The sequence below is a fragment of the Carlito syrichta genome, unplaced genomic scaffold, assembly GCF_000164805.1.
Source record: "Carlito syrichta isolate Samal-C Ts95f unplaced genomic scaffold, Tarsius_syrichta-2.0.1 Scaffold307277, whole genome shotgun sequence".
In the NCBI taxonomy this organism is placed as follows: Eukaryota; Metazoa; Chordata; class Mammalia; order Primates; family Tarsiidae; genus Carlito; species Carlito syrichta.
In genome coordinates this window covers 199,541-261,163 of record NW_007251373.1, presented here as the reverse complement: position 1 = coordinate 261,163, position 61,623 = coordinate 199,541, and the positions used below count along the sequence as shown (strand labels likewise).

General features: G+C 39.1%; 2 protein-coding genes across 3 annotated transcripts; one reads left to right on the top strand and one right to left on the bottom strand.

The window, feature by feature from the left end:
• Positions 1–7,574: 7,574 nt before the first annotated feature.
• On the bottom strand, positions 7,575–44,114 carry MCM8 (minichromosome maintenance 8 homologous recombination repair factor). The gene is made up of 18 exons (XM_008064309.2): positions 43,967–44,114; positions 43,610–43,693; positions 41,609–41,691; positions 41,047–41,196; positions 37,644–37,747; positions 36,159–36,357; positions 31,826–31,911; positions 27,689–27,840; positions 27,239–27,434; positions 24,072–24,102; positions 23,348–23,488; positions 22,092–22,233; positions 18,648–18,843; positions 15,957–16,176; positions 15,466–15,672; positions 14,275–14,351; positions 8,355–8,544; positions 7,575–7,738 (listed from the first exon to the last, which is right to left on the bottom strand). The coding sequence occupies exons 1-18, from the start codon at positions 44,112–44,114 to the stop codon at positions 7,646–7,648; spliced, it is 2,499 nt and encodes an 832-aa protein (XP_008062500.1). The 3' UTR covers positions 7,575–7,645.
• A 1,377-nt stretch (positions 44,115–45,491) lies between these two features.
• Positions 45,492–58,584, top strand: TRMT6 (tRNA methyltransferase 6). 2 transcript variants are annotated; one of them, XM_008064308.2, is made up of 11 exons: positions 45,498–45,788; positions 49,311–49,438; positions 50,868–50,977; positions 51,521–51,612; positions 51,738–51,821; positions 52,087–52,211; positions 52,978–53,336; positions 53,768–53,853; positions 54,480–54,582; positions 54,685–54,771; positions 56,054–58,415. In XM_008064308.2, the coding sequence occupies exons 1-11, from the start codon at positions 45,661–45,663 to the stop codon at positions 56,243–56,245; spliced, it is 1,494 nt and encodes a 497-aa protein (XP_008062499.1). In that variant the 5' UTR covers positions 45,498–45,660; the 3' UTR covers positions 56,246–58,415. The 2 variants fall into 2 exon arrangements, with proteins under 2 accessions (XP_021571357.1, XP_008062499.1); XM_021715682.1 differs by lacking the exon at positions 50,868–50,977 and having other exon boundaries at positions 45,492–45,788; positions 56,054–58,584.
• The last annotated feature ends 3,039 nt before the right edge of the window (positions 58,585–61,623 follow it).

Here is a 61,623-nt window from a genome sequence, read left to right as displayed (position 1 = left end):
CTGGAGGCTCACTGTCGCCCTGGCTGGAGTGCAGTGGCATGCTCACAGCCACCACAGCATTGACCTGCTGAACTCAGGCGATCCTTCCACCCCAGCCTTCCAAGTAGCTGGAGCCACAAGCCAGTGCCACCTTGCCCAACTCATTTTTTGATTTATTGTAGACTCAAGGTTTCCATGTTTCTCAGGCTGGTCTCAAACCCCTGAGCTCAGGCAATCCTCTCACCTCCGCCTCCCAAAGTGCTGGTTTTACAGGCGTGAACCACCACACGTGGCTAAGGTTGATCTTTTTATTTTTTATTTTTTTGCGTTGGAGTCGCTCTATCACCCAGGCTGGAGTACACAGTAGCACATTCACGGTCCACTGCAACCTTGACCTGCTGGGCTCAGGTGATCCTTCTGCCTCAGTCCACGTAGCTAGAACTACAAGCACGTGCCACCATGCCTAGCTAAATTTTTTTGATTTATTGTAGAGATGAAGTCTCACTGAGTTGCCCAGGCTGGTCTTAAACCCATCGGCTCAGGCAGTCCTCTCACCCTGGCTTCCCAAAATGCTGGGATTATAGGCATGAGCCACCGCACCCAGCCTAAAGTTGATCTTAAGCTGTTAGTTCAGATAGTCAGGAAGGAGAAAGACCAACTGACACTCAACATCGCAGATCTGACCATTTATCAGAAGAATGTCTTCAGTTACACACATTGAAACACTTAAATTGAGAGGAAATGTAAATTTTTTTTGTTCCAGAAAAGCAAAAAGGATTATTTAAAAAATACATTGGAATCAAACACAATTCTCATAGGTGGACATTGATTGTAGATAATCCTAACAAGAGTGAGTGGGCAGGATTCCAGTATCTCCCATCCTTTCCACTCAGCAAATTGCCATTATTTGTCTCCTATGGTCTTATCTGAATGTCACTCCTTCCATTTCCTACTTTAAAAGTTTCTCATTGTCTTTTTGGGACTCCTTTCTGTTCCCTAAACTCAGTCTGTGCTTCATCTGCCTCTAATATTTGGCACTGAGGATACAAACTGTTTTTCTTTTTGTGTTTTTTCCATTTCTTTCTCTGGTAGGTTTTGGTTCTATTACTTATGGTATTTGTCTAATCTTTTCTTAATTTTTTGCTTAGTTTTAGTTACTATGTGTAATTATTTCTTCAACTTCTTTATATCTATCTATGGAAATCTGGTTTTATTCAGACTCATTACCCTTAGGAATAACACTATTGCCTGAGTTATTCACTTATTATTTGAAGATATTATTGTTTTCTGTCTTAAATACTAGTTGTATATATCTTTTGTATATTTCCATATATGGTATTATACTGAGTTGTAAATTTTTTTCTGATTTTGTTTTGTTTTTTTGGATTCATCCTGGCTACATGGGTATTTGTTACGTGGAGATTGGGTCTCAGATGGCCCATTTCCCCCACAGTGAACGTTTTGCCTGGTAGGTAGTTTCTCAACCCTTATCCTCCTCCCCCCCCCACTTATTGTCCCCAGTGTCTATTATTTCCATCTTTATTACCATTTAGCTCCTACTTAGGAGTGAGAACATGCAGTGTTTGGTTTTCTGTTTCTGAGTCAGTTTACTTAGGATGATCTCCAGCTCCATCCACGCTGCTGCAAAGGACGTGATTTCATTCCTTTTTATGGCTGCCTGAGTTGTAAATTTTTAAAATAAAACACCCCCAAAATTGTCTATGTAGCAAATTTCATTATGTTCTTCCTATTTTTCACTTCAGGATAAAAATCAGAGAAAAAATTCCCAAGATAAAATAAAACCCACACTTAAAAATACAGTAAACGATTATAATTTTTTGAAGAAAGCTAACTATAGACCACTGATATTGCTAAGTCTTTATAAAGTAGGAAAGTGAAGTGTCTGGCCTTTTGATATAAAGGACAATGACAACTCAATACTTAGGACTAAAAAGTAACCTCTTCTAACAAATCACTTCCCTAACATTTTCAGACCGGAGATCATCCAGCTAGCAGTCCTGGATCTCATTTTCTAGAACTCGACAGGTGTCAACAAATGAACAGTTTAGTCTGGGATAAAAAGGTTGAAGAAAATGCAGAAACCAGTGAAGCATCAATTCCAGATATAAGACATAAGGATATACACAGTACATAATAGTGGAGTGTGCTTACCTATACACTTGTTTAGAACCAGGCAAGGGCAGAGGAAACCAAAACATTCTACAGTTAGTAACTGGTTTATAAGTTAATTCCCTGTTTTAGAAATTGCATAATATTTCATTTCTATTCAATAAGATTAAATAGGTGAGCACTTCATATGTCTGAAGAGACTGGGAATCTGTCACTGGACTTTTTTCCAAAATGGGGGGGTGTAAAAATTGGAAAAGTACATCTACAATAAAAACCAAAATAAAATCCATATATAAATCTCAAGTTTCATGCTTGAAATTAATTTCAAATGTTTGACTTTCTACTCTTTTATCAGAATTATTTTTTTAAATAAGCAAAATATACAGGTTAGATGTCTTATCCCAACTTCTGTATTCAATCATGTAAGTAACTAACACTAAGTGAACAAAAAACACTAAGTGAACAAAAGAACGTGAAAAGAAAAAGGAGTACCTAACCTTGAATAATTATCCTGTTGACAGCATACTTGATCATTGAAAATCACAAATGTTAATAACAGCTATTATTATCCATTGTGCAATTATAGTGAGGCTATGACTGTCTAGTTCTTTATCCTTTGATCCTTTGCTATGAAGTTGTAAAAATAAAAATTCTGCCCTTAGAGGGTAGTATTGTCTTGCCACTTTTATGGCAAGACAATTTTCTTGGTAGTTGCAGCAACGCTGGGATGAATATTGGCTCTCTACCTCTTTGCTAAAAATTCCTGGAACCTGTTTTTAGGCTTTTTGAAAATTCTGCAGCGCAATCATTCTTTCTTATTCCAAATCCATTGTTTTCTGTCTATGGATAAATGAAGAAACTCTAGAAATGTTTGCCCTGCACTTATATCAGAATACAGTGAAGTGTAGTTTTTGTTAATTGTATTAAGTTGAATTACTTTCTGTTTCCTGGGACCAGAAGAAAATGTTACTATAAAGCAGGTCATTTTGCAAATAGTTCTTATATAAATATTGATTGGAACTTCCAGCAGACCAGTAAAACAAAGTTACTTCTCTATGAACCAACAAGAGTTAAGTTTTATAGCAATAAGCTGTAATTACTGGCGCTAAACGCAAAGGTGAATTTTTAATAACAACCCAGATAAGGCATAGGTTTAAATAATTGTAGTCAATATTTACAATACAGCAGCCAAAATAGGAAGAAATAAATTGACTGGATTTAGGCCGGGTGGAGTGGCTCATGCCTGTAATCCCAGCACTTTGGGAGGCAGAGGTGAGAGGACTGCCTGAGCCCAGGGGTTTGAGACCAGCCTGGGCAACTTGGTGAGACCTCATCTTTACAATAAATCAAAAAAATAAGCCAGGCATGGTGGCACACACTAGTAGTTCCAGCTACTTGGAAGACTGAGGTGGAAGGATCACTTGAGCCCAGCAATCGAGGCGACTCTTTAGCCACGCATGACACCAGGAAACAAGCTGGGGGAAGGAAGGTGACTCTCTCCTCAGTTCTGTCTTTTACATCTCACATGAGGACATCTGATCAGTGGAACTCAATTCATTTCTAGAAATGCAGTTGCAGAGGGACTTTGGGAAGTATGCGTGTGTATGTGTGTGTGTGTGTTTCAACATTCCAGCCTCTGCATTGTAGGAGGGCATGCTAGGAAGGTAAAATGAATGTTGAATACCAAATCACTGTCTATTATCATCCACCTATGGCTAGTCAATATCCACACACACAATTCTGTGCATTCATAAACAATATACAAATGTCATTTACTATTCTTTTGTACAACAATCGCAACTATAACATGTTGATTTAAGAACCATATTTCCCTTCTTTGAAAAGTGGCACTATAAAAATCCATCAGTCCCAGGGTGGTGTTTATTCCTCTTTGGGTTCAGTTATGCTCTCATCTTGATAGCCTCTATCCTAAGGACAATACAATTTATTTAACATAATGTTGGAAAGTAAGAGGGAGAAAGGTAAATTAATGAATAAATGCAGGCTGGCCTTCTTTCTGCTATCAGTCATGAGGGTCTAGCTAATGTTTAGAATGGTCTTGCTCCACTCCCATTCCCTCTTCCCTTTTTTGCTCAGTCAGCATCTCAGCTGACCCAGATTCTTTACCAGGTAGGATGACCCAAAGCTTCACTCCTGAGAGTCTGATTTTTAGAGATCCTGCCTGCAGACTTCTGTCACCTTCACAATGACATCTTCTACAAATTAAATAGTATGTCTCTTCATCTTCCAAAAGGGACCAAAGCACTAATCTTTGATTCCTCCAGGGATGCAGCATTGCCTTTGGTTCACTATTTGGCTCTTCGTGTCTTAAACAGCTCAAATCCACAAATTAGGGAGTCAAATGAAGATTCTGCAAGTTGATAAGCATGTCTATAATTATGCATTCTGGAGCGGCGATAACTACAGAGTAGGGTCAGGGACCCACTGGGCCATTGTAAAATGGACATGGGTTCAAACCAAACCTGATCTCCATGCTCTGTCCCCAGCACCACCCAACTCTGATCTACAGTGACTAGCTATTTACGTATGAGTTTTAAACTTCTAGTTGTATTGCTTTGTGACATTCTTACTTTTTTTTTAGAATTTTAAGGTCTTTTGTGGCTAGCATTTACAACTTCTGAGTATCCAAAAATAAGGTATGCTGTTTTCAAGGTGCAGATTTTGGTATTTATCAACTTGGTCTATTTTGTTATTCATGTATTTTATATTCTTTTTATCTACATAACATGAACTGAGAAAAGTGAATTAAAAGCTTCTATTAGTCTGTTTCCTACTATCTCCTGTAGTATCCTACTTGTTATTTGCTGTATGTCCATAGTTATGTAATTACTATGCATTGCTCCCCTTGGCATTACCAAGTATCCTTTTAATGATCTTTGCCCTGATTTTACTTCTTATGTTGAGATTATGCCCTTGCCTTCTGTTTGCATTTTCCTGGTATACCTTTGTTCATCAATTTTTCAGCTAACTCACTTTGTGAGTCTGTGATCCCATTTGAAAGTCGTTTCAATAGATAAGTTTAGCCCATTTACATTTACTTATGACATTTATTAATATAGCATATTTGGGTTAGGTTTATTTGTCATGAATATGCTAGGCTCTTTTTGCACATTAAAACATTTTCACGATATTGCACCCAGGTGCAAAGGCATGTGCTTCTAGTCCCAACTACTTGAGAGGCTGAGGTGGGTTACTTAATGCTCAGAAGTTCAAGCCAGCCTGAGACACACGAAACCCTGTCTCCTAAAAGAAAAATTTTTCTCCATATGTTTTCTTGCTTTATATGTATCTGTTCTGAAATTTGTACCAGGATGTTTTAATTGATGTAATAAGTTGGCAGACACAAAGACAAATAGCTTTGAAAGACTATTACTAACACTTCCCAAGAGAAGGGGGCATTCCATGCCACACCAGGTCACATGGGAAAGCACCAAGGTCAATTAGGAGACAAATAGCAAGGGGAAAGCCTAGGCCAGAGTCTTTACTGCTGTAGTGGTGATAAGTTGTTTAGGTGGGGAACAGGAAGTAAAACACAGATGTTGGGCTTGTGGTTGGAGTGTTTATAATGTGATTTTGTACACCCACAAAAACTGAATTGCAGAGGAGAACTAAACAACTTTGCTAGTTTTGTCCTGTGATAAATGAACACCATAGACAAATATAGAATCTAAGAAACATGGAACAGTTTATTCTGATAATTTAGGTTTATATCATCTTCTCGTTTATATATCTTCTTTATGTAATTGCTTTAACTGTTGACCTTTTAGATCTTTAGTCTTATTTTCCTCTTTGAACCAATGATGAATTAGTTTATTTCCTTTCTTCTGTCATGTCTATCACTTTATTTTGGTTGATATTATCTACATGATGACTTTTGTGAAATATGCTTTTAATTCTATTAATAATTTATCAGCTTTAAATATCTTTAAGCCCCACTCTAACCTTTAAACACAAAGCCATCATATTTATACTACCATCTGCTTTCTCTCTCCTTCTTTTTTGATTCCTGAATTTTCTTTCCTAGTTTTCCTGGCCTCCTAATTTTTTAAAAAACGAGATTTAAGGTCAGGTGCAGTGGCTCAAGCCTGTAATCCCAGCACTTTGGGAGGCTGAGGCAAGAGGGGTTCAAGAACAGCCTGGGCAACTTGGCGAGACCTTGTCGCTACAATCAAAAAATTAGCTGGGTGTGGTTGGTGCCTATAGTTCTAGCTTCTTGGAAGTCTGAGGTGAAAGGATCACCTGAGCCCAGCAGGGCGAGGCTGCAGTGGCCATGAGCGTGCCACTGTACTCCAGCTTGGATGACAAAGTAAGACTCTAAATCAAAAAAAAAAAAAAAGAGATTTAATATTTACATTGGGTACTATGGCAACACTCCTCACATTTATTTTAGTTTTGGTCCTGCATGTAAACACTTTCTATACACTGCCAGTTCTTTTAAAAATGTTTCCATTCATCTTGTAGTTTGTTGAAAGCTGTATTATATACATATGAATGATAGTATGGCTGCCTGCCCAGCACCATTTGAATCCTCCCAAAAAACATAAGAAATTCTGGTTTTATTGATCCTACCATCCTAAAGTAGAAGGGGAAAAATGTTCCAGCATTCTCTGAAAGGGGCTTATAATATGCCTTCTTCTATAAGATGTTTCTAGATGAGACTTCTCTTTCAAATTCAGCAATTTAGGGAGGCCTGATGAAGCATCTGTTTGTTGCTGTTCTAGTGTGGTTAGGGACATCCTTATACCTTTTCCTGGTGGAGAAGTGGACTATCAAAGTACAGGGATTCCAGACCAGTTTCTCTTGTTTGCAATGAAGAGTCTACAAACTACAGCTGTGGGCCAAATCATTATTATTATTATTATTATATTGTTAAGTAGTTGAAAAAAAACAAGAGTATTTTACATTCTCAATATATGAAAATTTTATGAAATTCAAATTAAAGACAAGTCAAAAATATAACTATAAATAATTTATAATACCACTTAAATAATATATGTAATTTATTTTTAGCCTCTTAGAGAATTTTTTTTTTTTTTTTTTTTAGTTGGAGTCTCACTCTGTCGCCCAGACTGGAGTGCAGTGGCCGCTTCCAGCCACTGCAGCCTCGACCTGCTGGGCTCTGGCAATCCTTCTGCCTCAGCCTTCCAAGTAGCTGGAATTACAGGCGCATGCTACCATGCCCGGCTGATTTTTGATTTATTGTAGAAATGAGGTCTCGCCAAGTTGCCCAGGTGGGTTTCGAAACCACGGGCTCAGGCAATTCACTCACCTTGGCCTCCCAAAGCATGGGATTACAGGCTGAGCCACCGAGCCTGGCCGAGAATTTTTTTTTAAGTTAACACATGACTTTATCATTTCTTAAATTAGTTTACCATATCTAACACGTTTTCCTATTATAACACTTTGGGACATCACTTTTCAGAGAACAATATTTTTTTCTTTTTGCATACTCTTCAGTATTGAGATGGCTTTAAACTGCTAATAAACCCATAGACTCTGACTTGGTAAACTCCTTTTACGTAGTTTGAAGCTGGTAAACCTTTGGGCCTTTTTTCAAGAGGTAACCCTGGTCATTTAGTGATCCAATAAAGTTTTCAAAATCAGCAACCTGGAAGAAAACAGCAAAAGAGTTAGCCTAAGAAGTAATATGCCAAAATATGACTTTAAAATTAATCTCTCAAACACTAAATTACAACATTAAGTTTCTTGAGCAAATAAAATTGTTTGTACTTCTTACACATAAAACTGCCTACATTTGAGTTTCAGATTCTATAATGCCAAAATAAATAAAAATTCTAGTATGAAGAGAATCTTTTATATATGTTTTAGGTTATCTTAAAAACAAAAATTAGCCTTGCTTTTGAAATTAAGGGAAAAATATACAATTTCCATAATGTATAATAGAACATGTTTAAAGTGCTATTACATTGATTTTCATGAGAAGTTTGAAGTAGGAAGAGCAGGTAGAATTGTGTCCATTTAACAGATGAGGAAACTGAGGTTCAAAGATTTTAGGATGATTTGCCCAGAAAGGACTGTCAGAAAAACACGAAGATTGAGTCTTGCTGCAGTGTTTCCCTTTATCTATCAATATGCTGAAAAACCTCTGAGAAGAGGTATGTATGGACCTTAAATAAAGAAAAACTGCTTTTTTTCTACTGTACATTAATAAGGACCCCTGAAATTATTACAAAAAGACTTATTAAGTATTTAGATTATCATACCTGAATGTTTAGCTCTTTGGCAATCTGCCGAAGTTGATGAAATTGAAATAAATTATTATAAGTTCTTTCAGCAATGTTGTTGAGAGCAGAAATAAATCTCTTTGCTGTCGACCTGTTGCTCATTCCAGAACCATGCTGCGATCGCTCAAAATCTAGGTTCCCAAATTCATCAGAGTAAGTTCCTAGCATGCTTAAGGGGAAGGAAAGAAAAAATTACCCAATGTGGCATAGCTATAGAAATTTTTGTCCTGAGCTTCCAGGTTAAAGAAGAAAAATTTGAAAGTAGCCAAGAGGCTCAATTAGCGAAAATTTAAGCATGTGTTTATTGAGTAGCCACTTTGAAATTCACTATTGGCATGGAATGTTAGAGGATAAAAATGTTTTGGACAGCTGCTGTATTTAAGAAACTTCTAAATTTGAAAAAAGAAATGTAAAAAAACACAAAATGGATAAAGAATACAAATACCTGGAACATACATTTTGATTCATGAAAAAAGTAAATTCTGAACACAATACATTTAGGCTTTACTGAATAAAAATTTTATGCAGTGTTCTAACTCCTGATGCAGCATCTGGCAAATAAAAGGTTTTTAAAAATACTCCAGGAATGAACTAGAAGACTTGCAGTAATGATGGCTAGGTATCAAAGGATATACCCATTACGCCAGATCTCATTTGCTTCCTCTTATTTTCACAGTATTGCCAAGGAAAGAAATATGCACTTGACAGTGAGTTTTTGTTAGAAGTCTGAAAACACCAATTAGAGATACAATTATCCATCTTCACGTTCATCTTCTCTACTCCAGCTATACTGTGGATTCCCTAACTGTACAATGGGACATGTTATCTCACAGCCAGGCTAATAGGAAAAGATGTTACTTAATCAATAATTAATCAAATATATACTGGTCACCAGCTAGGCAGTAAGCTTACAATGATGAAAACAGGTATAACCCCTCCCCTTAAGTAGCTTACAGGAATTACTTTTTTAATGGGTTATTTAAAGTAAAGCTTCATTTTGTTCCTTGTATAGGTAAGACCCTATATTAAAGAGAGTTAACTATCTAAATAGGAATATGAGTCATTCAAATAAGACTATTAAAAATGACAAATAAGATGGATAAATGTTTTCCTCCCTGATGTACAGAAAAATGTTATTTAAGGCTTTTATGATTAATCTACCATATGCTTGCTTCTCATAATAAAGTTGTCAGAAATGTTTTAGGTCAATACTAGTAAGTAATATTCACCTTAGTTATATTTATTTACCATACGCTATCCCAATTAATCCTCACAGCAACCCTATGATTGGGACTATTTGTATTCCCATTTTATAGATGAATTGACAAAGTCTTAGTAAGCTTAAGTGACTTGCCTAAGGTTGCACAACTAATGGCATATCTGGGATTTGAATTTGTGCTACATGATTTCATATGTGGAGAAAGGTATGTAAATGTTTGAGTAAGTTTCCTGAAATAGAAAAAAACTCACAATGATCTCTCATCTTTGAAGGTGACTCTGTTCTCTTCTGCTTCCTAGAATATTGATCCCCCCAAATATTTTCAATTTTAGGAGAAAACTTATGTGAACTGTTAATTACATGTAAACATTCAGTTTTTTTAAAACAGGTTATGTACTTGGCTCGTTCAAATGAGCTATGTCAGTTTAAGATTTTTTAAATTCAGGCTTCTGCTTTCCAGTTAAAATACCAAACCAGGGACAAAGATTCAACGAGGCTGACGAGATGAAAACTCTGAGATGGAAGATTTAATGAATGAATGATGACTACTAAGGCCATCTTTACCACCAGTGCAGGACATCTACTGAGGGTCTTGTGCCAGCCATGAATTTGGGCCCTGGGAATACACTGGAAAATGAGACAGATGAGGTCCTTGTTTTCATAAACTAAGGAAAGAATGCTTTTTTTTAAAGAATGCATGTTAAGCATATCAAACAGATAATTCACCATCTAATCTCAAAGTTTTTAACTGAGCTTTGATCTCTACCATGGAAACAGTGTTGGTAACTCCAAACTATTCTCTTTCCTAAAAATGTTTATAAAGCCAGTATACACACTTGGGCAATTCAGGGAAATAATCTGGTAACCTCATGTGGGTACTGTTTACACTTAAAAATAAGATCTCTTTTTCTAGCGACCCTAATGTAAAGTGAACTGAAACTAGTTCAAATTTACCAGCAAAGCAACTTTGAGAAGCAGTAGAAACAAAGAGTATCACAAAGCAATGCCCAAGGGCTTCTCTTGGATGGGAAAGCATGTGTAAACAGCATCTGATATGAGTATTCAGACGTGCAGAGAAATCCTATACCAAGTTCAAGCTGATCATAAATGAGCAGTATAGCATTTTTATTGAAAATGTGATTACAGCATAGTTTACTTTGTATAAGCATAATGCTCACATAGGAGAACTAATCTTCAGTGTCCAGAGACCAGTGGATTTATTGTGGAGAAACACCAGATAGCTAGTTCAAATAACATCTGTGGTCTAAGTCCTACAGAAACTGACTTATAATAAAGCCTCAAAAAGGGAATGTTATAGGTAAGAGAGAAAAGGAGTGGGATCACCTGCCCCTTAATTTGCTTGATAGACAGCAGTCAATGCAGTAGAAGCATGTGACATTCTTCAGTAGAGCCAGGCACCAGAAGGCCCAAAGGGCCAAAGGTCATTAAAAAGAAAAGGAAACCAGGAGAGGCAATCTTAGCCCCACTCCCAAAGGCAGAGAGTTCAAGTGCAGGACACACAAAGCAAGATGTACATATTCTAGACTGTAAGCAAACAGGCAACTTCTCATCATGAAATAAGAAGTCCCTACTTTTGGTCCTTGCTTTTTATAGAAAACATAAAATAAAAATGTTTTGAAATTTTACTTGGGTTCAGTGACTGACTTTCCTAGTGGAAAAAAAGATTTCTGTTAAGGAACCTCTAGGTTTCTTATTAGCCTGGTCTTTCAGGAAGGCATACCTACCAGAAGTCAGGTAGGCGACTAGTATTTGTGGCCATTCCTTTACTTCATATGCTAATACACCGAGCCCCCAAGAGCATGCTATATAAGAAAATCTAGTAATTCCTAGACTATCTGCTTGCTTATAAATAGCAATTGGAGGGTCTCCAACACAATGAGGTCAACTGGAGAAGGACTGAAGCTAGTTTGGGCAAACTTTCAGCTGCAAGATCCCTCAAATCCTAGTACTGAATCACATAAAGAGAAAAACTGATGATTCAAGCACTGTGTGATGTCATACTAATACTAATACTAACAATGCCGCATGCCACTGCCTCCAACCTAGGCGACAGAGTGAAACCCTGACTCAATTAATAATAATAATAATAATAATAATAGTAATAATAAATATCCATATCTCTATATATAATCTGTTAGGAATCTACTTTTCCAGGGCCACAGGGTATTTAGACATAGAAGGCAATGTTAAAAATTAATTGAAAGGGTTATGTTAGGAATTAGTTGAAAGGGTTGGTAACAATTAATTGTTAATAATTTTACTTATTGGGGCCAGCAATGAAAAATTAAGATCTGTCAATTCTAGATTCTTTAATGCTTTCGAAGATTGCCAATATAACTTCACTGTTGCTGACAAACTTTGACACCAAATTAAGGAAAAAGGTTGCTCTTCCATAGGTTGCTTATAAGGGCAGGAAACAAGCTGTAGATTATAGCTCAGACATTCAGAAGGTGGCATGCCCTTCTCCCCACATGCATATTTCCAGAGGGAGCAAAGCAGCCTCCAGGGACAAGCCAGTACCATTCTGGGGACAAAGAGTCAACTAGGTAAAGTCTCTCCCTATGAGCAAAAGGAGAAAAAGATCTGTACCTCAGAGACCGGACAATTTAGATGAAGAGCATTGAGAGCTTGACCCTAGAAATTTTTTGAAAAGAGTAATTTGGGAAACTTCCTATCTGGGATCTGAGACCTACCAGTTTTTAAACCTTTCAGTTTTTGGTGTGAGTCAGAGAAATGGGGATCTGCTCAGTCTCATCTGAATATCGTAACCAAAGCTAGCACTATTGATAGTAAAAGTATTTACTGCAAGTCCACTAATGTGCTAGAACCATATATGTCACTTTGCATGACATCTCAGAGCACAATCCTTCGTGGTGTGTTTTACACAAGAGGAAACAGAAGCAGCCATGCTCCCAGTTGGACTCTAAAGCCCTTGCCCTTCCAGCCATACTGCACCGCTTTTATTCACAGCAAGAGAACAACTGGATAAAGCCATCTGGGTCTAACACCAAGCAAGCCCCAGAATCAGCAGCTATTAGGGAAAAAAAATCCATCTACCTTTGAAGACACAGAAATTAGATAAAATAAGGTAAACCAATTTCATCTTTAATATACTTTTTGGTCTTGGAAAAGTAGATTCCTAACAGATTATATATAGAGATATGGACATTTATTATTATTATTATTATTATTATTATTATTATTATTGAGTCAGGGTTTCATTCTGTTGCCTAGGTTGGAGTGCAGTGGCATGCAGCTTACCACAGCCTTGACCTCCTGGGCTCAAGCAATCCTTCTGCCTCAGCCTCCTGAGTAGCTGGGACTATAGGCATGTGCCACCACACTCAGCTAATTTTTTAACTTTTTTTGTAGAGACGAGGTCTCACTATGTTGCCCAAGCTGGTCTCAAACTCCTGGGCTTAAGCAATCCTCTCGTCTTGGCCTCCCACAATGCTGGGATTACAGATGTGAGCCACCATGCCCAGTCACAGATTTGTATTTTAATTGCTGTGAGAACACATTAAAACATTTAATTTAAATTAAAAAGTCAAGGTAAATTGTATATTATGCCACCATTTGTCTACAATAGGGAAAAGAAGACTACACAGATATATATTTGTGATGTGTATTTTATGTCTGAAAGTCACACAAAAAACTGGTAATAACTGCTAATACTTACTGCCATTGGTCAGGAGGAAAACTAGGAGGCTTTTCTAAGAGAGGGGGGTCTTGATCTGTTGCCCAAACTAGAATGCAATGGTGTGATCATAGCTCACTGCAGCCTTGCACTCCTAACTCATGTGATGAAGTAATCCTCCTGCCTCAGCCTCCTGAGTAGCTGAGACTACAGGTGGGAGCCACAGTGCCCTCTTCAACTGGGTAGCTATTAAACAGGATAGGAGGAAGCTTTTTCCACTCTATACTTTCTGAACTTTGGGATTTTGAGGCATATGAATGTATGAACCTATTCAAAAAAATGAAGAAAACCTAAAATAATTGGCTTTCATTTTTACTGATTAAAAATAAAAGTCTAGGTATGCACAATTAAATTTTTTTCTTTCCTACTTCTAAGAATCATCATCTACCAAATGATATAAAATGCAAAGGACACAACCTAGCACCATTTATCAAAATCCTAAAGTATTCACTCTTGGACCCAGAAATATCACTTCCGAGAATTTGTCACATGGGTATACAACTTACCTACCTATGAAGTATCTTATACAGAACATTACTCATTGTTATATTATTTGAAATAATAAAAGGATGGAAAATATTGATGTATCTAGTAACAGGGGCCCGATTAAGTATACTATAATGTATCTGCACAATAGAATACTATGTAGCTATAAAAAATATTCATTGGGTTTCTATGTAGAAGGGAAGAGGAAATGGCAACAGGATGGAAGCCTTTTCAAATATGTATTTCTGAGTTGATTCTAGAACTATGTGCATCTACTACCCATTCAAAAAATTTTTTTTAAATGTAAAGATTACACAATGAGAAATATTTTAAATGGAGAAAGTATACTTTCTTCAGAAGAAAATAAGTGAATCAATGGGCTAAATAAAAGTAAATTTCCTTGGCCTAATTAAATATATAACTTGAGATAGGGAGATAACTGGTATTTAAAACAGCATTTAAAATTTTAATTTTACCTATATTTCATAATTTCAACTATATCCTCAGCATCTTCTTTGGTTGCTTCCTCTCTCAATTCCATCCTTGCTCGTGCCTTTGAAAAGAAAACACCATTTTTAGATGACAAAAGAAAAATATATTTACCATTTGAGCAGGTATAGTATGTCAAAAGCTTTCTTTCATTTATTCTTTTTTTTTTTGAGTTGGAGTCTCACACGGTCGCCCAGACTGGAGTGCAGTGGCCGCTCCTGGCCACCACAGCCTCGCCTGCTGGGCTCCACACCAAAACTGACTTTTAGGGAAGAGAAATTATAATTATCAAAAGTCAGAATATAAAAAAATTTGACAACCTGAGTATGAATATAATAATTTCTTAAAATATGCCAAGTCATTTTTACCCATTACCATATTTTTCTGAAAAGTGTGTCCATTTCAGGAGATCTGATTATGAAACACACTTGGTTTTCTTTGCCTTTTACTTCTAAGAAATCATGTCTATTGGCAGTAGTGGAATACTGACACAACATCAATAAGGGTACCCAATCTCAAACCAAGCCAAGTGGGGACCAAAGGGAGGCCCAAACTTTACCTGTAAGATGTCCATTTGTATACCTAATCCTGAATTGTACCCCACATTTTAAAAGTAAAAATAAAATAAAATAAAATAAAATCATACCTAACCAATTTGTTAAAACAACCAAGAGGAGTTAGTAAGATTTTTGGAGCAAAAAGCCCAACTCTGACCCAACTCATTTTAACTGCCAAAGTTTTCTTAGCAGTCCACTGCTGTGAAGAGATATTATTGATGGTAGAAATATAGGCACTATCCTTTATGGACCTGCATGTAATCAATTAAAATACTTAAGATATTTGACACATTCCACATTCCCATATACTCAACTTGGAATCTTAGAACTCTAGCTACCTAACCACTCCAGGAGTTTCCTAAATGTCATTAAAAGGAAAAAAAAGGTTGCATGGTAAGTAATTGGTCTTGTGCCTAGAAGAGAGTGGTTACACTTTGACATGTTATAGACACGATCAAATCTTTTTAATACAAACTTTTTTCAGATTATGGAAAGGGGTAAAACAAAACAAACACTTTTATCAATCCATTTATAATGTCTCTTATTAGAAGGAAAAAGAGAAATCACACTGTACTCTATCTTTACACGTTTTAAGCCAAAAAAGCAGAACTATAAACAAACCTCTGTTAGACGAATCAAAGATTCTAATTGCCTGGTGGTGATTGGTGAACTACTTATCTGGCTCTGTTTCCGGAGCTTTAGGTAGAAATCCTGAAGAACTTGAGCAGCTTCTGTGGACAACCTTGGGTAGACATACTGTCGAGCATAGCCAATGTACTTTCTTAATAGCTGGTGGGGAATAGGATCTATTATTTCTCCAGGAACCACCTAAAGCATGAGTAAAAAAAAAAAATCATCATCATCTTTCTGCTAAAATAGCTTTAGATAAATTTAAAATTCTAAAAGACTCTCCAAATCAGGCAAACACTGTAGTTGTAGCTATCATTTAACCTGACTTAGATTTTTTCAACTGAAATTTATATAAGCTCTAGTATCATAATATAAAAAATTTTGGTACAAAAGTTTATATACTACTGCTCTACAATAAGTTACACATTCAACTTTATATTCAAACAGAACCAAACCAAATGATTAAGAAGAAACATTTGTACCTTTAGTCTTTCTGATAATGGTTTCTCAGAAACCACTTCAAGTACAGAAGTATTTGAATCTTGACTATTCATACGAGCTACTGTAGCACTGCTAACAGTTCTCTGTTTTCCAGCTCTTATTGCAATCACATGTTCAGAGAGTAAGTGATCATGATGCACATTTGGGGTGTCTAACAGGATAAAGACCAAATCAAATCTGGATAGTAGGGCACTCCCCATTCTAAGAAGCATGAAAGAAAGAAGAAACAATGAATGGAATCAAACAGAAAAGCTAGAAAATTGTTTACTCACCTCTTTACTACTCAACTTCCATGTGGAACTTTAAAAGTCAAGCTTTAGGTTAAAGAAATAAGGAGATCACTTTTTAGATTCAATATATCTATCAACTCTAACCCTTCAACATGTGCACAAGCATTATATATACCTACCTTGGGTAGAATGAGGACACAGCCCTATCTTACACCATCAAAACCACTGAATTCTTCATGTTCTATTACTGCTAATTGGCAATAGCGCCACATTATACATCAGAGGTTCTTTAGTTGAGTAGTTCTGAATCCTTTACATCTTTTTTTTTTTTTTGAGTTTGAGTCCCTCATTGAGTTTGAGTCCCTCATTCTGTTGTCCAGGCTGGAGTGCAGTGGCACGCTCATGGCCACTGCAGCCTCAACCTGCTGGGCTCAGGTGACCCTTCCACCTCAGCCTTCCAGGTAACTGGATTATAGGCACGTATCATCATGCCCAGCTAATTTTTTGATCTATTGTAGATATGAGGTCTCACCAAGTTGCCCAGGCTGGTCTCGAACTTGGGGGCTGAGGCAATTCTCTTACCTCAGCCCCCAAATGCTGGGATTATAGGCAGGAGCCACAGCGTCTGGCCTCCTTTACATCTTTTAAACCGAATCATTGAGTCTCTCAAAACACTCATTTCTCATTTAGAAGCAAAAAGCTCACTTTTTTTTTGAGTCAGAGTCTCACTCTGTCTCCCAGGCTGAAGTGCAGTGGCACAATCATAGCCAGCGCAGCCCTGACCTGGTGGGCTCATGTGATTCCTCTACCTCAGCCTTCCAAGTAACTGGAACTACAGGCATATACCACCACGCCCAGCTAATTTTTTTATTTATTGTAAAGATGAGGTCTCACCAAGTTGTCCTGGCTGGTCTTACCCCTGGGCTCAGACAATCCTCTTGCCTCAGCCTCCCTAAGTGCTGGGATTACAGGTGTGACCCACCACACCTGTCCAAAAAGCACACTTTAAAAAGGTATCAAGGCCAGGCCCAGTGGCTCACACCTGTAATCCCAACACTTTAGAAAGCTGAGGCAGAAGGGTTACTTAGCCCTGGTGCTCAAGAATATCCTAGGCAACATAGTAAGACCTTCTCTTTATGAAAAATAAAAAAATATCTAGGCATGGTGGCATATGCCTTTAGTCTCAGCTACTCAGGAGGCTGAGGCAGAAGGATTGCCTGAGCCTAGGAGGTCAAGGCTATGGTAAGCCATGATTGTGCCAGTGCACTCCAGCATGGGTGACAGAGTGAGACTCCAACTCAAAAAATTAAATTAATTAAAAAAAAAACAAAACCCAAGGACATCTATAAGTCTATTAGTCATTATAATAAAAACGCTGTGTTTTATTTGCTCATTTTCTCTGAACTTCATCAATCCAGGTAATGCCTCTATTTGAGACACAAAAAATATAAACCAGAGTGATAAGAGAATCTGGCCAAGGTCCCAAAGCAGGTGTACGATACCACTAAAAACCAGAATCTAAGTCTCCTGCATTTTTGTTCAATAGATCGTTCTAGTCTTTCTAATACAGTACTTAGTCATTTTACTAAAGAAAAACTATGAATAGGTTGGCTTTTTTAGTGGTGGTCATACAAAAATACCTAAATCTCCAAGTAAAATAGTGCATTTTATTATGTATAGAAGACTTACTATATTATATTAAGTGTATAAACTATTAAACATTAGAAAATTAGCATTTCTCCCACTAAACTTAAGGTTCTAATTTTTCATGAGGTGTTCTTTTGTCTTTTCCTCAATTTGACATCACTTAAATCTATTTTTCCCTGTATACATTTTGCCCAACCTGTACAGAATGAGTCAGTATAGAAAGTATAAATACAGACAGTGTTTTTTTAAAAAGTGGAGTCATATCACATGTGTAAGTCTGTAATGTGCTCGTCTCATTTACTAGGTCCCCCATCAGTACACGCAAAGCCACTTCATTCTCATAATTGTTACTTTCCACTTTACAGTCTTACTGTAATTTTTTCAGTTGTTTTCAATTTTTAGCAGTGATAATGCTACAATACCCATGCGGTAAACGTATCTTTGTGTACTTGTATGACTGTTTTTGTGATCAGAACTCCTAAAAGTAGAAAGGCTAGAACAGAATGTACAGTTAAAACTGTGATAAACACATTCAGTTGTCCTTCAAAACACCAAATTGTGTATGTGAGAACCCATTTGCCAGTAATGATTATTAATATTTAAAATGTTTGCCAATCTGGTAGATATCAATGGTACTTCATTGTTCTAATTTGCAGTGTTTATGCAAATTTTTGTACATTTATTGGACACCTGTAACTTCTGTGAACTATCCATTTATGTCCTGTTATCTTTTTCCTATTAATTTATAGGGATTCAATATCTTAAAATTAAGTGTAATTATTTGAAGAAACTTACTTTAAATTCTCAGAAACGGTTTTGGCTTTATTGTAGTGTCCTCCAACTGGATTTGCAGCAGCAATAATGGAAGTTCTTGCAGGAAGGCTACAAACCACACCAGCCTTAGCAAGACTAATACTCTGCTGTTCCATGGCTTCTAATAAGGCTTGATGTTGATTCCCCATCTTATCAAACTCATCTATTCCACAAATACCTACAATCACAGTAGAATAATATAACCACTTTCGTTCTCAGAAAATTTTCAGGGTCACTTTCCAAATTTTACAAGATAGAAACTGTTCGGTTCCACAATAAAAAATTATTTCCAGTAGTTAAACTTACAAAATGTCATACAATGGAGAATTACTGCATGTTTTATGGGAAATAATACAGTTGTCTTATTTAACTAAGTTTTGTATTATATTTATTCATTCAACATTTTTCATAGGCAAGGTACTACACTGTGAGAATTACAGAAATGAAGAAATGAAAATAACCTTCAAAATGCTTAAGGATTTAGAGTCAAAGAGGTAAGATAAGACACACATTCAAGAAGTGTATTTCAAAACTGTATGAGATATGCATAACTAGATGAGTTTCCTGGGGTTGAGAGGAATTAAAAGAGGAAGGGGAATCAGGAAGAATCAGGAAAAATTTCAAGAAAAAGGTGCTATCTGAGGTAGGTCTTTTGAGAACAGTAGGACGGCATGATTTGGAGGGAAAGTCTGGGCTCTAAAGTCAGAAGACTCAAGTGCTGATTGCAGTTTTCAGCTATATCAGGTACACCTGTAAGGAAATCACTGAAACTTCTTTCAACATAATATGAAGCACCGCTGACTAAAGGCATTGTATGTGACAGAGATGTTATGTCTAATCCACAAGCTACTGGAGACTCTCTAACATGACCTTGTACTATCTGTACTCCCCACTACCCATACCAGTTAGGTTAGCAATTAGGGGGTCACCTCTGGATGGCTTTGCTATGGTTAAACCCTTCCATATCTACTCTACACCCAAATAAGCCCTGCTAGCTCAGAGATATGTGGAAAATAACTGCCAATTAATCTTTTATTTCGAGCAGATTCTTTTATATCCTTGAATCCATTTCTCAGTTCTCTGCTTCATGGAACCAATTATCCTTATGTTGAATTTCCTTTGTTCTCTTTTTTATTGCCTCTCTGTTTTAAGCTTTATTTTTTATCGTGCATTCACTGTGATTAACTCAAGCATTTTCCTTGTATCCACAATTTCTTACTCAGTTGTGTCAATTTTATGTTAGTTTTATAACATTGTTGTTAGTCATCAATTTGTTATCTCTAATATCCTTATTATCTCCTCCTATTTTGTTTTGTTAAACTCATGTTCGTAGTAAACTCTGGAAACACTCATGGGAAACTGTCACTTGTTTCTTGGATTATAATTTTGTTTAGACTGAGGTCTTTTATCATGGATGTTAAGTTTATTTCTTCTTTTCTGTTATTTCTGCATAGCTTCCAAGCTGTCTATCTTGCTCATGTTTAATGATGGCTGCTCTGTTCCAACCTATTTTCTCTGACACAGTGTACATGAATTCTTGTCATTACTCTCTTCCCATCGTAATTTTGATCTTTTTCCTTTCCAGCTATGGTTTGCAGGTTAGGGTATTGTGATACTTGTTGGTAACCTAAAGATTTAGGAAGTGAAAGCAAGCATGGGTATTGTGGCATTATCACTGCTAAAAATTGGAAACAACTTAAAATTATAGTAAAGTAGTAATTATAAGAATGAAAGTAGTTTTGTGTGTACTGACAGGGGGACATGTCTGTGCTTTACAGAGACAAGCACATTACAGACATATGTGGTGTGATCCCACTTTTCTCAAAGACAATATATCTGTATTTATATTTTCCCTCTAATTAATTCTATAAAGGTTGGACAAAATGTATGGAGTTGGATTTAGAAAGCAGAAGCAACTTTGTGGCACTTTTCTTATTGATCTCTCTTCTGAGAGGGTCCATCCTTCTAAGTTGGGAATACGTCCCATATTCACGACAGGAGTTACCTGTGCTTTAGCCTATTCCCACTGTTCAGTGTGGAACTCTGGGATGTGATGAGCCTTCCCAGCCTCTGCTAAGATCCTGGCAGTGGGGCACTCAAAGGCTTCATCTCAGCTTTTCCCTGGACTGTCAATTGCTCTGTCAGCCCACACCTCTCTGGAGTTGGATAATATTGGAAATTCTCAAGATTACTAGTACAGTTTCCTCAGAGGTGGAGACAGGACAGGAATAAAGTCAAGCTACTTCCTTCTTTGGCTGCCACTTTTCAAAGTGTAAAGCAGGAGCCAACTTTTTATTAAAGGGACAGAAGTAAATATTTTAGGTTTTGCAGGCCATGTACAGTCATGCATATTCTTGGGATTCTTGGTTGTTCTTTACAATCCTTTAAAAATATCAGCCACACATGGTGGCTCCCACCTATAATCCCAGCACTCTGGAGGCCAAGGCAGGAGAATTGCTTGAACCCAGGAGTCTAAGACCATCCTGAGCAACATAACAAAACCTCGTCTCTACAAAACATAAAAGAATTAACTGGGTTTAGTGGCGCATGCCTATAGTCCCAGCTACTTGGGAGGTTAAGGTGGAAGGATTGCCTGAGCCCAAGAGGTCATGACTGCAGTTAGCTGTGATCATGTCATTGCACTTCAGCCTGGGTAACAGAATGAGATCCTGTCTCAAATATAAACTCATTTTAGTTTGTGAACTATACTAAAACAGGTGGTTGGCTGGGTTTGACCTGTGGACCAAAGTTTACTGACCCCTTGTTTTAAAGCATAAAACATAAACTTTAAACATTTTATATTAATTTTCTTATTTGGCTACAACTGGTACATCCTTTTGCTTTCTTTAATAAAAAAAATTAACAAATTTTTGGGGTCATTTCATCAGATGCTAAAGAATGGAAATGGTATGAAACAGCTTTATTACTCCATTTTCCCCTATAAATCTAAAGTAAAGATTTTAGCAGGACCTTGTATTTGTTTCTAGAACTTGGTCTCTGCTGACTTTTCCTTTGTATCTATAAAATCCTGTTTACCTCTAACCATTTAGTAAACCAACACACTTTCAGAGTATTTATTGTAAGGTTTCTCAGAAAGGCCTACAAATAAGGAGTTGTAAGTAACAAAAATAATGGTATTTCCTATTAATTGAGTCAGCATCATAGGATAACAGTGGGTGTTTGAGGTGTGTACTGCACAAGTCCAGAGTGCCCACTGACACTGAAGACAGTGTGAACACTGTCCCTTGGAGTTGGGCAGTCTACTGCTGTACATAGTGTCTTTACACTGGGCACTTACTGTATGCCTGGTACCAGTTTAAGTACCTTTTATAACAATTTCATTTATTACTCAGGGCATTATTGTGATAAAGCATAAGGAAAAGGCTTAAAAAAAAAATCACTGATTATTCCCCTTAAGTCTCTCACCTTGATCACCAAGTACTAGGGCACCAGCTTCCAAAGCAAAATCTCCAGAAGAACTATCTTTTGAGAGAGTTACAGTCAGACCAGAAGTGGTTGTGGTGTTACCACAAACATACACACCACGTGGAGCAACATTGCATGCAGCCTAAGGAAACAAAAAGTTTAACAGAACCATCCAAGATAAAAGGGAACTAATAGCTAAAAGCTGACAAATGTGAGCTATATTCCAGGCACTCTTCTAGGAGCTTCACTGTACAATCTTCACTGCCATCATCAGAAGACAATATTATTATATCCTTGTTTACTGGTTAGAAACCAAGGCCTACAAAGAGGGAATGAGGAATTACACAGCCATGAGGAGGATGGGAAGCCAGGATTCAATCAAACCCAGGCAGTAAGACTCTAGAGCCTGTAGTCATGTGAATACTCAACACAATTCCATTTTATACTTCATTTTCAAGTTCAAATTGAAAAAAAAGGGGTACTAATTTTAATTTTGAAGGCTCTAATGCGTCTTTAAACATCAGATAACAAAACAGCTCAATACATGCTCACCTTCTGCGTAAACAAACTATGACAAGTCAGAAAAGTAAATAGCACAAGACTTAGTATGGTTCTCTGAAGTCAAGCAGACTTGTTTAAATCCTGTCTCCATCATGCACGAGCTGTGTGGCTCTCAGATCTCTCTAAGCCTCAGCTTCCTTATAATGTAATGACAAGATCAAAGCCGTATTCAATCCTGGCTGCACATCAGAATAACCCATGGAGGGTTATCTATGTACAGACACTAGGATCCTAACTTGCAGACTCTTAATTTAATTAAGAGGTGAACTCAAAGGGCTCCAAAAGTGATTCTGATGTGTAGCCAGGGTCCCAATCCCAGGAAAAAAGATTCAGTAACCACAGGACTCCTACTTCCAGGGAGTCCTGGGCCAGGGAGCACAACACAACAATAAAAACCAGCAAAGCTATGCTGGATACAAAAGAAGGGGGTTAGAGAAACGGTTCATAACTGTTATGAAATGTCTCATAACAGTTGCTATCTCAACAGACTGAGGCGTCTGTTTGACAGGAAACCGGCACAATTCAAAATACAGTCAGATACAAGTTACGTATTATGCACACAAACTCCAATTTACTTATACCACCAAACCATATCCTCTGGTACACAAACACTACATGCTTGAAAAAAATCACTTGTGAATTAGTCATGCATTTTACAAGCAAAAGGTCGAATAGTGAATGAGTGATTTTTCTACCTGAAGCATCTGACTCTTTCCTAAGCCTGGATCTCCAACAATAAGGATATGTGGGTCTCCTCGAATTGGAATTCTGTTTTTGTCATCTGCATATTTCTGGCTTCCTCCAAAGAGTGCTAATGCCAAACCTGCTTTAACAAGCTCAATTGTAAGAGAAGAGAAAACAAAACAAGTAAGAAAAACAAAGGTGACTAGCAAAGCGGGTATTCCTTCTTTTATGTTCACAAAATTGATTTGATTGGGGATTTTTTTCCCCTCCCACCATTCCCCCCCCCACACTCCAGGATTTTTTAAAGGATGATTGAACAATAATTTTTTTCTAAGGTAAGTCTCGAAAAAAATATCTATAATATAAAGAGTTAAAAGGCAAAAACGTGAAAGTATCTAAAACCAGAGTGATATCTTAAACATTACTAACATGTACTTTGCAATGCATAAATTCATTTCACAAAAATAAGAAATATCTGCTAGTTTTCTGCTTTGACAGCGACAGTGTCTAGTGACTGTAAAGAAGCCCATTTCTACTACCTATAATTAGGAAGCAGCTTTTTCTTACCAGGGGCTATAGGTTGCCTCCCATATCATTCTTTTTGTGAAGAATAAAGATTCATATTAAAATACAAACAACTGGCCAACAGATACTAGTTATTTTCTGGAAAGTCTTTCTATATTATCTTTGCTAACTCTAAGTATTTTTTGAGTGAAGATGAAGTAAAATACTTACTTCATGACCAAAAATGACAGGACAAAGCGAGCTGAAAAGCAAAACACAACTTATAAATTCCAACTTACACTTCAGTGATCCATTAAAAGACCTACTTTACAATTTACTTAATATAAAAACAAACAAACAAAATTTACATCCCCTCAAACAACTCAAGAAATTGCATCCTTACAGTAAATTTCTGAAAATTTGTGGTTAATCCCTAAGGGAAGAATGTTAAAAAATTTGCCTGTGTAAGGGAAATAGAGTACTGGGAAAGCATTTAAAGTAGACAAATAAGGCCAGGTATGGTGGCTCATACCTGTAATCCCAGCACACTGGGAGGCCAAAGTGGGAGGATCGTTTGAAGCCAGGAGTTCAAAACCAGCCTGGGCGCCAAGTGAGACTCCGTCTTTATTTAGATAATAATAATAATAAAGTAACCAAATAAAATGTTGATCTTTTTATAGAACTAGCCTTTAAAATGTATCATAATCATAGTCTTCCATTTTAGGATACAGGATTATATTGCAGTTATGTGAATAGACACCTTTAGACCTGTGCAGTCAAAGGAGACTAAAGAGTGACCTCGGTACCTAACATTTTAAGATGGGATAAAACTTCAGTTTTTTCAGTTCAAGTCAAATTATCAGATAAAGTAAGAAAATGAGTGCAAAGAAATATATTTACATTTACCAATTTTATAAACAAGGAACAAACAAAAATGGACAGGATGGAAGAGATATAATCAGGAAAAAATATGAATCTCTTCTCTTTAGCACATGTAAACACAGAAGGAGCTGGTGTCCTGGGCAAATCCCCTATGGCACTCACTATTCAGTGTGTTCCTTCATAATCACTGCTGGCTTCTACCAAGCACCTGAACTTGTCTGCCAAAGACCGTTCTACAGCCACACAAGCATCATCAGCAGGCAGGATGGGCAGGCTGGAAGGGCTGGAATGTTTACTATCCCGGGAACAGCCCCAAATCCAGACCCTCAGATGGAAAAATACTGAGGCTAGTTTTATCCACTGTGTAGTTCCAGAGGCCCGGGAGGATTCTGGCCTGGGTGCTGAGGTGAGGCACCCTTCTCACTATTACTGCCCTCCCTTCTCTGTATTACTTCCCTTTTCCCCCTTCTAGTACTTCCAGGATCAGGTCCCCAGTAAACTATGTTTACCCAAATCATTGCTTCCAAAGGAACCTAAGCTAAAACATGACCTTCGCTGGCTGTCTTTGTTCTCCTTGCATGGTCCTCCAACTGTTACCTAACAAGGGTTAACAAACTTTTTCTTAAAGGGACAGAGAGTATGTCTCAGTCACTGCTATTCAACTTATAGTGTGAAAGAATTTTTAATAATATGTAAATAAACTGGGTGGGGCTGTGTCCTAATAAAACTTATTTACAAAAACATGTGGCCTGCCTAGTTTGTCAATCCCTGCTACACTACTAAATGGAGGACCATGAAAAACTTTGATTTTAATGCACAAATCTCTCCTAGGGCGGGTTTAAGGATGAAGAATGCCTAAGGAACTCTGCACTTTACTCGGTTGACTAATTGCCATATTAAAGCCAGGAAAAAAAGCACCAAATTCTTCTAGAGCCCATAGCCTAGATGAACAAAAGAGCATGACAAGATCAATTTCTATAACACAGTGCATTTCAAAATCTCAGATCTGGTGGAGTACAGTGGCTCACGCCTGTAATCCCAGTACTTTGGGAGGCCAAAGTGGGAGGAATGCTTGAGTCCAGGAGCTCAAGATCAGCCTAGTCAACATAGTAAGACTTTGTCTCTACAAAAAAAAACCAAAAAAAATTAGCCAGGCATGGTGGTGCATGTCTGTAGTCCCAGCTACTTGGGATGATGAGTTGAGAGGATCACTTGAGCCTTGAGCCCAGTTCGAGGCTGCAGTGCCACTGCACTCTAGCCTGGGTAACAGAGATCCTAATTCAAACAAGCAAACAAACAAACAAAAAAACCAGTTCTTTACCTCTCTTAAGTTCACCTATTACTCAGACTCTCGTTTTCCCCTATTTCTTCAAAATCATACAAAAAATTGTCAAAAAGACATAAACAATAGCATGCTGCATTAATTATGTTAGGCACATTACAAAATCCCACTTAATCTTCAGAACACCCTTATAAAGTAGGTCTTATTCCCATTTTAAGGCAATAAAAATAAAGGAGAAATTAAGTAACATGCCCCAGAACATACTGGAAGTCAATGACTAAAGCGAGATTCTAACTTAGGTTTGTTTCCAAAGAAAAGTTCTTAATGACTAAAGCAAAAATGTCCTTACTGTGCTTCTTCTCTACTGCATGGCAACAGCATGGAAATACTTATTATTAAGTTCATGGCCAGGCATGGTGGCTCACGCCTATAATCCCAGCACTTTGGGAGGCCTAGGTGACAGGATTGCCTGCGCCCACGGGTTCAAGAACAGCCCAGTCAACTCAGCAAGACCTCATTTCTACAATAAATCAAAAATTTAGCTGGGCGTGGTGGCGCATGCCTGTCGTTCTAATAACTTGGAAGGCTGAGGTGGAAGGGTTGCCTGAGCCCAGCAGGTCAAGGTTGTGGTGACTGTGAGCGTGCCACTGCACTCCAGCCTGGGTGACAGAGTGAGATTCCAACTCAAAAAATAAATAAAAAACATAACATAAAACACTTATGAGCTGTGACTTGTATTTGAATGTCTACAAACAATACACTTCGCACAACTAATGGAAATGGATTTGAAATTCACATTCCCTCAGTCTTCAGTTGAGTAACACACTTCTTGAGTGAGATAATAAATATCTCTTATTGCTTAAACAAAAATCAGCAAACGTTTTCTGTAAAGGGCCAAAGCATAAATATCTGTGAACCATATATACATTCTCTGTCACAACTACTCACAAAGCAGCCATAGATACTACATAAATGATTGCATATGGTTGTGTTCCAATAAAATTTTGTCGACACTGAAATCTAAATTTCATATAATTTCACGTCATAAAATCTTCTTTTGATATTTTTCAACCATTAAAAAAATATAAAAACCATTCTTAGTTCATGGGCCATACCACAATGAGTAGTGAGTTGGATTTGGCCCATGATTATAGTTTGCAGACCATTTTGCCTAATTTTTTATTACTTGTACACATATATGTAGCAACAAAACTTCAAATAACCATAAACATACTTGACAATGAGTTTAAACAGGTTTTCTTCAGCTTGAATCTCTTGGATGGCATAAAGGTCTTTAAGTGAGAACTCCATCAACATTCCAGGCTTACACCCATCCTCAGAAGTCTTTGTTTTCTGTCCTTTGCTATTGCTAACAGAATTTGCTTCAATGTACAAAAGGAACATGCACTTATCATTCTTATTGCGAGAACCTATAAATTCAAATTATTAAATAGAATTATTAGTATTTTCATTTCCCTACCATGATTCAGCTAGACTGTAAAAGAAAGTCAAAGTGGGTTGTAAATGAAATAAATGTTCATTTTTAAGGAAAAGTTGCATCTTATGTAGGCTACAAGGAATTCCCCTAAATGATAGGAGATTCAGAAGTATCTTAAAAAGAGAAAAGAAGAATGTTGACAAATCATCGAGATATAGTCAAAATGAGGGAAAAGAGGAACCATACCTTCTTCAGCATTTGAGACTTTGACAATTCCAGTAATAGTCACTGTGTCTCCTGGGACACAGCTATCCACAAGATCGTGAACAAGCTCGCATTCTATTGTGCGTGGAATCCGACCTGCTTCTCGCTGATCATCAGACATCAGCTCCTGGATTCTAAGAAGTTAAGCAATTTTCAGTAACAATATATACCTACTTTAAGTTGTTTCTTCAACATATAACTATTCAGGGTCCACAAGAAGCTGAGCTAGATAAAGGGCAGATTGTTTTTTAAAAAGTCAATGGTATATCTAAAATTAGTTTAGTAGTTTTGAATTTAGAATGGCAGAATGAGCACAAGCATTTCCTAGCCCTTCTCCAAAATGTCCACTGAAATGAGTCACTAAAGAGTGAAGTTTTTAGCCAGGCTCGGTGGCTCAGCCTGTAATCCTGCACTTTGGGAGGCTGAGGTGAGTGGATTGCCTGAGCCCGCAGGTTCAAGACCCACCTGGGCAACTTGGCAAGACCCCATCTCTACAATAAATCAAAAATCAGCCAGGCGTGGTAGTGTGCACCTGTAGTTCCAGCTACTTGGAAGGTTGAGGCGGAAGAATCGCCAGAGCCCAGCAGGTCGAGGCTGCGGTGGCCAGGAGCAACCACTGCACTCCAGTCTGGGTGACAGAGTGAGACTCCAACTCAAAAAAAAAAGAGTGAAGTTTTGGAGTGTGCAGAGGCATCATCAGCAAACAAGATATTAAAATTCTTGAAAACAGCAAATGGGAAAGCATTGATAAATAAAACAAAATGAAGTTCAGAATACATACAGGCTAAACTTATAAGGGTACACAACAAGCGAGAGCCAATGTAATTGATGGAGCCCTAGAGAAGCTTCCAAGTTGGATGTGGCAAGAAATGGAGAGAATGGAGTGGATGACTAGAAGAAAATAGGATAATCAACTGAAAGATAAATAACAGAATAGCTGTGCAGAATTTTGAGGGGAAGGTAGGTAGACAAGCAGGTTCTGGCATTTGAAAAGCCCAATCTCCATTTAAAAAAGCACATTCCTAACGCAAAAACAGATAATCAAAACCACTGTCTTCTTATTCAGGGATGAGACTTAATGAAAAAATCCCTACTCACAAAATATCAAAGGAAAACTACCTACTCCAAATAATTTCTCATTCCTCATCAGACACTCAAGTGTCCTCAAGGACTAAATGCCAGTCACTTAGGAAAAAGAGCACTGAAAGCAAAAAAACTAAGAGTATTGAGAAAATGTTGCCATCATAAAATAAGAATAAACTGCTATAAAAAAGGAATATGAGAAAACAAGTGCATAATCAGGAAACTTTTACAAAACTGCATATAAGACCCAAACATTTGTAGAAAGGATATAAGAAAAAGCAAAAGAACTCTAGAAAACTGCACAAAGAAAACAAAAGGGTGAGGGAAAAGTTAAGACAGACAAATAATCCAGGGAATGTATCTGATGGAAAGTTCAAAAGATGAAACAGTCAGATATCCTAGAAGTGAAAACAATTCTAGAACAGAAGAATCTGTCAGTGTTAACCAGGATAAACAGACCAGATACAGCCTCACTGTTTCAGAACACCACAGATAAAATGGTTACAAGGGAGCATCCAGGACCTTCAAAACAATGATAATCAGACCAACCAAGACCTTTCTCTTCAACAGCAGCGAAAATTATAAATAAAGCAGACTTCAACAGTCAGGGAAACTCTTAGTCAGGCAAAGAGCCAAATAAAGACACTTACACAAAAATAAAAACACATGAGCCTACAACTTTTTAACCTCTCATGCACACATTTTAAAAATTTGCTTGAGAATATTCTTTAGAAATTCTAAGCAAAATGTACAATGAAGCAAGATCCCAAAATGAAGCAGTGATGCAGGTCTAGGGAACAACTGATCCAGACTCAAGCAGCATGCAGGAAAGTGTATTTTTTTGTTTTTAAGCAAAAGGTGAATTCCATGCATTCCATAATATATTGAAGACAGAGTGGAAAATCATGGTGAAGGCACACTCTAAAAAGTAAAACCAATATTTAGAAACCTTAGGAAAAGTTATGGTGCACTATAAAATACGGGATGGGATATTTCTGAACAACCAGTGGAGTATAAGAAAAGAATTTTATTTTTATGCTCGGATCATTTTCATTTAAGGGTCAAAAACCAACAACCAAAACAAAAAAACAAAAAAACCCCATGACATAAATTATATCTGGTTTTTTTGTTTGTTTGTTTTTTTGAGTTGGAGTCTCACTCTGTCACCCAGACTGGAGTGTAGTGGCCGCTCCCAGGCACCGCAGCCTCGAATTGTTAGGCTTTGGCGATCCTTCCAAGTAGCTAGAACCACTGGCGTGCGCTACCACGCCCGGCTAATTTTTTGATTTTATTGTAGAGATGGTGTCTCGCCAAGTTGCCCAGGTGGGTCTCAAATCCGCGGGCTCAGACAATCCACTCACCTCAGCCTCCCAAAGCATGGGATTACAGGCTGAGCCACCGAGCCCGGCCATATACCTCCTTTTTTGGCATTTGATCACCTTGCTTGGTTTTGTGGTAAACAATATTTACATTATCACAAAAATCTAAATGCTTTTTATTGTTCTGCTAGGCATCACTTATAAAAACAGCCTGAAAGACAATTAAGATTAGAAAACAGAAGGCAAATTTTAACAATTTAAAATAACACCAGGTTTGGCGCAATGGTTCACGCCTGTAATCCCAGCCTTTTGGGAGGCCGAAATGGGAGGATTGCTTGAGCCCAGGCGTTCAAGACCAGCCTGGACAACATAACATGTCTCTATAAAAAAAATCAAAAACTTAGCTGGGTGTGGTGGGATGGGCCTGTAGTCCCAGCTACTAACGAAGCTGAGTAGGATAGCCTGAGCCCAGGAAGTTGAGGTTGTGGTGAGCCATGACTGTATCACTGCATTCCAGCATGGGCAATAGAGTGTGACCCCCAACTCGAAAAAAATATTAAAAAAAAATAAAGTAACATTAGAACTGAGTGTAGAGGTAGAAGACATAAAAGCAAGTATGCTGACTCCTCCTCTCACATAAAGTAGATGCAGCAAAGTCAAGGATGAAGCAAGAATGGCATCTGAAGTTATGTATAAGGAGGCTGGGCGTGATGGCTCATGCCTGTATTCCAGCACTTTAGGAGGCTGAAGGGGAGGACTGCTTGAAGCTAAGAGTTCAAAACCAGCCTGGGCAACTAAGTGAGATCTCATCTCTACAAAACAAAAATAAAAAGTTGCCAGGCTCGGTGGCTCAGCCTGTAATCCCGCGCCTTTGGGAGGCTGAGGTGAGTGGATTGCCTGAGCCCGTGGGCTCAAGACCCGCCTGGGCAGCAAGACCTCAACCCTACAATAAATCAAAAAATCAGCTGGGCGTGGTAGTGCATGCCTGTAACTCTGGCTACTCGGAAGGCTGAGGCGGAAGGATCTCCGGAGCCCAGCAGTTGAGGCTGCAGTGGCCGGGAGCGGCCGCTGCACTCCAGTCTGGGCGACAGAGTGAGACTCCGACTCAAAAAAAAAAAAAAGTTATATACAGCCGGGATCGGTGGCTCAGCCTGTAATTCCGCACCTTTGGGAGGCTGAGGTGAGTGGATTGCCTGAGCCCGCGGGTTCGCGACCCGCCTGGGCAGGCAAGACCTCATCTCTACAATAAATCAAAAAATTAGCCCGGCATGGTAGCGCGCACCTGTAGTTCCAGCTACTTGGAAGGCTGAGCAGAAGGATCGCCGGAGCCCAGCAGGTCGAGACTGCGGTGGCCAGGAGCAGCCACTGCACTCCAGTCTGGGCGACAGAGTGAGACTCCAACTCAAAAAAAAAAAAAGTTATATATACAGTAACAGGAAATTATGGGGCTACAGCCTTCTATACTGATTGAATTTTTAAAACATTTACATATATTAGTTGTAAGTTTTTTTAATTAATTGATGTAAGTACAATTGTTGAACATTAAAATAATAACTTTGGAATACATTTATTTATTTTTTTTAGTTGGAGTCTCACTCATCAAATAAACCTACTACGCATGTTGTCACTGTTTAGATAAAAATCACAGCATGATAGAGTAAAATTATAGATCTGCTTAACAGGATGAGGCCTAGTATTTAGCAGTGCAATTGCTTACTTGATCGACTGCCAGTCCACTGTAACTGTGAGAGGAGAGCTGCAGAGAGCAGTGAATGACTTCCCTCGGCATGCAGGCACAGGACACTGCAACGAGGAATTCACATTTAGATGCTGATGAACCACAATCACAGCTCAGGAAAATGCAAGTTAAGATGCTTCATTTAATATTGTTTTAAAAGTTGGTCACAGGATGCTATTAAAGTAAAATCTGTGAAGAACTTTAATGACTTTCTATTTCCTCCTGCAACGAATGGTTATCAAGAGCTTAAGGCATGTTGCCAGCTGCCCCCCCCCACTTGTTGCTTACTATTTCCACTGTGGGTCTGCAAGGGGCCTTGCTCAACTCCAACACCGTTTTTCCTCTGTGCCCACGCAGTCTCCTGCTCCTTAAATGCCCCCCTCATTCAGTCTCACATACCCAGCCCCAATCCCCTCTTTTTCAAAGGCCTTTCCAAGGTTTCTTTAATCCCCAGCTTTCTCATCTAGCCTCCTTTTACACTACACTGTTTGTATAGTATAATAGTTATTATTGTACAACACAGGCAGTTCTCCACTTATAAGCAAGCTATGTTCAAGTTTTCAGGAATCCCTTGTTAGGTGATCAGAACTCAAGATGCATTTATAAATTCAGAGACTGTGAGCAGACTGTATTACTCAAATATGATTGTAACAATATTTTCTCTCAAGCCTTTTAAAAACCTTACTACTCCCCCATCAAGAGAAGGGATCTAATTCCCTCTCCTGGAATCTGGGCAGGCTTCTGACTCACTTTGCCATCAGAAGAATGGGCAGAAGTGATGGTGCATGATTTCTGAGGCTAGTTTATAAAAGGTAAAGCCATTTCTGTCAACTGGACCTCCTCGCCCTGAAGCTGTCAGCAGCCATAAAAGCACACTGAGTGTCTTGAGTGGCCATACTGGGTGCCAGAAGCCCAAACTAGCCCACACAGAGAGACCATTTTGAGAAGAGATACCTGGCTAACTCCCAGCCACCATCTGACTACAATTCCATGAGAAACCTGGAGCTAGAACTATCCAGTTGAATACTTCTTCCAAACTCCCCCACAGAAATCACGAGAAATAATAGTTTCAGGGTGATTTGTTATGCAGCAGTAGTGACTGGAACAAAGATGCAATAGCCATCTTTCTGTCATTTCCATTCACTGCAGTTCAGACACATGCAAGAAAGACCTCTTCACACTGTCACCCATCTTATGAGTCAGCATTACCATTCACTTTATTAGAGGACATGGAGAAACCTTGAACAAACACTATCCAGAAAAATATCTGGGTTAAATCAGGATTTAAATTCTGGCCTCTGAACTTTTGAGGCTGTGCCTTGAACCTTAAGCCGAGACAAACAATATATAATACCAATTTATCAACACCAATGATATTGAGAATTAATAGCTGAATCTAACACGTCCTGTTATTTCAAGAGAAGTGCAAAATAGGCAGGTGTGGTGGCGTGGACCTGTAGTCGTAGCACTTGGGAGGCTGAGGCAGGAGGATCGTTTAAGCCTAGGAGTTCAAAGTTACAGTGAGCTATGACCCTACCACTGTACTCTAGCCCAAGTGACAGAACAAGATCCTATCTCAAGAAAAAAAAAAAACCTAAGAATTTCAAACATAACATCAATTTCCATTTTAAATTCTTAAGGATTCAAACCTTGTATTTCCATTTTAAATTCTGAGGATTCAGCTCTTTACATGAGTAAAAATTTAATAAATGTTAAATTTATTAAAGTCCAACAGTGATAAAACCAACTCTGGAGCATAGTGTATTACCAAGGAAGCATTACACACACATGATAATAAAGAGCTTAGTTAATAAATGGTGTTAGGACAAATGGCTTTTCACCTAAAAATTAGATCCCTAGTATTTTTTTGATTTTAGAAATGGGGGTCTCACTATGCAGCCCAGGCTGGTTTTGAGTTTAAATTTCTAGTTTTATGCCATTTACCAAATTAAATTCCAGATGAATAAAAGACTAAATATAAAAAACAAAACTTAAAGCATTAGAAGAAAATGTAGGAAATATGTTTACACACTCAAGTGAAGAAGGGCTTCTTAAGCAGCATGTAAAATATAAGTTATGGGGAAAAAGATCATGTCTTTTGATCATGTCAAAATGTAAAGCTGTGCAACAAAAAAGAAAAAACCCATAAAGTTAAAACAGAAACCAAAGATAGGGAGAAAAAATATCTATAATGTATATAATCAACAGTAATTAGTATCTAGAATGTATAACAAACTCCTGGCTGGGCACGGTGGCTCATGCCTATAACCCCAGTACTTTGGAAGCCCAAGGCAGAAAGATTGCTTGAGTCCAGCTGTTTGAGACCAGACTAGGCAATATAGTGAAGCCTTATCTCTAAAAAACAATCAAAAAATTAGCCAGGCATGGTGATGTGCACCTATAGTCCCAGCTACTCAGGAGGCTGATGCAGAAGGATCACCTGAGCCCAGGACATCCAAACTAAAAATAAAAAATAAAAAATAAAAAACCAAATACATATATATACTATACATACAAATATATCTGTATAAATAACAAACTCTTACCAATAAACTAATAAACTAACAAGAAAATGAACAGAAAATATAAATAAAGCAACCTGAGTGGCTAATAAAGATATGAAAAGATGCTCAAACCATCACAGAAATCATATAAATTCACATTATAAATGAAATACTATTTTATACCCACCAGACTATCAAATGTTAAAAAGTCTAACAATACCAAGTGTTAAAAAAAAGTACAGAGGGCTGGGCATGGTGGCTCAAGCCTGTAATCCTAGCACTTTGGGGAGGCCAAGGCAAGAGGATTGCCTGAGCTCAGGGGTTCAAGACCAGCCTGGGCAACTTGGTGAGACCTTGTCTCTACAATAAATCAAAAAATAAGCAGAGCATGGTAGCACGCACCTATAACTCCAGCTACTTGGAAGGTTGAGGCTGAAGGATTGCCTGAGCCCAGCAGGTCGAGGCTGTAGTGGTCGTGAGCATGCCACTGCACTCCAGGCTGGGCAACAGAGCAAGACTCCAACCCCCCACCAAAAGTATAGGGAACTGGAAGCTGCTTAACATTACCAGTAGGGATGTAAGTTGGGACCAATACGTTGGAAAGTAATTTGGTAATACCTAATAAAGTTAAAAATAAGTATAACCTGTAACTTAGAAATTCCTTTGCTCACAATGCAAACTTGAGTCATTACCAGGGAGAGTGAGGGCCAGTTAGAAGCCCAAACTTCACCTGCATGCAGCCTACTTATGTAGTTAATCCTCACTTGTACCTCACATCTCTATGATAAATACATACATACATACATACATAAGTAAAATAGCAGCAGATCTCAAAAAAAAGAAATTCCTCTGCTAAGGAGACATGTACAAGAATGTTCTCTCAAGCATTATTAGTAACTATAAAAAACTGGAAAAACACAAATGCCACCAACCACGAGAATAAATAAATAGTGGCTATTCATTTAGTGGAATTCTCCACAACAGCAAAAATGCAAGAACCTAGATATATATTAAAATAGGCAGATTTTAATTTTCAAAATAACCAAGTGGAAAAAAATCAGTTGCAGAATGTTATATTCAGTACACTATGTAAACACAACAAAATTAACCCTACAAACACAGTCAAGAATGAAAATACTGACTTGAAGAGCACAAGCCAATTTCAGAACAGTAAATGCTTCTGCGGACAGAATGAAGGGAATGGAAACTGGGGGAAGAGAGAGGCTCGCCTTTAACTGTAGTACTTCATACTTTTTGTTTCAAAATTAAGCTAAAATAACAAAATATTAATATTTGACAACTCACAATGATGGATAAACGTTAATTACATAATTTATGCACTTTTCTGTAGTTTCAAAATCTAGTTAAGTTAATAAAAACAAGGACAAAACACATTGCTTCCAAACAGTTGAAGGAATAAGGAAAAAAAACTTGATGTGTATACATATGAAGTCAAAATACAGAAATATGAAGGGAAAGGACGAAAATTAACTTTAGGACAATGATTATCATCCCTGTAAATGGTACAGGCAAGGGGTAAAAAAGAAACACTACTTGTATCAGTAATACTTTCTATCTTTAAAAATATATCTGAATCTGGAAAATGTAAATTCTGGGTGATGAGTAGTGAAATGTTTTACTTATTTCTCTATTTTCTGCACCCTTAAGTATTTCATGTTTGAAAACTGAAAACAAAAAATAAAAATAGATTATGTGGTCAGAAACATTTAGAAATGCTTTCTGTAAATTGATTTACTAAGATTTTTTTTTACCAAGATAAATAAAAAAACAGTTAAAGAACATGTCACCTTTGTGGGAAGATTGTATTTTCCATCTGGAAGAGAAAAACTCTGAACTTCTCCACATGCAGCACAAAGAAAAGCCATCTTGGTGCAAAGAGGCTTTATATTACTGACACGAACCACTGTCCCTCTTAGAGCAATGTATTTTCCATAGTAATTTGCTCGAACATTCCTGAGCTGTGTCAGAGGTTCATAGTTGTATACCCTAAAAATAAAATAGGAACATATTTATTTATAAATTTATAGTGAACAGAAAGTTGAAGTTATTTATATTTTCACAAGTTCCTTTCAGAAGCAACTATGGAAGTCTCAAACCATAGCATCCTTATTTATGTCAGAAATCTTGCAAGAATTAGGTTATTTTTAAAAACAATGTGCTAAATCTTCCCTTCTCTTCTTGTCCCATAGGCTGTTCTCTAGGGAAAAAGAAGAAAAATTTATAACATTAAAAAAAAAAGAAGAATCTACAGATTCAAAAACTTTTGAGTTTGTAACTTCCTTCTAAAGAACTGTTACAAAGCATCTTCTATAAATTCTGGAAAAGAAAGAACCCTAATGACTACCTTATACAGCTCTAATGAAATTAAAATAGTGATAAATTCAAGAAAAACAAAATAATTTTATTTAATCCCCTGTATCTGATAGAAACTTAATAATTTAACAAAATACACACCCCTTAACGTATTACAGGTTGAATACATAATCCTTATACAAAATGCTTGGGACCAGAAGTGTTTAGGATTTTCTCAAATTTTGAAATATTTGCATTATTACTCATTGAGCATCCCTAATCTGAAAATCCGAAATTTGAAATGCTCCAGAGAACATTGCCTTTGAGTATCATGTCAGCACTCAATGTTTTAAAATTTTCAGATTAGGTAAGCTCAAGCTGTACAAGAATAATTAAATTTTCAGGGTCTTGATAAGTTCACATCAAAACCAATGTTTACAAAAATTTGCATGCTGGGAAATGAACTTTTTCTTTTCCTTTTTTTTTTTTTATTTTGAGTCGGGGTCTCTCTCTGTCACCCAGGCTGAAGTGCAGTGGCATGACCACAGCTCACCACAGCATTGACCTTCTCTGCTCAGGCAACCCTCCCACCTCAGACTCCTATGTAGCTGCGACTACCATGCCTGGCTACTGTTCTTATTTTGTATAGAAATGAGGTCTCACTATGTTGCCCAGGCTGGTCTTTAACTCCTGGACTCAAATAATCCTCCTGCCTCAGGCTCCCAAAGTGCTGGGATTATAGGTGAAAGCCACCGCACCTGGCTTGGGAAATCAACTCATTTAGGAAGAAAATGTTGATTTCTGTCATGATATCTTTGAATAATTTTCAGTGAGTTCACTTTGGTATGATGATCAATCAGACAGCAAGGAACTCATAACCTTTTTACTGATTTCCCTGTTTTTATAACATGAGTTTCTCATTCTTATACAGCCTTCAATGCCTGATTCTAAGGAATACCTTAGTACATCCACTTCCTCACCTTGCATGAATGTGCGGCACATTTACCATTGTTTCTCCATCACTAGACAATCCTTCTTGGGCTCGTAGTTCAGCTGCATGCCTTTCAAGGTCCTTAGTTAATACCTAAACAGAACAGACATTGACTTTAAAGTTGGAAAACTATCCTCTTTTAAAGCAGAACTCTTTTATAGTTTGTAAACAGTTCAGAACAGAATAAAAGTCGAACAGAAGTCTAATAGCCCTTTAAAAATCTAATATTTAGTTACGACTACTTAATATTTACTTATGACTACTTAATATTTAGAGTTATGACTACTTAATTTATCATTGATTGTTTTATTTGGGGTTTTGCTGTCCCTGGTCCAAAAAACTCCAGCATCTCTGTCCGCTACTTTCTATCCAACTAACTCTAATATTAAAAGTCTCTACACATGTCATAGTGTCGACTTATCCTTCTTGTTGAAACTGTCTTGTCCACGAGGTCTTGTCTACCAGGTCTTCCAGTGCTCTGAACCAGGGTCCCCCCACTGTCTAGCTCTTATGACTTTTCTAGGGGAAAGACCCGGGATTCAAGGTCGTCACCTGTTAGGTGTGTGAACCAGGGTGAGTTTCTTAAATCACTCTCAGTCCTGGTTTTCCCAGTTGTAAAATGGGGAGGTAACAACATGCACCTCCGAAGGCTGTTGTGAGGATTAAATGAATTAGCACATGAAATGTGTTTAGCATAGCGCCTGCCACACAGTAAGCACTCAGTAAATATTAGCACTTGTTTAAAAAAAAAAGTCGCTATATTAGTCCCCCCAAACCATTACCTCCTGGTTCTAACTTTGAAATGTTTTTCTTTGTCATTGTTGTTGTTTAGAAACAGGTTCTCATTCTGTGGCCCAGGCTGGAATACAGTGGCACAATCATAGCTCACTGCAGCCTACAATCTCTTTGGCTCAAGTGATCCTCTAGCCCCAGCCTCACAAGTAGCTAGGATTGCAGGTGCACACCACCATGACCAGATAAGTTTTTTAAAAAAATTTTGTAGGCCAGGCATGGTGGCTTATGGCCATAATCCCAGCACTTTGGGAGGGAGAGGCAAGAGGACTGCCTGAGCCCAGAAGATCGAGACCAGCCTGGACAACATGGCGAGACCTTGTCTTTATAGTAAAATTTAAAAACTAGCCTGGAGTGGTGGTGTGCGCCTGTAGTCTCAGTTACTTGGAAGGCTGAAGCAAAAGGACTGCCTAAGACCTGCAGGTTGAGGCTGCAGTGAGCTGTGATTGTGCCACTACACTCTAGCCTGGACACTGACTTAAAAAGAAAAAAATTGTAGAGGTAGGTTCTCACCATGTTGCCCAGGCTTATCTTGAACTCCTGGCCTCAGGCAATTCTTCCACTTCAGCCTCACAAAGTGCTGGGACTACAGGCATGAGCCACTGCACTTGGCCAAAAATTATTTTTCTATTTCTTCAGATTCACTGATCAATCAATAAAGGAAAATAAAGACAATCTTGACTTAACACGCACTGCCTTGGCACTTAACATTAAATATTATGTACAAAGCAGTTTGCTAACAATCTAAGAGACGAAATAAGATGCATACATACAGCTATATACCGAGCATAAAGGCTCATGCTTGTAATCCCAGCACTTCGCAAGTCCAAGGTAGAGGGATTGCTTGAGCCTAGGAGTTCACGACCAGACTGGGCAACACAGCAAAACCTTGTCTCTACAAGAAATCAAAAAATTAGCTGGGTATGGTGGCATGCACCTGTATTCCCAGCTACGTGGGAGACTGAAGAGGGAAGACTGCTTAAGCCCAGGAGTTCAAGGCTGCAGTAAGCTGTGATTGTGCCACTGCACTCCAGTCTGGGCAACAGAATGAGACCTCAACTCAAAACAAATAAACAAACAAGATGCACATTTAGAGTTGCAATTGTTATAAGAACCTTAAAGATGTACAGACAAAATGCTATGTGACTTTTGTAAAGAGGTCATGAGAACAGTTTCATAGAGACAACTGATCTGGGCCTAAAGAATTTGTATACATGAGGGAAGGGAATTCTATGTGGAATGTACAGCGCGTGCAAAAGGTAGCAGTGTTCAGAGAATACCACAGGGAGCACAGTTTAGTTGGACTGGAGTGAATGAAGGACAGTAGGGGAGAAATGAAGTTGAGCCAGATCATGAAAGGCCTTCAACTCCACAAAAAGGATTTATACCTCATTTGGTAACAGTCACCACAGTCTCTCAGGAGATCATATTTTACAAAGTATGGCAAAAGTTTAGGAAGGATAATGAAGGCATTGCCTAAGACAGAGGCAGTAAGGATGAAAAGGCAGATTTAGGAGACATTTTAGAAAGAGAAATGAAATAATGGAGAAATAATGAGCCAGGTGAGTCTGAAGACAACAGTCAAGGTTCCCAGTTTGGGTTACCAGCAATATACTCATCTTTGTGATGAACTGCTTCTAGCACCTGGATATCCTTACCTGACCTGCTCTAAATCCAAATTCCAGCCACCTCTTTAAGACTGATTAGACCCCACCACCTATATAATAAAGTCTTCCTCTGAGCTTTTCCCATTCTTCTCCAACAGCTGAGTATCTCTTCACCTCTGCATACACCCAGCCCTTTGTCTATGCCTGTTCTGAAATTTGGTACTCTTCACCCCAAAGTACTTATCAGTTTGCTAGCCTAAAAATCTCTTTCACAGATGTTGTGTTACCTAACCCTGGAAAAAACTCTGGCAGGCAGAGGGCAGGCAGAGGACAAACTGTTATTTCCACCTGACATACAGGAAATTTCAGGGAAATGAAATGGTTTGCCTCATGTCAGAACCTACGTCTGAGGTTGGTCTTTTTGTACCATGTTCATAACTGAAAAAACCATGATGCTTTGTCTTTTTTTTCCGAGTCAGAGTCTCACTCTGTCGCCCAACTGAACTCAGGCAATCCTTCTGCCTCAGCCTTCCAAGTAGCTGGAACTACAGGTGTGCGCCACCACGCCTGGCTAATATTTTGATTTATTGTAGAGATGAGGTCTTACCAAGTTGCCCAGGCTGGTCTCGAACCTGTGAGCTCAGGCAATCCTATCACTTCAGCCTTCCAAAGTCCTGGGATTATAGGCGTGAGCCACCACGCCCGACTGATGCCTTGTCTTATTATCCCTATGAGACTGCATATCTCCTTGAAAACAAGGTTTAATTTCTGCACAATCTTAAGCAAGATTAAGCAAATCCAAATAAATCAGAGGCAGATATTTTATTTAGGTAAGCAATTATACATAGAATAAATGGCATCTATTAGGACAGGAGTGCAATCTTTGTGTACTTACCAACATCTTTTGGTAAAAGCTAAGTATTCTTTAGAGAAGGTACCATCACTGTAAAATCTTTCTTTATAATTTAGACAAAATTTGCATAAAATATTCACCTGATGTACTGCCAAACCCATGCAAGCCAAGGTTTTCTCAGGCGCATCTCTCAGTTCATTTGCTATATTTGGTATCAAGCTAGTTATTTCATTGTCTTTTGTCAGTTCTTTAAAATCCACCAAAATACTTCCCTTCCTTTCTATTTCATCCTATAAAATATAAAAGTATGGGAACAATAATTGCTTGTTTGGTATCAATTATCATAACTGAGCATTCACTTTGAGAAAGCAAATAACATTTGCATGGAAATAATGTTAAGTACAATGTAAGTATAAGCTTCATGCTATGCATGGTTCTGGTATTTTAAATATATTAACTTATTTATGCCTCTTAAGAACCCTTTGAGGTAGGTGTTTATACTACTATCTTCAACTGAAAGAGAAAACTGAGGCACAGATAAGTTAAGCAATTCATCAAAGTCCACACTACAGGTTAAGTGGCAGAGCTGGGGTCTGAACCAAGACAGTCTGACTCCAGTTCCTATCACAATCACCAGCACCTCAAATACAATAAGACAACACATAAGAGTAGACTGGTAGCTCTGTTGTAAAGGAATCTTACCTTGTCATATAAATCAATATGCCTTGTGAAAAACTTTTCAAATGCTTGAATCTTCTCAATAAAAGGAGAGCTATCACTGTAAACTAATCCAAGAAATATGGCATTAGCACCAATAATTACACACGTACAAGCATATTTTTCATGAAACAGAAGAAACACTATATACACAACAGATTTTTTTTCTAATTGCTTTATATTCTGATTACATTTGGATAATAAATGATACAGAATATACACTTAAGATTCTAAAACAAGTTTAGGTCTATGTAATCTGAAATGCAGACAGGAAGTATCTCTCTATAAAAACCCCAATAGCTGAGAAACTTCATGCTGAATCTTCGACACCTAACAGCACACATTAGTTCAAAAAGCTTACACAATAAGTTATAATAAAGCCAAAGTCAGACACATAAGCAGTGCAATGAAGTAGTTTTGAAGCACAGTTGGTCAACCCTAAGGCACCTCTTGAACTCCATCTTTAGGACAGGTCCAAATATCACTTATAATTTTCTGAGCTATCTGCTGGAGAACAATGTGAGTGTTGGTAGCTAATGCTTCCCAAAGCAACAACAGATCACTTATGAAACATACCTGTCCATCAACAGAAAAACAGACTCCCAATAGAGAAAACATTTGTAAAGTACTCTATTTATTCACAAAATGAATACTGAGTGCCTGATATGGGGCACGGTCCTTGACCTTAAGCAGTATAGTCTAGTGGGAAAAAGATACATACATAAAACCCATACCTCAAGAGACATAAAAAAACAGATATTTTAAGAACACAGAAGACAATTCCCCACACGGAGATGGACAGAGGTATATCAACTGGTGTTTTTTTTGTTTTGTTTTGGTTTTTTTGAGTGGAGTCTTACTCTGCTGCCCAGGCTGGAGTGCAGTGGCCACACTGCTCATGGCCACTGCAGCCTCAACCTACTGGGCTCAGGTGATCCTTCTGCCTCAGCCTTCCAAGTAGCTGGAACTACAGGCACATGCCATCATGCCCAGCTAATTTTTTATTTATTGTAGAGATGAGGTCTCACCAAGTTGCCCAGGCTGGTCTCAAACCCGTTGGCTCTGGTGATCCTCTCACCTCAGTCTCCCAAAGTGCTGAGATTACAGGCGTGAGCCACTGCACCCAGCACTAGTTGTGCTCTTGATGATCAAAGGGAGGTTCCTTAACAGAGTTTCTATGCAAAGCTGTGCTGGTTATTGTCTCTTGGTTCCAAGTCTACTGTTCTATTCTCTGGTCTAGAATGCTATGATCAAGATCTATACCCTACATTTCTCAGATTCCCTTTTAACTTCTGCCAGTTGCAGGCACTTTAGAGATGGAGAGTAGCAGTAAGTGAGAGAGAAATTCATCCATGTTTCCAGTTGTTTTCATCACCTCTGCAGCTACAAAAGGTAGCTACAGTTATAGCCTCCAGCTCCCAGCACCAAATGAGTCATGGCCCCTCAGATACCAGTGGCAACCACCTTCATTCACCTCAGTGATCTGTACAGCTCTGTAGGGTAGCTTACAGCACAGCTCTGTAGGGTAGCTTTCAGAAGTCCAAACAGAGTTTTGTAGGGTGCCCCTTAGAGGTTAAAGCAACAGTTATACTGTGCTTTCTCCCCCACCTTTGAATTCCTACGTTCTTGTAAACCGCAGACCTTAACTTTGGTTTCCTCAGCCATGAGGATTGCTGCTATTTCCTCAAGTTACTACTCTGGAGAGTTACTTCAATGTTTCCTTTCTGCTCTTTCAGTCTTCCACTTATATATCTAACTCCCTGTACTGATCTCCTTTTGAAATAACTAGTGTGGTTTCTGTTTTCCTGACTAATATAAAACATAAAAATAGTGCTCTTGAAAAATAACATGATTTAACTATTTGGTTGAACAAGATTAAAGGGGTATATATCAGTAAGCCAAATGAATTATAGTAATATGAGATTTAATAGCTACAAACAAGTTAAGAAAATATAATTTATGGTGCTTTTGCACTTTTGACTCTACCTTCAGAGAAATAAAGCTTCCAGCCCTTATATGGTATGAATTGATCCAATGTTGACTGTAGTAGCAAAGACTGTGGTGTTTGTCCTGAAAAAAATAGAATACTAGGTTAGCAGAAACAGCAAACATTTCCTCCCAATTTGCTTCTCCTTCCAAATGAGAACCTGATATAACATTAAAAGTATCTAAATTAGAAGTTTCAGTAAGAATTTGGGACATTAATGTTCAAATACCTGCTAGGGAGTAGCATCAAATAAAAGATAGCCTGAAATTGGAAATAAACTACTTTATATGATAGACAAGAATTGCTTTCTTCATGAAGTAAAAAAAAAAATTTGAATAATCATTGACCTCACCTACCAGAAGTATGTTTTCCTGTGGTTTTACTCAGGTCAGGTCTGTGTTCTCTTTCTTTCCATTTTCCTGAGATGTTCCCACCACCTCTCCCTCTTTTCCAACTTTGAAATCTTCCTCGTCCAAATCCTCTGCCTCTATACTCTCCATTCATGGCTTCTAAAAGATAGAGATGAAAAAAGTCTCATCAAAACTGTAGGGAAAATAATGCTTGTAAAAATGTATTAATGCAGTAAAAAAAGAAAAAGTATTATACTCTAGGTTTCATACTAGTAACCAGGCTTGCAAAGTTATACACCTATGATACAAGACCCAAACATTCTACTGATGGAGATTCTGCTACTCTCCATTGCTTTTAAAGGTATACCACAGTGTACCTTAAAATTTAGTAACTATTAAATAAAGCTTAATTAGAAATACTAGATGCTCATGGGCTAAAAATAAGGAAAGATTTTCAAGAAGACCCCACTAAATAAATGAAAACAAGACAGGTAATCAACTCTAAGACTGTTTGCTGTGCTTGAGACTTACAGAGCAGGACAGGATGGACATAATCCTGGCCTGTGAGACATTAGGGATACACCATCTCCTTACAAACACTTTCTGTGCAATTTTTCTGTAAACCTAAAAGTGTTATAAAAAACAAGGTCTACTTAAAAAATAATTCCTATCCTAAGGACACAAATACATAATTTATCTGTAGCTGTAACTCAATTCATTACAACGGAACCTATCCCAATCTTTATTTGAAGGGATTTAGTTGATAAGTTAATAACTAAAAAGTTCAAGATTTGGGAGGACGACAGAACTCTGATAACTAATCAGACATTACACAGTACGAAACCGAAGCTCAGAGACATTAAGGAAACTGATGAAGTTCAAAGTCGTTTGGTGGCAGTACAGAGATCAAAACCCTTCAGGCTCCTAAGTTGAGGCCCTCCCTCAACAACGCTAGGCGCCATACCCTTGACAGACAAGATAATTGGTGAGAACAGTAACACCAACACAAATGTAAGAGATGGGACTGGGAAAGGAGTAAAAGAGCCACCCACGGGCAGCTGTGCTTCGTTAAATAATCTTCTTTATTTACCTGTCCTGAGGCTAAGTTCTTACTTGCTTAGGGTGGAGGTCCCAAAGCTCTGCCAGTTCACAACTGGGCCGGCTCCGGGGTACACCCTGATATGTCCCGCCAGTTTCTCCCTCCCTCCGGTGGGGACGCACCTCAGGACTAAGGAGAAGTCTCCGAAATCTGAGTTCCTCGGGTGACCCCTGCCAGGTCTGTGGTTCTCTTCAGCAGCAGCTCTCTTGACGTCCCCATGCGAAGTGAGACTCTATCTGTGGCAAAGGCTCGAGAACCTGTCGCAACCGCACCTCAGAATCAAGCCCGCTTCTTTAAATTCTTTTTTTGACGCTTCTGTGACGCAACTTCCGTTAAAGAAAGTGGCGTTGCGGAAGGGGCGGGGCGGAGAGCAGCCAATCAATGAGTTTGACCGGAAGGACGCCACCAGGCTCCCGGAAGCGGTCCTGAGGTCTGGACTGGAAAGCGGAAGCGGCGTGCAACACGTGGGGGCGGTGCCGGTCGAAGGGGTCCAGGTCCCCCGGATTGTGGGAAGCCAGGCTGGTGGTTAACAGCGGAAGAGGAGGGACAGGCCGCGGGGATCTGGAGGGACACCGCGGAGCAGGGAGACCGGCTGAGCGTTATGGATGGTTCAGGGGAGCAACCGGGCCCGCAGCCACTGCATCCCGGGGGCCACTGCATCCACGACGGCGACTTCGTGGTGCTGAAACGGGAAGATGTGTTCAAAGCAGTGCAAGTCCAGCGGAGAAAGTAAGTCGGGACCCCCGTCCCCACCTTCTAGATGTCTCCCCTCCACCCCCACCCAGTTCTCTCCAAACCCCTCCTATCAGGGTCCCGTTCTTGGCTCTCGATCCCGATCCTGTCAGAGAGAGCTTTTCCACCAGGATCCCGTCCTCAGCCCTTCGAATGCCTCCTACCCCTCCTGTCTTCCCACAAACTTCCCCTCCATGGTTTTATACCTGGCTGACTACCTTCAGCTTCCCTCTCAGACTTTCCACAGAATCCCTTCCCCAGAATTCCATTCTTAGCCCGCGAATGCCCGAATGCTTCCCTCTCCCGCCCACCGCCACCCCATCCTGGGGTTTTTACCCCTAAGTCCTTGGGATCTTCTGACAGACCCTTCCTCTTTACTCTGGGGTCTCATCCTTGCCTCTTGTCCTCTCGGCTCCCCCATTTCCCCCCATAGATCCTCGTTCCTCCCGAATCCCTCAACCAGAATCTACCCAATAAAAAATGAAATCTCTCCCAGCTAGTCTGGCTTTGTGACCTTTTCTGTCTACCCAAACAGGATATGGGGAATAGGGAAAAGAGACATTTTCCCGTAGAATGTAGGATCACTTTGGAGTTCCCTCATTTTACACCAAGGGATTCAAGGTCCAGAAAATTGCTCAAAAGCAATTTGCTCGAGGTCTCAGAGCTCAGGATTAGGTTTGGTTTGTGCACCTGCTGACTAGTATTACTGTTTTAGTACTGGAGAAGTGGGATTTTGATAAGTTTCTGGGAGGGTTGGTGAGGTTGCTAAAACATGACAGCTTATTAATGGTGAAAATATATTGGGGTGGTTGGGTTAATTTATAAGTTTGATGAATGAACCAATCTATGTAATGACCATCCAGGTGAAACTTTTTTCTTTCTTTTCTTTCTCATATTGTCCTTGTAAGTTGCTCAGCTTTCATATGTAGTTGTTTGCACTTTTTTTTTTTGAGTTGGAGTCTCACTCTGTCGCCCAGACTGGAGTGCAGTAGCACACTTCGGCCACTGCAGCCTCGACCTGCTGGGCTCCGGCCATCCTTCCGCCTCAGCTTTCCAAAGTAGCCAGAACTACAGGCATGTGCTACCATGCCCGGCTAATTTTTGATTTATTGTAGAGACGAGGTCTCGAACCCACCGGCTCAGGCAATCCACTCGCCTCGGCCTCCCAAAGTACTGGGATTACAGGCTGAGCCACCGAGCCTGGCCTGTTTGCATTTTTAATAATGTACTCTTTTAGATAAGAACTTCTTCTGTACCAAGGAGATAGCAGCATCTTTAGTTGAAAAGTACTATTTAGACATTTATTTGGAAATTCTTTTCATCAGGCCTCTTCTTGGCAGAAGCAATAGTGGCAGTTTCCATTTTATTTAGAAAATAACCTTCTGAGCTTAGTTACACTCCAGGCCAGACTCCCCCATCCCCCTTTCCTCCGGTCTGTACTCATCTGATTGGACAGAAGCAGTCCTGGCTCTCTAAGAAGGAGACTTTGTAAATCCTACTTCTTCCCAGTGAAGATGTAGCCCCACATTCCTCTGACGGGGGCAGTGACCTGTCAGACCAGCCAGTTTGAGTGAAAAATCCTTCACCTTCTTTGCACTTAAACTAGTAGAGAGATATACCCAACCCATCTCAGATCCAGTGTTTAGATAGCACCAAGGTGTTTGAATGATGAGATGTGGGGGTGGGGGTGCACATCTGGGCTGATTTGAGTTTCAACTTGTGAGGGGATTTATGTTAGTAAATACAGTGTCTGTTATGTTTTGTTATGTGCTAGTATCTGGAGACCTGACAAAGGGCAAGAATTGGCCCTATCTGGATCACCTAGGATCATGCAGGATTTTGCTCACATGGTTTAAGTAAGCTTTAATGAAGATGTGACACATACAAAGATGTGGCAGGATTTAGGAAATTAATAAAGGTGATGCACTCAGGGACTGGCAATGGTGGTAAGACTTTGACATGGGAGCCTATGTGATGTGGCAATGCTTTCTGTCATGGTTAGCCTCCAGGGACACAAAGAGGAGAGAAGGAGTGAGGTGTGGAAAAAACAGAATTAACCACTACATGTATCCCAGAATTTAGTGTTCTGTGCACATGGACCATGTCCTGATGCTACGTGGGCTTCCTAAGATTCCTTGGTCTTTGCGTTAAGATTTCTTTTGGAATGGCCTTGACTAGCACTTTGGCATTTATTGGAGGTTGACATGTTTCTGACTAGTCAGTTGCAGAGCATCTATTTCATACATCCAAAATAGTGCACCTGAAGTGGTATGGTGTAGTGGAACGAACCTGGATTTGGATCCTAGCTCCAGCACCTTGTAACTATGACTCTGGAACAAGATACTTCTTCCTGGGCTTCAAATTGCGCTTCTAAAAAAGAACTATGTTCCAGGATTACTTTGAGAATTAAATCAGAGTATGAAACATCACTGGCACAGACTGCCTAGCCCTGACTGGCATTCAGCAGATGTTAGTTTACTTTTGAGAGTAAAGTTTGTGTTTTTGTGGAATTTTCCTTTTAAATTTCAATAAGATAAAAATCTGGGTCGTAGGAAAACCTCAAATTGCCTAGTCCTCAGAAGATTGTTGTCAGTATAAGTTTCCATTTCCAAATCTGTAGATTGTTTTTTTTTTAATTTTTTTATTTTAAATATATGGGGTACAATTTAGGGTTAGATATACACATGTTCATTATGCAGATACCCTTGTTGATGAGGTGTGCCCCCCATCTCCCACCCCTGGCAGTTTCCCACTACTGCCAATCCCTTTCTTATAGTATTACAATCATTGTTCAAGGTCCGTTTATGAGTGAGAACATGTGATACTCAGTTATTTGTTTCTGTGATAGAACACTGAGTATTATGACTCTAAGTCCATCCAAGTTGCTGCAAGGTTCATAATTTTGTCCTTCTTTATGGCTGCATAATATTCCATCGCGCATATGTACCACATATTTTTTATCCAGTCCCCTTTCAATGGGCAGCACGGTTGGTTTGTAGAGTGTTGATAATGTTTATTTACAAATATAATTTGCTTTTATTAGATAATATTCTGATAAAACACCTAGTTAGACCAAGCCCAGATAGTTTGTTTAATCTTGTCTCAATGGTTATTCAGTTTTGAGATTTTTCTGGGGTGAGTTGCAAGGGGTGTCACAGTGTATGTCCAGTGGCATGGCAGTCTTGGTGACCCTACCTGCAGTTCAGGAAATCTGCAGAGGCTGTGAGTTTGGACATTCTGGTAAACAATGCAGAGTGAGGTCAGACTAGTGTTTCAGAAAGGAAATGTCTTCTGTCTTTGCTTCTTCTTTCCAAAATGTATTGTTTTTCTCTTTTCTTTATTAATTCTAGTCTCTCCCCCAGCCCTGGTTCTCTCTAGAGTATTTGTTGCTTTGTGTTCAGGGATAATTCTGCTGATTTTCCATTGTGGAGACCACTTTTCAAAAAAGCTATAATGAACATGTCTCTTCTATACTGAACATAAAAAATTTTCAGCTAATTGACTTTTTTTCTTCCACAGAAAAGTAACTTTTGAAAAACAGTGGTTCTACCTGGATAATGTCATTGGCCACAGTTATGGAACCACATTTGAAGTGACCAGTGGAGGAAGTCTGCAACCCAAGAAGAAGAAGGAAGAGCCCACTTCAGGTGCACTATTTTGGATGTCTTCAATAGATGCTCTCCAACTGACTAGTCAGAAACATGTCAACCTCCAATAAATTCCAAAGTGCTAGCCCAGGCTATCCCAAAAGAAATCTTAACTTATAATCTAAGAACTGTAGCTTAGTGGAACAAGACAAGTACTACCCTTGGCCATGACATAACTTAGATTCTGGCTCTAGCTCACTATTAACAACAACCTCTTGTCCAAAAGCTATTATTACTAATTAAAATTATTAAAGTGAACAGATTTAATAAAATAATAAAATGAAAACATTTAAGTAATAATTTAAAGTTGAGTAATTAAAATACTATTAAGGTTTTTCTTCAAACCAGTTATTTAAACACTTTTAATTTAACATTCATGTTTTCTGAGCACTAAATATCTGCCAAGTATAACTACGAGTGTAGCAGTTCTTGAAATAGACTGTCTTATAAAATGTACTTACCAGGAGGGAACATCAAAAATAATCAAGTAGAGATGCAAGCAGCATAATTTCTGATGGCAATACACGCTGTGAAGATTATAAAGCAGGGGCGTGTACTGGAGCCAGTTTGGGTGAGGTGAGCTTTGCTGAGAGTGTGAGCTCAGCCTTGAGTGATAGAAAAGAGATCCAAAGCCGGACTCGGTGGCTCAGCCTGTAATCCCACGCTTTGGGAGGCTGAGGTGAGTGGAATGCCTGAGCCCGCGGGTTCGAGACCCACCTGGGCAACTTGGTGAGACCTCATCTCTACAATAAATCAAAAAAATCAGCCGGGCATGGTAGCATGTGCCTGTAATTCTGGCTACTCGGAAGACTGAGGCGGAAGGATCACCGGAGCCCAGCAGATCGAGGCTGCAGTGGCCGGGAGCGGCCATTGCACTCCAGTCTGGGCGACAGAGTGAGACTCCAACTCAAAAAAAAAAAAAAGAAAAGAGATCCAGCCACTCAGAGATCTGTCGTCAGAACTTTCCAGACAGAGGGAGCAGCAAGTGCCAAAAGCCTGCTGTGGCACCTTACTAGGTGTGTTCAAGGGACCAAAAGAAAGGCAATGTTGTTGAAGCTGAGAAGTCAAGAGATGACCAGAAAAGGTAGCAGGGACCAGGTCATATGCAACCTTGCAGGTCATCTTTGGAGTGTTTTCTCTTGGCTGTGTGGTTTTAAGCATCAGAGCACATGAGCCAATTTGCATGTAAGAAAAGAGCACTCTGACATCCTAGTGGGTAGTATTAGAGGGGCAAGATGGGAACAGGAAGATGAGCTAGAGGCTTGGAGTCATTGTGACAAGAAAGGATAGGGGACTGCGGTGGAAGCAGTGGGATGGGGAGGCCAGACTTTTGTGGTCGTTGGGTTGGATGTGGATATGAACTTAAAAAAAAGAAAGATCGTAAAATAGCATCAGACTATACATGTCATAAAGCAATTTCTTTCCTTAGAGACTAAAGAAGCGGGCACTGATAATCGAAATATAGTTGATGATGGGAAATCTCAGAAACTTACTCAAGATGACATAAAAGCTTTGAAGGACAAGGGCATTAAAGGAGAGGTAATAGTCAAAGGATTTTTTGTTTTGTTTTTGTTTGTTAAGTGTTTAGGAAATTGGTTTTTAAGGCAGACTTTACTTAAGGTAAAATGGAAAAATAATGTTATACTTCTGTTAGAAATAGGTTGAAATGTACATGCAATTCAATATATCAAAGATCTTGATTCTTACATACAGAAATATAAGTGAATGACATTACTAATATTAGCAGTGGAGAATTTAATAATGGTACATATTAGGACTTAACTTGGATCATTTTCAGTAATGTTCTCAGCCAATATCTTCAGAAATGAGTTTCCTTTACCTTTCTTCTCCCTTTATTGTGATCTCTGTTCTTTTACTTTGGTTTGAATGAAGTTGTTAGGTACTTGTATTCTATTACAAATTCTAAAGAATATAGAAATACAAAGTACATCTATTTGGACTTCTGTGGAAAGGGAACTGGAGAATCAGACCGTTGGATGCATCCTGGGGTAAGAAACCTTTGAAGTTATCTGTTCTGTGAAAATAAAGTTTCAGAAAATCTACTTGCTCCTTTTCTTATAGGAAATAGTTCAGCAGTTAATTGAAAATAGTACAACATTCCGAGACAAGACAGAATTTGCTCAAGATAAATATATAAAAAAGAAGAAAAAGAAGTAAGTGGCTTTTGATTGAAAAGTTGGAAAATATTAAGTCCTTATATATTTATAATATATATAATTAAGAATAAAAGATTTTAAGTCTCTTTTTCAAATTGGTATTTTGTTTTTTCTTTCCTCAGATATGAAGCTATCATTACTGTTGTGAAACCATCCACCCGTATTCTTTCAATTATGTATTATGCAAGAGAACCTGGAAAAATTAAGTACGCTTTGTTTCCTTTCAAAAGTATTATTGGGGGAAAAATATATCTTTAAGAAAGTCATGATTTTAAGTAAAATGAAAAATTTGCTCACCTGCATAAAGTGTCCTCCTACCTCATAAATTGTAAGTCCTTTTGCTGTTGCCTTCAAAGCAATCAATACTCTTATCAACATAATTTTTATAAGACAAACAAAACTTGAAAAATGATTATTAAAATGGCAGGCTTTACTTAGCTAAAAATGAATGAATTATTCTTTTTATCTTAGCCACATGAGGTACGATACACTAGCCCAGATGTTGACATTGGGAAATATCCGTGCTGGCAACAAAATGATTGTAATGGAAACATGTGCAGGCTTGGTGCTGGGTGCAATGATGGAACGGATGGGAGGTAAGATTTAATATTTCAAGTTCAGTAAAAGCCCACCTTAGTGTGAGTAAAGGAATCCAAAAATTCAAACTCATGGCAAACTGATTGAGTTACTTGGCAGTTAATGGAGTGACTTGGGAGAACCTGCATAGCTCCTGGCCCAGGGACCTGCATTCACAGTCCACATGCCCACAGTTAGGCTGTGTTGTTTATAACCCCCAGGTCCCCTGTGGTGATTGTTCAGCCTTACTATCAATGGGTGTGATGCTGGAGGCTGTGGCTGGCTAGGACTTCCAGGACAGTGATGTCAGTAAACTGTTGGGTAGTTGGTGCTCATTGTATTGGCTTGAGTTGAGGTGATTCAGAGGGAAATTACTAAACTTGAAGTCTTTCCTGGAAGACTACTGCATAGCCTGAAGCGCCTGTCCTTTCTTTGACCCCATGGAGGATAAGAACTTATAACTGCTGCCTTTGAGGATTGAAGTGAGAGGAAACAGAGTCAATCACTAGTCATGAGACATCCAAATTTGCAAGACCACAGGGTTTTACAGTAGTGTCCAGTGGGGGTAAGCTTCTTTAAGATTTCATGTTTACCTGTTTTGGAATTATGTTACCTCCACTGTGAATATTCAGAGACTCCAAACTGGTCCCCAGAGGAACTGTGTCATCTTCAGTCTCTGAATAAAGTAGAAAGACCTTTATCTTATGACTGTGGAGGACTCACTGAGGGTTTGCATAGTCTAGAGTTCCCTCCATCAGCAGATGTTTGTTCCTTTCATCTGTTCAGGTTTCGGCTCTATTATTCAGCTGTACCCTGGAGGTGAACCTGTTCGGGCAGCAACAGCATGTTTTGGATTTCCCAAGTCTTTCCTCAGTGGTCTTTATGAATTCCCCCTCAATAAAGTGGACAGTCTCCTAAATGGAACGTTTTCTGCTGAGATGTTATCTTCTGAGCCAAAAGACAGTGCTTCAGTTGAAGAAAGTAATGGCACACTTGAGGAAAAACAGACTTCTGAGCAAGAGAATGAAGACAGCATGGCAGAGGCCCCAGAGAGCAATCATCCAGAAGAACAAGAAACAATGGAAGCCATTTCTCAAGATCCAGAACACAAGGAGCCCAAAGAGAGAGGAGGCAAAAAAGATTATGTAAGAATGCTGGGAGCCCCCACCACTATCATAATAATCTCCTCAGGGCCTCAGTTAACTTCATTTAAGGAATAAGATTATGTTTGGCTGTGGAGCATCAGCTCCCAAGATGATGAATATCAAAACAGCTAGAGAAAGAGTGTGCGTTCATGTACGCAAGTGTGTGATTTAATCTTTGGGGTGGAGCTTTAGTATACAGAAGCATTGCATAGGTAGCTTGATGATGGTTTTATAGCATATAGGCTTTCTTTTTTTTTCTTTTTAATTTTAAAGATGTGGGGTACAATTCAGGGTTGGCTTTCTTATAAATAATCTCCTTCTATTGCTTTAGTCCAAATTGATCAATATTTTTGAAATGGTTTGACAGACTAGAGCATTTCCATAACCCTGAATGACCCCAATACGTTAGTTTCTTATTTTTCTTCTTGAAGATTCAGGAAAAACAAAGGAGACAAGAAGAGCAGAGGAAAAAACGTTTAGAGGCTGCTGCTCTGCTGAGTGAAAGAAATGCAGACGGGTGCGTTGGTAAAAGAAGGCAGGAGACTTCCTGGTGCATGTGGGCTCTACTTTAAACAGATTGGCATTCTCTTTCTGCTGGTCTGCCGTGATTCTCGTGGGACCTGAGATGAGTATTCTGCCTTGGGTTGAGAAGGAAAGGAGGCTGGGTCTGGCAGAGGTGGGAAATTGACTGCGCTGGTTTAAGAGTTTTGGATGAAATGTGAACCTTCTCTAATGACAGTGCACTAGATGAGGCTGTGTCGTTCCACTAGGTACAGGGGTGGGGCATTCAAGTAATTTGAGAGGCATAGGCTTAGAGAAACCTCCTGACAAGAAGAGGTAGATTCTGATATCTGCACGGCAGCATATGCAGTGTTGGATTTATTCCCAGATGATTTTTTTTTAAGTTAAGATTGTCATCAAATGCTACTTAAGTTTGCCAAGCACCAAAAGAGTTGGTAACCCTGTTTTTGATTCCTAGAAAGAAATAACTCATGATTTTATTGTTTCTGATTTCTAGAATGTTATATTTAAATTCTGTGTGAGTCATGCAAATCATATACATGATCAGTTTAAATGCATTTTAAAACCTTTGCTCCACGTTGAGGGAGCAAAGAAATAACTTGTCTGATATTTTCCTAACAGGTTAATTGTAGCAAGCCGTTTCCATCCCACCCCACTGCTGCTGTCTTTGCTGAACTTTGTGGCTCCTTCAAGGCCATTCGTGGTCTACTGTCAGTACAAAGAGGTAATAGTGAAATGGATGGAAATTCTTGCATCAGAGTGTTGATTCTCAGACTGCAGCTCAGCAAGTAATTCTTAACAGCTTTGTACCTGTTTTTGCCTGCAGCCTCTGTTGGAGTGCTACACAAAACTGCGGGAGAGGGGTGGGGTCATCAACCTCAGACTGTCTGAAACCTGGCTTAGAAATTATCAGGTACGTGTTCTTACAGCCAGGTCCCAGAACACTCTCAGAGTTCTGGATCGTTGCAGTAGTACTGGAGTGGTTAAACAGAGATATCTCTGTTCCTGTCTCCAGAGGTGGAGAAGTCTCATGCCTGTACGCAGAGAAAATGTTCTGATTTTTCCTGACCCTTTTTCTCTTTTCATATCAGAGCAGAGCGTATTATTCTGTAACTCCAGCCCAGAGGCATTTAAAATGCAAACAGTTGTGGTTCATATTCCCCAAGACCTCATACCACTGTGGAAGGTGTAATTGACAATAGCAAAATCCCCAGGTAGATGTAAAAGTGGCTCTTTCTTTACAGGGATGTTTTTAGGATTTACTAGTGAGCTCTGTGTCAGTTCAAGTCTTCTGAAAGACATATGCCATGATGGAAGTCTAAGTGTAAGAGATCTATTGGAGGAAATGCCTTTGAAAGATAAGGGGAAAGGGAGCAAGATTGATGCCTGTGCATGGAGGAGGTGGAGTAGGAAGAACCTGAAGTGCTGCTCTGAGCAAGTCTCAACCAGGATGATGGGAAGCACAGGAGCAAAGATCACCCCATAAAGGAGCCCTGTGTTGGGCAGATGTGCTCCAGCCCTCATACCCATGTTCAGTTAGTGACTGAGAGCAGCCTGTGACCCCCCTCATTGTGAACATGAAGCAGATCCCAAAGGAGCAGCAGCTTTAGGCTTTCTGCTACCCGAATGCCCTGCAGCCAGTTCCCTTGTGATGGGAGATCTGAGGGGAGTGCCTGCATGCTGCCATAGGTATTGTCTGGTAGCCTGGTATGTTATACTGTGGTCCAGATGCTATGGAGGCTTAGGTAACCTTGCTCTTCATGGAGATCGTCTTATTTAGCTGAGGTAACAGGAGAAAAGAAGTCGTTGGCATCAACAGGGTAGCAGGGAAAGGAGGTTCTGAGTGTACCTCCAGTAGCTGTTTCTCCATAAACCCACACTCCATTCTTGGCTATGAAGTTTCCTGGAGCCAAGAAGAAGAAAGCTATATACAAGGCCCAGAGTACTGTACAAGCCATTTGCCCATTCCCCACCAGAAACAGGCTTCAGTTTATTTTTCAACAGAAAATCACTTAAGCCAGTTCCTGTACTCTTCTCTACACTGTCATGTAAACTAATGGGCTTCTTAGAAATTGGACCATTTAAATCATCAAGAGAATCCATGGTTTAAATTCTCATTTTTGGCATGTGTTCTGTTTTCATGTACTTGATTGTCTTGGGAAAGCATGAATGTCTGTCTTTTCTGTTTTGATTAGGTTTTGCCAGATCGAAGTCATCCCAAACTGCTGATGAGTGGAGGTGGGGGATACCTTCTCTCAGGCTTCACTGTTGCTATGGACAACCTTAAAGCAGACACCAGCCTCAAATCCAATGCAAGCACTTTAGAATCACACAAGACTGAGGAACCAGCAGCTAAAAAACGGAAATGTCCACAGTCTGAGTCTTAATGCTTCAAGAATTGCTTTGAATTTTGTTCTCAGGCATTATACAGTTAGTACTTAAGCGTTAAATGCCATTACTAATTGTTTTTTCCTGTCCTAAGAATAAGAACATGCCTGTCCACCCATTCCTGGGAAGGAAGAGTCAGCCTTTTGTCCACTGTTGACACAGATGGGTTTTGTCTGTCAAAACTGCAACCCTAGGATGTGCGGTAGATTGATATGACCAAATGTATTTAGCAAAAACCCTCTAAGAACTTCTAAATACTCTGTGCAAATATCAAGAGAATTTCAACATCCTAAAGATGTATTTATACAAGACTTTTTTTATATTTTAAGCTAAGTGGAATGACAACATAGCTAAAAATTCATGGGTACTGAAAGGAAGGAATTGATGGAAGTAATTTCCTCTATTCATTCCATTCTCTTCAACTTAAGCAATATGGATGTGTGAGTGTGAGATTTACAGTACCAAATATGTCCACCCAGTTCCCTGCAGTGGAATAAGCTTTTCTGAAATGCTAGGTTTTATTATTTGGCTATCATTCAGAATATTTACTTTACTGCTTTTTCTGTGTGTGTGTGTGCATAAAAAGGTTTAGTAGGGTAATTTTTGCATTAATTTGCCAATTCTCTCATTTTTGTTCTAAATAAAGTGACTAGAATTTTTGTGTAGTATTAAATTAAAAGGAAGAGAAACGGTTTTTTTTTTTTCCATCTGCAGACTTACGGATACACACCGCACACATGTCTACACATGTATATATGTGTATAAAAGTTGGTATATAAACATTTACATATATACATATATGCACATACATATCAAAACAGATTGTCTTATCTATATGAGTATATACACACACATACACACGGAGACAAAGAATATACAATCTATTTGAACTATGGCAAAGTTGTGCAGGACTTAGTCCAGTTCTTGTATTAGTGTCACTCCTTGTCAAATATACTTTAAAGTGCCTTTTTTGCTGTTATTAATGCTAGTCTGAAGAGCTCAGCATGATTCAGTGGTTACCCTTTCTAAGCTCTGAACAACTGTGATCAAATCATTTGATTACCTGCTGCAGAGAAGAACAGTGTTAATGATAAGCCAAGGCTCTTCTCCATTTGAGTGAACGAGTCTTTTACTCACTAGAATGTACTCATGTGTACTGTTCTTGTCATCATAGAATAGAGACATATCATTCTCTGAGGAGCATCTCAGAACAAAAGAAATGTTCCAAATAGCATGTGCTTTTCTGATAATGGCCAGTGTGATTACCAGCAGTTCAGTTTTTATTTCTTTTTCTTAAGATAATTGTTTTTAAAGACTAAAAATGTTTTGCACTGTGATCCATCTGACTAACAATGATGCAGTGATGCCACGTTGATTGGCTTTTGGCCAACTGTGACACATGGTCTGTTTGGCAGAGAACATGCCTGGATTGGCACCTTACAGAACAAGTTGCAAGCTGTCGTCACCCACATAACAACCAGTCGAGTTTAGTCAAGGAGAACAGAAAACTACGTAGACTGAAATCAGCAGGGGCTGGTCTCCAGTAGTCCTGTTAGAACCATCTCTTACTTGAAATTCAACCAGTTTCAAGTCCCATTTCATTCCCTAAATTCTTCATTTTAGTCCCCTGAGGGGTCTGGGGTCTGAGCGACCTAGTCCTTGGTTCCCATATTCTTGTGAACTCATCTTACCAGCACCAACAGCAAAAGTTAACCTGTGTTATTTTTTCTCATTTATATAATTTACTTCATCTTTGAGTACAGTTGATTTAATTCAGTGGCTTACAAACTCAATGTGCAGTTAGTGCTTGAAAACTTAGAACACCTGGGAGAACTTGTTAAACACAGATTGTCAGATCCTCCACCCCAAAGTTTTACTCAGTAGGTGTGTGGTGGGGGAGAATATTTGCATGGTAAGTTTCTGAGTGATGCTGGTGTTCTTAACCCCAGGAACCACCCCCTTGAGAACCATGAGTGCACCCACATCATGGCTGCAGCTAAGCATCTGAACATAAGTTGTTTTGTCTTGTGTGTAAAATGGACATTCACCTTTGGACCCGATGAATGGATAATTTGACTTCTAGACAACCAGCCACCAGGAGAGTTATGTGGAATAGCACTTTGATGAGTGGCAATCAAAAAAATTAAAGACAAATCGTTTTGTAATATTCATGCTATTTTTTTGTTGGACTAGAGGACAATATTCTGTGATGTCTGTTAAAGGGGTGATTTTAGTTTAGGGGCAAACTCAAATTGTATAAAACAAATCTTATTGGGCAATCAATCATGTACTTGTATGTGGAAAAGCCAAAAATATATTTCTTAATATAGAAAAAAAATTAGTATTTGCATTTTGTTTTAAAGTGTTGGTTGTAACTATTGCAGGAACAATACTAAATACTAAAAAAATGCCCTAAAAACCTATGGTCAAAAGTCACATTTACTGCAAATGGTCCTGATTTTATAATGTTTAGATGCAGTGTTAGAAAGGACCAGAGTATATCTCATACTTTTATTTGGATTATATTGTTGCCTTTAGGCTAGTATTTTTGTAAGAAAGGTTACAGATAGATTTTCCTCGGATTTAACGATTTAGTTAAGTCTGACTTAACAGGTCAGATGGCAAGACATGTGGGCCCCTGAGTAGCTACTTCAAGAACAACTAATAAACTGTTAAATGCCCTATTAACATTTATTAGGTATCCACAGCTTTTTGAGCTTTTATGAGGAAGAGAAAATTTTTTGAAACATAGGAAATTAATATTGTGGTCCCCCCCTCTTTTTTGCCTCTTTCACATTTTCATTAATAACCTGGACTTTTAGCATTCAACTGAGATACTAAAACAAGACTGGAAAGATTTTGACATTTAATTTTCACTTTGTCAGGTAATACGGTGCTAAAGACATTTTGTTCTGAAATGTGGGTGGGCTCAATCTGTTGGCTGTTTGGTCTGTTTAGTGCTATCACTCTAAACCAGCAAACTTTAAAAAGTGGAGAAATTAATCCAGAGGGTGGGGGAAATGACAGCAGAAGTTCCTTGCCTTCTGAAAGTATTTTCCTTAGTCACATCCTTAGGTGGGTAAAGTGGCCTCAATTCTTTTCCATCGCCCTGGATGACACAAGGAAAAGCTACATGTGATATAAACTAGAGTCACATGTGAGAGATTCAAGCAAGACAGAAGATAATAAAGTGTAATTGATTTCAATCAGGGATCAGCAAACCACAGCCCACAGGTCAAACCTAGCCCACTGCAGGTTTTTTTTGGTATGGCCTGCAAGCTAAAAATTTTTTGCATTTTTATTTATTTTTTTTATTTTTTGAGTTGGAGTCTCACTCGGTAGCCCAGACTGGAGTGTAGTGGCCACTCCCGGCCACCGCAGCCTCGACCTGCTGGGCTCCAGCGATCTTTCCGCCTCAGACTTCCAAGTAGCTGGAACTACAGGCGCGTGCTACCATGCCCGGCTAATTTTTGATTTATTGTAGAGATGAGGTCTGGCTGCCCAGGCGGGTCTCAAACCCGCGGGCTCAGGCAATCCACTCACCTCAGCCTCCCAAAGACGTGGGATTACAGGCTGAGCCACCGAGCCCGGCTAGTTTTTGCATTTTTAAATGTTGCAGGGGGGAAACGTTAAAAAAAAAAAAAATGTGATGTCCGGACTCAGTGGTTCAGCCTGTAATCCCAGCATTTTGGGAGGCTGAGGCGAGTGGATTACCTGAGCCCGCAGGTTTGAGACCCACCTGGGGAACTTGGCGAGAGAGCTTGTCTCTACAATAAAATCAAAAATTAGCCAGGCGTGGTAGCACACGTCTGTAGTTCTGGCTACTTGGAAGGCTGAGGCGGAAGGATGGCCGGAGCCCAGCAGGTTGAGGCTGCGGTGGCCGGGGGCATGCCACTGCACTCCAGTCTGGGCGACAGAGTGAGACTCCAACTCAAAAAAAAAAAATAAATAAATAAGTGACATGGGAAAATGACAGATTCAAACCAAAGTTTCGCTGGAACACAGCCATCTTCGTTTGTTTACATATTGCCCATGGCTGCTCTCATGCCGTGGCAGAGTTGTACGGTTGCGATAGAGACCATATGGCCTCAAAACCTGAACTCTTCACTATCTGCCCCTTTGAGAAAAAGTTTGTTGATCACTGATATCAGTGAAGTGAAGAGAGGGATTGTGGTGCAGATGAAACAGGGGATCAGCTGTAGCCAGGAGCAGCGGTATGAAATCCAGAGCTCCTTCTTGGTCCTCCAGACCCATCCATCAGCAGTGTTTGACACCATCCGCCCCTCTCTTTGGGACAGATGTTCTCACTTGGCCTCCATCTCCCGGTTTCCCTCTTACCTCTCTGGTCTTTCTGCATCTCTTTTGCTGGTTCCTCCTCATCTCTGAGACTTCTAAACACTGACCTGCCTCAGGTCTCAGCTGCTACACCTCTTCCCTTTCTTGCCTAAACTCACTCCCTAGGATATTCGAAGGATTTGAGGACTGCTCAAAGAAAAAGATGTGACCGTGAGGTGGCAGCAGCACACACGTGGTTTACTGGATGACAGTGACACCCTGACAGGTTTGCATAGAGGAGAGAGGGAAGTTCCTCACAGCAAGAGTGTCCAGGGGCCACAGCCCAGGGGTTGCTACATGAAGGGGAGGAGGGAGGGCAAGGGTACCCCCCGAGGCAGAGGGGTATCAGACTTAGGGCTTATGGGTCTGGGTGACATTGCTCAGTAGCATTATGGGAGTTTCTAGGTCAGACAGCTCCATCAGGCAGGAGCAACTTGAGGTCTTATAACCTCAAGACTTTATCTCTTTCTCTGAGTTTGAGTCTCACTCTGTCACCCAGGCCGGGATGCGTGGCACAATCACAGCTCACTGTAGCTTCAACCTCCTGGTTTCAGGTGATCCTTTCACCTCAGCCTCTTGAGTAGCTGGGACTACAGGTAGCCGTCACCATACCTAGCTATTTTTTAATTTTTAATTTTTTTGTTTTTGTTTTTGTAAAGATGAGATCTGGCTATGTTGCCCAGGCTGGTCTCAATCTCCTGGGTTCAGGCAGTGCTCCAGCCTGAGGCTCCCAAAATGCTGGTATGATAGTACTGAGTCACTGTTCCTGGTTCAAGACTCTTGTCTTATCAATTGGTCAGCAGATGGTGGGTGTAGTTCGGTGGGGATATGCAAGCAGACAGGCCCTAAAAGGCTAAAAAATTGCCTAAAATTTGTTTAAAATAATTGGTTATGTAAAAATGTAGATTTGATTTTTGTACTAACCAGTCTTAGGCTGCAATGAAGACATAAACAACCCAGAGATCAATACACAGAGGCCTTCTCTGACTCACCTATGTAACACTAGGTGATCTCACCCAGTTTTAAATCTTTTTTTTTTTTT

Excerpts from the sequence above, each read along its gene's own strand:
- MCM8 (XM_008064309.2), bottom strand. The coding sequence starts at position 44,114 with ATGAATGGAGAGTATAGAGGCAGAGGATTTGGACGAGGAAGATTTCAA. Across the intron at positions 43,694-43,966 it reads CACAGGAAAACATACTTCTG|GACAAACACCACAGTCTTTG; the intron begins GTAGGTGAGGTC and ends TATTTTTTTCAG. Across the intron at positions 14,352-15,465 it reads CTTTGATTCGTCTAACAGAG|GCACGAGCAAGGATGGAATT; the intron begins GTTTGTTTATAG and ends TTCTTTTCAAAG.
- TRMT6 (XM_008064308.2), top strand. The coding sequence starts at position 45,661 with ATGGATGGTTCAGGGGAGCAACCGGGCCCGCAGCCACTGCATCCCGGG. Across the intron at positions 45,789-49,310 it reads GTGCAAGTCCAGCGGAGAAA|AAAAGTAACTTTTGAAAAAC; the intron begins GTAAGTCGGGAC and ends TTTCTTCCACAG. Across the intron at positions 53,337-53,767 it reads GAGGAGGCAAAAAAGATTAT|ATTCAGGAAAAACAAAGGAG; the intron begins GTAAGAATGCTG and ends TTCTTCTTGAAG.